This window comes from Neoarius graeffei, chromosome 27 (assembly GCF_027579695.1).
Source record: "Neoarius graeffei isolate fNeoGra1 chromosome 27, fNeoGra1.pri, whole genome shotgun sequence".
In the NCBI taxonomy this organism is placed as follows: Eukaryota; Metazoa; Chordata; class Actinopteri; order Siluriformes; family Ariidae; genus Neoarius; species Neoarius graeffei.
This window is the reverse complement of record NC_083595.1, coordinates 47,641,356-47,713,444: the sequence shown is the minus strand read 5'-3', so window position 1 is coordinate 47,713,444 and position 72,089 is coordinate 47,641,356.

Genomic DNA, 72,089 nt, shown 5'->3' with positions numbered 1-72,089 from the left:
TTTAATAGTTAAATGACCATGTTGTGTACTGCTTTCTGAAAATATGTAACTTTATTAAGATGTTTTAATGTCAGGTGACTTTTCCTGTCAGGTTTAATGTTAGAAAGTCTCCTCCTGGATTTGTGTGTTTTCAAGAAAAAAGAGAGAGAGAGAGAGAGAGAGAAATACAGTATGTTTAAGAGTTTCATGTTTTCTCATCCCATTTCATCAGACTCGGAACACACTCGATACATCAGCCTCGCATTGTACTCGTAAAAGCAAACAAACCTGTTGGTGCACATAAAATATTAAAGAAGCATCTTGCCACAGAGGAGTACATCCTTCACAACTACACACACACACACACACACACACACACACACACACACCACTTTAATTAAAAGACAGCACAGCAAAAACAACCCACACACATTAACTCACACACCTATCCATTTAACAAAAACACACACACACACACACACCACACACACACACACATGCACACCTCCTACTAAAATGATTTATAAGACAATTTTATTTTTGCCACTCTTACACTCCACTTCTTTTGGTGCTCTATAATAATGTGCAGGTGGTGTGTACAGTGCTTTCACACGCATTACTCATATCCGCCATTATCTAACATCCAAACACAGAGCATTTATCACAGCAGGCCAGAGGACACGGCCCCAATACCTCCATCCACTCCATCCAGGAGATGGATGGAGACAGACGCCTGTAGTCATACGTCAAGCAGCGCAGTCAAGCATCTCTGAGGAACAAGTGTCTACAGTTATACATTTATCACAACTTCTAAAGTTTGTCAGGACTTTTCTCAAACAGAGAGTTCTCAGTATGTGCAATATGGAACAAGTTTAGGAAATACAGGATGAGTGGAGAAGATTTTTCCTGAACACCACCAAAATGATTAAAAATATTAATTAATATTGATTATTGATTAATAAATTATGATTTATTGATTGTTTTACACACAGTTTAGTCTGTGTGTAGTTTTTATCTAGTGTTTACACTGTTTATATTGTCTGAGTGTTTAGTCTATGTCTTGTTCTTATCTAGTGTTTATACTGTTTATTTATACTGTTTATATTGTTTGAGTGTTTAGTCTATGTCTAGTTCCTATCTAGAGTGTTTATACTATTTATATTGTTTGTTTTTTTCAATTATTCTATTTTTATTTTTATTTATTGCATTGCCTGTTTGCACCGTGGGTCAGAGAGGACTGATATTTCATCTGTGCTGTATGTTGAGCATGTATAGCATATTTGACAATAAAGTTGACATGACTTGACTAATATTAATTTAAAGATCAAATTGATTTAATATTAAGTTAAATCAAGTGTTTATTGTGCCTTTGTCTCTATTTTCATGGAGGTGTGTGTGTCTGTCTGTCTGTGTGTTTGTTTGTTTACTTACTTACTCACTCACTCTATCCACATCCACTGGATATGAGCAATCGCATGTTCTCTGATTGGCTCTACTCTACTACTAGGATATCAGCTCATATACCATGAGTCAAGAAAAATGGAGCGTGTTACTGAACTAACTGAAGATGGAATAAAAACTCTACTTGAAAACACCCAAAAAATACATAAAAAAGCAACAAAATATGGAATAAAAGTATTGGATGGTAAGAATGTATCTTTTTTATTATTTACATATATATCACTATTTATGTACAGTTAGGTCCATATATATTTGGACACTGACACAAATTTTGTTTTTTTACCTGTTTACTGAAACATATTCAAGTTATAGTTATATAATGGACATGGACATAAAGTCCAGACTTTCAGCTTTCATTTGAGGGTATCCACATTAAAACTGGATGAAGGGTTTAGGAGTTTCAGCTCCTTAACATGTGCCACCCTGTTTTTAAAGGGACCAAAAGTAATTGGACAATTGACTCAAAGGCTATTTCATGGGCAGGTGTGGGCAATTCCTTCGTTATGTCATTCTCAATTAAGCAGATAAAAGGCCTGGAGTTGATTTGAGGTGTGGTGCTTGCATTTGGAAGATTTTGCTGTGAAGAAAACATGCGGTCAAAGGAGCTCTCCATGCAGGTGAAACAAGCCATCCTTAAGCTGTGAAAACAGAAAAAAACCCATCCGAGAAATTGCTACAATATTAGGAATGGCAAAATCTACAGTTTAGTACATCCTGAGAAAGAAAGAAAGAAAGAAAGAAAGAAAGAAAGAAAGCACTGGTGAACTCATCAATGCAAAAAGACCTGGACGCCCACAGAAGACAACAGTGGTGGATGATCGCAGAATAATTTCCATGGTGAAGAGAAACCCCTTCTCAACAGCCAACCAAGTCAACAACACTCTCCAGGAGGTAGGCGTATCAATATCCAAATTTACCATAAAGAGAAGACTGCATGAAAGTAAATACAGAGGGTTCACTGCATGGTGCAAGCCACTCATAAGCCTCAAGAATAAAAAGGCTAGATTGGACTTTGCTAAAAAAACATCTAAAAAAGCCAGCACAGTTCTGGAAGAACATTCTTTGGACAGATGAAACCAAGATCAACCTCTACCAGAATGATGGAAAGAAAAAAGTATGGTGAAGGCGTGGTCCAGCTCATGATCCAAAGCATACCACATCATCTGTAAAACACGGCGGAGGCAGTGTGATGGCTTGGGCATGCATGGCTGCCAGTGGCACTGGGTCACTAGTGTTTATTGACGATGTGACACAGGACAGAAGCAGCCGGATGAATTCTGAGGTATTCAGAGACGTACTGTGTGCTCAAATCCAGCCAAACTGATTGGTTGGCATTTCATAATACAGATGGACAATGACCCAAAACATAAAGCCAAAGCAACCCAGGAGTTTATGAAAGCAAAGAAGTGGAATATTCTTGAATGGCCAAGTCAGTCACCTGATCTCAACCCAATTGAGCATGCATTTCACTTGTTAAAGACTAAACTTCAGACAGAAAGGCCCACAAACAAAAAGCAACTGAAAACCACTGCAGTAAAGGCCTGGCAGAGCATTAAAAAGGAGGAAACACAGCGTCTGGTGATGTCCATGAGTTCAAGACTTCAGGCAGTCATTGCCAACAAAGGGTTTTCAACCAAGTATTAGAAATGAACATTTTATTTACAATTATTTAATTTGTCCAATTACTTTTGAGCCCCTGAAATGAAGGGATTGTGTTTAAAAAATGCTTTAGTTCCTCACATTTTTATGCAATCATTTTGTTCAACCCACTGAATTAAAGCTGAAAGTCTCAACTTCAACTGCATCTGAATTGTTTTGTTCAAAATTCATTGTGCTAATGTACAGAACCAAAATTAGAAAAATGTTGTCTCTGTCCAAATATTTATGGACTTAACTGTATCTTATATATCTTTTTTATTATTTACAATCTCGTCATACATGGCTTATAGCCAACTTGGTGCTACACGCCTTGACGGCTATCAGCTCATACTGTATACGACTCGATTTCATGAAATAATTGTTTTATACACACACACACACAGTATATAAGTGCACATTTTCACCATTGTTTGGGTGTTTTGGTTCTTTGATGTTTGTTTATTTCTATTATGCTTATTTTGCTCATCATTAAATTATTATGTATTGTATGTTGCAATTTTGATGTGTATATTTTAATATGTATACTAATACTACTACCACCACGACCAACAACAACAACGGCAACTTTTTTTTTTTAATAACAATAATTTTAAGCACCAATATTAATAGTAACTATTGTATCAGCAATAATTATTAACTAAAAAAAAGTATATTCCTTGTAGTCCTCGTAAAAGCTAGTACAAACAATTTTTATTTTCTGACTTCCACATTTTAGTTTTCCAGCACAGAATTAAATCTTACATAAAAATATTTGTATGTCACTAAAGGAAGTAGAATATTACATAAGAGACACTTTTCAGAAAAAAGAAAACATAATGAAGGCTGCTGGGTTTTGGTGCAAAATGAAGACGCGAGTGTGACAGTCAAAGTGTCCAGAAGAACTGGGGCTGGTTCTGGAAGATGCTCAGGAAAACCTACAGATCATTTCCACATAAAACTGCACTCATTGGACCTCAGACTACTCTACATAATTAAAGCAGACATTTGTCACACCAATATTGAATTTGTTTCATTTATGACTTTTTCCTGCTCTTTATAATATATTTTTAATATCGACACATTTAATTTCATCATTTTCGAAGGCATTTTAGTTATTTGCAGAAATTTCTCTCTCACACTCTTTACTTTTGTCTTTTACTTAAATTAATTTTAAATAGATAATCACAAGCAAAACAGTGCTGCCACCTAGAGACAGAACGAGGCCATGTGTGTTTGAGAGAGAGAGAGAGAGAGAGAGAGAGAGACTGTCTTCCTTCTCGGCCCTGGGGGGTGAGACATCCATCTCTGTCTTTTTGCCAAATTTGATTTTAAATATTTACAATGCCATACATCTTCACTGAAACAAATTACCACCAAAGTGCTATTGTCTGGAGTGGGGCTAGTAAGAAGGATGGCGGCTTTAGAGGCAGCATCAATGTTTTATTTGCTGAAATATATGACTATTGGATACACAACCACCACACCTTCTTACTTTAAACGCTGAGGGTAAAACAAAAGCTGAACTTTTTCATCAAGCAAATACCACGATAAGCTATCGAGCGTCTCGTGCTCGCTTGTTAGCATGCACTTCTAATGTGAATGCTCAATTCTTTCATCAAACACTCCTTAGCTTTAACATTAGCAGCAGCGCTTTTGGATCATTTTGTCGATTTCAGTCTCGTGGATTAAAAGAAAAAATTTTTAAAAAATCTTCCTTCTCTCTTGCAAACATGTCGCGAATGTTTCATGCAGGAAAGCGGAGTGTCTTTGATGTTAACATGCCATGACCATACCTCTCTTTTGCAGGCTATTAAATCACGGCAGGTCACTTTGATTCGTTAGTGTGTGTAATAGCACACAGGAGCTGAAAGCAAATCTCACATGGTGTCCGGTTCCATGTCTGACATCCCAGGAATGCACTCAACTCTGATGTTTTTTTTCTTAACTATGATAAGCAAACAGTCCCATAAAAACTAAAGCCTGTTATATGGAACCAAGTCTCAATGGAACCAACTGAGTACCAAATCACTTGCAGATAAATAACAAGACTTTTAATCGTGTTGTAGGACTTGAGACCAGTCTTGGTCTCAAGACCACTTTTTGAAGGTCTCGGTCTCGTCTTGGAATCAACTGCATTTTTACTCGGTCTTGTCTTGGTCTCAGCTATAGAGGACTCAGGATTTTATTTCAAGACCACAACTGCAGGGGGGATTTCACTAAGTTGCCTGTGCATTGCCTGATTTATTTGTTAACTTTGTCACTGTGATTGGATGTAAAATTTCCTGCTTCAAATGTGAACAATAACGTGATTCATTCCTAATTTGAAAATTTTCTTCCTGTTAACAGCTCTCACCCCTCCCCCACCCATTCAGACACACTGGTCTGGTTTTGGTTTTGACTCGGTCTTGCCCTGCCTTGGTCTTGACCTGATCTCAACCCCTCAAGGTAATGGTCTTGACCTGGTCTCAACCCCTCAAAGTATTGGTCTTTACTTGATCTCAACCCCTCAAGGTAATGGTCTTGACTTGGTCTCAACCCCTCAAAGTCTTGGTCTTGACTTGGTCTCAACCCCTCAAGGTCTTGGTCTTGACTTGGTCTCAACCCCTCAAAGTCTTGGTCTTGACTTGGTCTCAACCCCTCAAGATCTTGGTCTTGACTTGGTCTCAACCCCTCAAGATCTTGGTCTTGACTTGGTCTCAACCCCTCAAGGTCTTGGTCTTGATTTGGTCTCAACCCCCTCAAAGTGTTAGTCTTTGCTTGATCTCAACCCTTCAAGGTTTTGGTCTTGACTTGGTCTCAACCCCTCAAGATCTTGGTCTTGACTTGGTCTCAACCCCTCAAGATCTTGGTCTTGACTTGGTATCAACCCCTCAAGATCTTGGTCTTGACTTGGTATTAACCCCTCAAGGTCTTGGTCTTGACTTGGTCTCAACCCCTCAAAGTCTTGGTCTTGACTTGGTCTCAACCCCTCAAAGTCTTGGTCTTGACTTGGTCGCAACCCCTCAAGATCTTGGTCTTGATTTGGTCTCAACCCCTCAAGGTCTTGGTCTTGACTTGGTCTCAACCCCTTAAGATCTTGGTCTTGACTTGGTCTCAACCCCTCAAGATCTTGGTCTTGACTTGGTCTCAACCCCTCAAGATCTTGGTCTTGACTTGGTCTCAACCCCTCAAGATCTTGGTCTTGACTTGGTCTCAACCCCTCAAGATCTTGGTCTTGACTTGGTCTCAACCCCTCAAGATCTTGGTCTTGACTTGGTCTCAACCCCTCAAGGTCTTGGTCTTGACTTGGTCTCAACCCCCTCAAAGTCTTGGTCTTGACTTGGTCTCAACCCCTCAAGATCTTGGTCTTGACTTGGTCTCAACCCCTCAAGATCTTGGTCTTGACTTGGTCTCAACCCCTCAAGATCTTGGTCTTGACTTGGTCTCAACCCCTCAAGATCTTGGTCTTGACTTGGTCTCAACCCCTCAAGGTCTTGGTCTTGACTTGGTCTCAACCCCCTCAAAGTCTTGGTCTTGACTTGGTCTCAACCCCTCAAGATCTTGGTCTTGACTTGGTCTCAACCCCTCAAGGTCTTGGTCTTGACTTGGTCTCAACCCCCTCAAAGTCTTGGTCTTGACTTGGTCTCAACCCCTCAAGATCTTGGTCTTGACTTGGTCTCAGCCCCCTCAAAGTCTTGGTTTTGACTTGGTCTCAACCCCTCAAGGTCTTGGTCTTGACTTGGTCTCAACCCCTCAAGGTCTTGGTCTTGACTTGGTCTCAACCCCTCAAGGTCTTGGTCTTGACTTGGTCTCAACCCCTCAAGGTCTTGGTCTTGACTTGGTCTCAACCCCTCAAAGTCTTGGTCTTGACTTGGTCTCAACCCCATCAAGGTCATATAACAGCAATCCTGACAGTACTTACAGCAACAAATCAGATTGCATGTTTTATTAATGCACTTGTTCTGAAATGTTATCATTTCTATAGTAACAGCTCATTTGTAGAAACGTCACAAGTCCAACGTCATAGTCTTAGTTCTAGATCTAGATCAGATTGTTATTTCACAAAGAAAAACACATGCTCATGTATAAGTATGAAATTATGTTTTCTGTAAGGAGATGTTTATATAACAACATTTAGAGAAGGAGTCTGCAGTGTCAGTGATTTATCACAGTTTTGCATCCTTCAGGACAGAGGAATTTGCACTTTGTGGTTTCTCAGGAACATGACAAGCTGCAACAAACTTCAACAGAGTTCAAATGAGAACAGGGACAAACTTGTAGTGAACATTACAATTGTAATTTTAAACAGATATTTATGTATGTGTTTATTAATAATTTTAGTTCAGAACAACCCAGCATGACTACTAGATCATTTCCCTTTAACCGCACACCCCCAAGTGTTTTATTCTCAACATAATCAATGACCTTGACAACAATCTGTTCATAAGCATCAACTTTAAGACACAGAGATAAAGCAAGACATCCAAGGGTGTATTTTGGTGACATATTTTTAATGAGATAGAAAGTGCGGCTGTCTCACACACCCTCCTACTGTACCACTGTAGAATAAGTGGACATGAATGCAGAAGTTTTTGTGCTTAATTTTCCAACAAACACACTCAGAACTAATGACTTGCTCAAACACATAGTAGACTTGATCATCCTGAGTTAATCAGTAATCACTGTTCATGAACAGACAGTCTGAGGTCAAAACCAGAAAACGTTAGCTAATGGGAACCTCATGCATGTACTATTTATAAAATTGAGTGAAAATGTTTGTATTTGGTGAAGGAGAAAATGAAATAAAAGTATCTTTATTTAATAGACAATTTAATTATGCTTTCTGAATACAACTTTTACAGCATTAGACAAATATTATATCATTTTCATCAAAAATACAGTATATAAGGAGTAACGCATAAAATACAGTGCAGTTATATAAAAAATAATCCACGCTGGGGTGGTGTGGCGTAGTACAACACAAAGTGGAGTGCTGTTACCATGCCGAAGTGGATTATTTTCATGTGGTCAAAACAGTCAAATGCAATTAAAACCCAGATTCACATCATTCATACACTGAAAAAAGTAACCTATAGAATTTACCCAATAAATCTGAGGTAACAATTTGCATTGACTTGTTTGGGGTAGATTTAATTCCATATATTGAGTATAAAATAACTGAAATAAAAAGCTATGAAATACTTAAATAAATTGGGTAAAATTTACCTCACATTTATGTATCTATTCAACAGCTACCGGTACTTTCTCATTGAAATTGGGTAAAATTATCTCGTTTGCTAGTAGGTAATACCTGATAATTACTAATCAAAGGTAATTAATATCACTTAGTAACCATTACTTATTCAGAGAAGGTAAGATGTACCCCCCCCCAAAAAAGACTTTCAGATGGTTCATCATCTCAATGTTTTTAATCCATAAAATCATTAAAAAAACCACAGAATAAAGTGCAGTACAACAGCTTCACACAACATTTCAAGTAATGAACCTGTTTTATAACTCACTAACTAACAACTTCAAATGTTGTTTCTGGACTGACCAAATCTGCAGTCCAGGTTATACAACAAATAACTGAACCGCCTTGTTTATATGCAGCAATGATGCACCAAATGATCAAAAAACACAAAATAAAGTGCAGTACAACAGCTTCACACAACATTTCAAGTAATGAACCTGTTTTATAACTCACTAAACTAACAGCCGGAGAGAGGAAGATGGCAGTCCAAGAGTTCCCTGTCCCGCTCACTCAAATGCGCAGTCTGACGCATGCGCAATTTGGAGCACAGGATTCACGGCGTTGAGGTATATTTTACCGTATTTTTCCATGTAACGGTTGTTACTGTTAACGAATAGGTAGCATATGTATAATTTACCCATTACTTTAAAATTCCTTGGCTGACTGCAATAATCGAGTAAATTTTATCTGGTTTGCATAGATTATATTTACCACTCTCCAAAATCACTTCTTACAGTGGAAGTATAACTTCCACTTTTCAACATTTCACTGTTTCACTTCACACCTTTTAACCATGTTGTCTTGTTAGTCAAAAGTTGCCCTTTAGATGTGAGGTACACACATTTTTGAGAACACGACTTATCTACCTTAAAAATGTAGAACTGTGAGGTGGTTGGTTTCACAGTGGGAACCTTTTTATGGAAGCGAAGAATCTTTAAATATCCTGATGAACCCTTAAAGCAATCTCCAACAACCCTGGTTTCTAAGAGTGTGTGTATTGTAGTACTGTAGATTTTTTTTTATTAATACATAGAACCTATCAGGTATTTATGGATAAATTGGTCTTCAAAAGGTTCATGAGTTCATTGAATAATCCCAAACCAGGCTTGTAGTACTCGAGTCTGACTCGTGCCCTAATTTTAAGGACTCATGACTTGACTTGGACCTGAGAACTGATGACTTGGACTTGGACTCATGCATTAACTGCATTCGGGCTCGTAAATTGGAGACGAGGATTCGGATTTTTTCTTTATTTTTTGCAACATGCCCTAATAATAATTTGGCATAAGATATCTACATTAATTTTTATACTAATTTTGTGCAAGAGAATGCACATTGACCTGTTCATATGTCATGTTCAGGAACAAACTAATGTTAATGGCGCTAAAATGCCTGGAGAGAACACCCCAGGATTGTCCACTTTGCTTACGCAGACTTCTCGTGCAGTGGGAAAAAATGCACTGCTAGGTGTTCCACATGCAGAAGAACTATCGAGGAGACAACAGGGACAACCTCGAACTTCAATCACCATTTGGCAAGACTCTACTCAGAGAAGGAAGTGACACACTATGTTCATTGCCCTGTTGATAGCGGGGCTTCTGTCTGACTCAACTTGGATCAGTAGTGGACACGACTCGGACTTGACTCAGACTTGAACACTGGGGACTCAAGGCTGGACTTGGACTCAAGGTTTAGTAACTCGACTACAACACTGTCCCAAACAGACAAATCAAAGAAGGTGTGCAAGTTCCTACATACAATGCATGCTTTGAGGGTTTTCCCAGAGGCACAAATCAAATCTTGAGGAAAGGTAGAACCCTTGACCATTCAAAGAATGCTTGCAGGGTTCTAGCTTCCTGAACATTTTCTGAAAGAGAAACTCCATTTGTAGGCTTCTATACAGAACTTTGCCTCAAATAGACAAAATGATTAATACTTTAGAGTTCTAGATGTAATGAAGCTGGAAGGGTGTATAGTGCTCTACTGGACATGAGGTAACACTGGATATGTTTAAGGACCACTCGTACTTTTAAGGTGAGCAAATGTATCTGCAGAGGGTATTTTTTGGACAATACAGAGTTTTTACCTGGAATATTGGAGACTCGGGTCTAATCCGTGGCCCATACAAAATCCCTAGTATGTAGGCAGCAAGAGGAATAAGGACAAAAGAGAACTCATCATTTGTTTCTTTCTTTCTTTTTTTTCTTGGCTGATTTTCAGCTCACTTCAATTTGCAAAATGAAATTGTTCCCAAAAAAAAAAAAACTCTAAATGAAAAGCAAACAATGTTCCTTTTGTGTCAGGACAAACAACCTGTAAAAACACTATTATTAACCATCAACAGGTGTAACCACTCACTCGTTACCCGCTCATTCTCTGTGACTCTTTCTCCTCCCCACATTCACAGCTAGTGCTTGACCACACCCTTGCTGCCATGCTGTGCTTCTACCAAACTGTACACATTACTGCAACCATCCATCCATCCATTATCTGTAACCACTTATCCTGTACAGCAGACTTGGGCATTTTACGGCCCGCGGGCCGCATCCGGCCCTTTGGTTCATTCTGACCGGCCCGCGTAAGGTTAATTAGAAATTACAAAATAAATGTATTTTCTAATTTTACCTCATGCATGGACTGAATGTGCATTGCTTTTATTTTGAAGTTGTGTTAAAAAAAAACGCAATGTGTGTGACATGAACATGACATGAAATCCCACGAAACCTAATCCCACGATAACTACTTCAGTAATTTGTCCAGACCAACCACAAACTTGTACGTCATCCTTCAAATGGTCCAGCCAATCACATAGGGTGACGTCACCAGCAGGCGCCGGAGCCCGAGCCGATCTGTAGATCTGATACCTACACCGAATCGACACGGCATCATTATTATAATATGATGTATCTTGCTTGATATGTGGAGTAGAAAGACAATATTGTGATGTCTTTATTGTGTTTTGGGGTGAATGTGACTGGGGGGGGGGAGGTACAAACGTTCACATTTTGTTAACCATTGTTTTGGGAAATTTGATTGAATAAATGACATTTTTTGTAAGGCAACCTCGTTTTTTCCATCCTCTTACCAGTCTTAGCAGCTTGTAAAAACAATGTTATTTACTGCTTTATATAAAGAAATACAATTAATATTATGCAGAATTTAGTTCAGCCTTTTGGTCTGGCCCTGCACAAAATTTTCTGTTTCTCATGTGGCCCCATGGAAAAAATAATTGCCCACCTGATTTAGAGTCACCAGTTAACCTAACCTGCATGTCTTTGGACTGTGGGGGAAACCTGAGCACCCAGAGGAAACCCACACAGACACGAGGAGAACATGCAAACTCCACACAGAAAGGCCCTCGTTAGCCACTGGGCTCGAACCCAGAACCTTCTTGCTGTGAGGCGACAGTGCTCACTGTGCCTCAACTACACCACCATGCCACCTACATTACTACATTAGTATTATTATTTGCATGCCAAGGTTGCACCATTATCCTGGATATTTAATATTTTTAATGCTTTCAAAGGTTACTCTAATATCCCAAAGGAAATATTTTCCTCCAAGACAGAACCCTTAAAAGTTCTATATAGAACCCTCCAGCAGAGTCACCATCAGAGATTATTCCAAGTAGAATCCTTTATCTGTAGGAAGCTAAGAACCCTGAGGATAATATTATTTACAATTTGAGTGTTTTGACTTGGTCATTACTTTAGACTAAACTGTCTGATTTAGATTTACAAGTTCTCCCTTTTCTCACTCTGCTTTCTTGGCTCAGATCATCGCCGGTGGATGTTTGTTGCTTCAACAGCCAGGTCTCGGTGGAACCCAAACACTTGGAGAAGTTGCTACTATGGTCTTTCCTGCCAAGTTAACCCAAACTCAAGCAATCATACAGGCTTTCTACTGATAAAAGTTTTAATTAATCTCTTGCCAATTAAAACAGAAATAACCCTTTCCTTTCACACTGCCCTTTTTTCCACTCTATCATGAGCTGGAGGTCTTTCCTCCTCGCTGCAGATTGATCAGCCTCGTGAGATAAGAGATTTGAAATGAAACATTTCTTCCAGGTCAGCGTTTCAGCATTTCTGGAGCAGAGAGGGAGAATTAATGGATTTGTTAGACAGTGTTGATACCAAATTAGAGAATATGGACTTTTACTGTATTAAACTGAGCAAACATCAGAGGCACTGAACACAATCAGCCACTCTCCTTTAAGCCACATGCATTTTAATGGTGTTGTATGTAATTTTAAAGTTAATATTTAAATCTAGTGTACAAACCTTCTTGAAGTGAATTATTATTTTCCACAGAAATTACCACAGCACCATTAAATGCTCAATCCTGGCTAGTCATAAAGTGTTGATTAATTTTCTATGAACCACAATCCTGACAGTAGTTAAATGCCAACTGTTAAATGTTGTCCAGTATCATTATCATGTTATGCAACTTAAACAGGCAACTGTATGGTGAACGTTCAGCAAACTTTTTTTTTTTTAATGTCTAATTGATGATGGTGAAGTTTTTTATAATTAGATGTTTTAGCAATTTAGTGTTCTTAGAAGGAGTCTCCAGTGTCAGTGCTTTGTAGAACATAAACTTGTAACTTTCAGTTTCTCACATGGGAAAGTTTTCAAGATGGAGGGATTTGTGCTTTCCAGTATATATGTATTAATGTATGATATGTTATTTTTCAACAGATAAAAATTTAATCACTGACAAATTACTCTGGTATAAGAGGAATAAAATTCTTTGATATGGAAAACGAGACCGTCAATGACAGCGTAGCTCACTCCGGCCCTGTCTAGTCCAGAAGGAATGAGCTAAAGTGGGCCACCTTGCGCAATAAATGTTACAAGCTATATACACTATATACAAGCTATATATAGAAGCTATATAAACCCTAGGAAGACCAAACTATTTACCAGAAGGAATCCAAAACGGCGAGGAATTGACTGAGAAGAAGCGATTATTGTTGAACTGCTCATTAAGGCTTAATTAGTCCATCACTTCATTAATAATTGTAAGTACAACCCCGATTCCAAAAAAGTTGGGACAAAGTACAAATTGTAAATAAAAACGGAATGCAATGATGTGGAAGTTTCAAAATTCCATATTTTATTCAGAATAGAACATAGATGACATATCAAATGTTTAAACTGAGAAAATGTATCATTTAAAGAGAAAATTAGGTGATTTTAAATTTCATGACAACAACACATCTCAAAAAAGTTGGGACAAGGCCATGTTTACCACTGTGAGACATCCCCTTTCCTCTTTACAACAGTCTGTAAACGTCTGGGGACTGAGGAGACAAGTTGCTCAAGTTTAGGGATAGGAATGTTAACCCATTCTTGTCTAATGTAGGATTCTAGTTGCTCAACTGTCTTAGGTCTTTTTTGTCGTATCTTCCGTTTTATGATGCACCAAATGTTTTCTATGGGTGAGAGATCTGGACTGCAGCCTGGCCAGTTCAGTACCCGAACCCTTCTTCTATGCAGCCATGATGCTGTAATTGATGCAGTATGTGGTTTGGCATTGTCATGTTGGAAAATGCAAGGTCTTCCCTGAAAGAGACGTCGTCTGGATGGGAGCATATGTTGCTCTCGAACCTGGATATACCTTTCAGCATTGATGGTGTCTTTCCAGATGTGTAAGCTGCCCATGCCACACGCACTAATGCAACCCCATACCATCAGAGATGCAGGCTCCTGAACTGAACGCTGATAACAACTTGGGTCGTCCTTCTCCTCTTTAGTCCGAATGACACGGCGTCCCTGATTTCCATAAAGAACTTCAAATTTTGATTCGTCTGACCACAGAACAGTTTTCCACTTTGCCACAGTCCATTTTAAATGAGCCTTGGCCCAGAGAAGACGTCTGCACTTCTGGATCATGTTTAGATACGGCTTCTTCTTTGAACTATAGAGTTTTAGCTGGCAACGGCGGATGGCACGGTGACTTGTGTTCACAGATAATGTTCTCTGGAAATATTCCTGAGCCCATTTTGTGATTTCCAATACAGAAGCATGCCTGTATGTGATGCAGTGCCGTCTAAGGGCCCGAAGATCACGGGCACCCAGTATGGTTTTCCGGCCTTGACCCTTACGCACAGAGATTCTTCCAGATTCTCTGAATCTTTTGATGATATTATGCACTATAGATGATGATATGTTCAAACCCTTTGCAATTTTACACTGTTGAACTCCTTTCTGATATTGCTCCACTATTTGTCGGTGCAGAATTAGGGGGATTGGTGATCCTCTTCCCATTTTTACTTCTAAGAGCCGCTGCCACTCCAAGACGCTCTTTTTATACCCAGTCATGTTAATGACCTATTGCCAATTGACCTAATGAGTTGCAATTTGGTCCTCCAGCTGTTCCTTTTTTGTACCTTTAACTTTTCCAGCCTCTTATTGCCCCTGTCCCAACTTTTTCGAGATGTGTTGCTGTCATGAAATTTCAAATGAGCCAATATTTGGCATGAAATTTCAAAATGTCTCACTTTCGACATTTGATATGTTGTCTATGTTCTATTGTGAATACAATATCAGTTTTTGAGATTTGTAAATTATTGCATTCCATTTTTATTTACAATTTGTACTTTGTCCCAACTTTTTTGGAATCGGGGTTGTACGCAAATCTGGGTAGAAGTTACCCTAGGTACCCCTACCTTAATGTCAGAAAGAATCAAGATTGGCGAAGAATTGAGGGAGAAGAAGCGATTTGTGTGGAAACTGCTCGTTAGGGCTTAATTACTCCATATCTTCATTATTAATTGCAATTATGCAAATTTGGGTAGAAGCTACATGCATCCCAGACAAACCCACCTTCTTGCCAAAAAGAATAAAAATTGGTGAAGAATTGAGAGAGAAGAAGCGATTTTTGTGAAATGTTGACAACGCCAGACGGACAATGGACGGACAACACAACACAACACATGATGGCATAAACTCATCGCCTGTTGGCCGGATGAGCTAATAATCAACTTGAAGGTGGTAATAGTTTGCTCAAACAGTACACATCTATTGAATTGGCTGGTATGGGATATTAGTAGAACCCAAACACTGAGACTTACTTGTACTTGAGAAGCTCTCATCTATCATCTTGGATATGGTTGCCCACCATTGAAACTGATAACATTCCAGCATGGCCCCCCAAGCTCTCTTGTCCATAGCCATCACTTTGCCTTGCTCATATTGGATGCCGGTATGGCCAGTCACTAACTCCAAGTCCTCTTCAATGCACTTCAACCACTTGACTCTCTGTGCTCCAGCTGAGTGGTGACCATGCCATGGCGTCCACTCTAGTAGATACTTCGGTTGGCACGAGTTGTCCATGCGGACAACATGCCCGTACCATCTCAAACCTCTCATTGCCAGGGGAATTCGGATTGGCTTTTGACTGGTTCTTTGTAGCACTTCAGTGTTGCTTACTTGATGGTAGAATCAAACTTTCAATATTCTATGAAGAGATGACTAATGGAAAACTCTATCCGCTGTTCTTGGTAAGGACAAGAATATGGTAAGGACCACACTTTCATAAATCCTGATCTTAGTCTTTATTGTGATTTTCTTGTACCAGATTTTGTTCAGAGGCTTTGTCGATTCTGTATGACAGTTCCGGTTCAACTGAGCCATTACTAGATATTGTTGAGCCCAAGTAGACAAAACTCCAGACTGGCTCTACAGATTTCCCATCAACGTTGATGTTGAGTATTACATCATGTGGGAATGGTTGTTGACTCGTATATTTGTCAATACACTTCACTGTGTTGGTATAGAAGGCTTTGGAGATGCTAATGTACCATAGTGATGTAGTGCTTGCCATATGTGTACAAAAAAAAAGATCTGAGAGAAATGGCTTGTCCTTTCTCGGTGCACCTTGAAATCATCTCTGTTTTGAAGACGAGACATTGTATGTACTTTTATTTATGAGAAACCCTTTCACGTTCATGTTTCACTCACACTGGAAGCATCAATAGCAATACCAATGCAAGAAACATCTAAAGACTCTGTATATTTACTGCACCTGATGAGTCAAAGGCAGCTCGAAACTCTATGAAGTTGATCTTCATTGGCAAGTTGAATTCAACATGGTTCTGTATCATGGGAATACTGAGGAATAACCCTCGAAACACTGCAGTACACTAATACACTCATATTAACACCACACATAGCCTTGAACTATAGTATACAGTGGTGCTTGAAAGTTTGTGAACCCTTTAGAATTTTCTATATTTCTGCATAAATATGACCTTAAACATCATCAGATTTTCACACAAGTCCTAAAAGTAGATAAAGAGAACCCAGTTAAATAAATGAGACAAAAATATTATACTTGGTCATTTATTTATTGAGGAAAATGATCCAGTATTACATATCTGTGAGTGGCAAAAGTATGTGAACCTTTGCTTTCAGTATCTGGTGTGACCCCCTTGTGCAGCAATAACTGCAACTAAACGTTTCAAGTAACTGTTGATCAGTCCTGCACACTGGCTTGGAGGAATTTTAGCCCATTCCTCCATACAGAACAGCTTCAACTCTGGGATGTTGGTGGGTTTCCACACATGAACTGCTCACTTCAGGTCCTTCCACAACATTTCAATTGGATTAAGGTCAGGACTTTGACTTGGCCATTTCAAAACATTATTCTTCTTTAACCATTCTTTGGTAGAACGACTTGTGTGCTTAGGGTCGTTGTCTTGCTGCATGACCCACCTTCTCTTGAGATTCAGTTCATGGACAGATGTCTTGACATTTTCCTTTAGAATTCACTGGTATAATTCAGAATTCATTGTTCCATCAATGATGGCAAGCCATCCTGGCCCAGATGCAGCAAAACAGGCCCAAACCATGATACTACCACCACCACCATGTTTCACAGATGGGATAAGGTGCTGATGCTGGAATACAGTGTTTTCCTTTCTCCAAGCATTAACACTTCTTATTTAAACCAAAAAGTTCTATTTTGGTCTCATCCGTCCACAAAACATTTTTTCCAATAGCCTTCTGGCTTATCCACGTGATCTTTAGCAAACTGCAGATGAGCAGCAATGTTCTTTTTGGAGAGCAGTGGCTTTCTCCTTGCAACCCTGCCATGCACACCATTGTTGTTCAGTGTTCTCCTGATGGTGGACTCATGAACATTAACATTAGCCAATGTGAGAGAGGCCTTCAGTTGCTTAGAAGCTACCCTGGGGTCTTTTGTAACCTCGCCAACTATTACATGCCTTGCTCTTGGAGTGATCTTTGTTGGTCGACCACTCCTGGGAAGGGTAACAATGGTCTTGAATTTCCTCCATTTGTACACAATCTGTCTGACTGTGGATTGGTGGAGTCCAAACTCTTTAGAGATGGTTTTGTAACCTTTTCCAGACTGATGAGCATCAACAACGTTTTTTCTGAGGTCCTCAGAAATCTCCTTTGTTCGTGCCATGATACACTTCCACAAACATGTGTTGTGAAGATCAGACTTTGATAGATCCCTGTTTTTTAAATAAAACAGGGTGCCCACTCACACCTGATTGTCATCCCATTGATTGAAAACACCTGACTCTAATTTCACCTTCAAATTAACTGCTAATCCTACAGGTTCACATACTTTTGCCACTCACAGATATGTAATATTGGATCATTTTCCTCAATAAATAAATGACCAAGTATAATATTTTTGTCTCATTTGTTTAACTGGGTTCTCTTTATCTACTTTTAGGACTTGTGTGAAAATCTGATGATGTTTTTGGTCATATTTATGCAGAAATACAGAAAATTCTAAAGGGTTCACAAACTTTCAAGCACCACTGTATATAAAGAATATTTGAAATATATAATTTAGTGCGCACTTTCATACAGGGGTGCCACTAGAAATTTTTGACTCTATGAAAGAATATAATATTGCCCCCCCCCCCTTTACATTTCTCGTAACCGGACTTCTTCATGATGGTGTCAATCTACTGATGGTTCACCATCAATTCTGTTTCTACTGTGTGCAGCTAACATTCGTGCTGAATTGGAAAGCAACAAACTTAACATGGTGTCACGCTCTGGCTCTGCCTACACAAAACTGTACCATGTAATGAATAGGGAAAGGGGTGAAATATAAAGACTATCTCTTCTAATAATTTTATGGAAAATGAAAAACCAAACCAGAAGGTTGTTGTATTTACTTGTTTTAAGAGACAAAATTCTCATCTCATTATCTCTAGCCGCTTTATCCTGTTCTACAGGGTCGCAGGCAAGCTGGAGCCTATCCCAGCTGACTACGGGTGAAAGGCGGGGTACACCCTGGACAAGTCGCCAGGTCATCACAGGGCTGACACATAGACACAGACAACCATTCACACTCACATTCACACCTACGGTCAATTTAGAGTCACCAGTTAACCTAACCTGCATGTCTTTGGACTGTGGGGGAAACTGGAGCACCCGGAGGAAACCCACGCGGACACGGGGAGAACATGCAAACTCCACACAGAAAGGCCCTCGCCGGCCACGGGGCTCGAACCCGGACCTTCTTGCTGTGAGGCGACAGCGCTAACCACTACACCACCGTGCCACCCAGAGACAAAATTATTTTAAAAAATTTTATTAAATTAATGTACACATAACATGAGTGTGAATGGTTGTTTGTCTCTGTGTATCAGCCCTGCGATGATCTGGCGACTTGTCCAGGGTGTACCCCGCCTCTCGCCCATAGTCAGCTGGGATAGGCTCCAGCTTGCCTGCGACCCTGTAGAACAGGATAAAGTGGCTACAGATAATGGATGGATGGATAGATAATTTACACACGGTAATAATATTAATATTGTCCTCTGAGGGTCCTCTGTCAACGTTGGGCCCTTAGAATCATCCTAACTTTTTCCCCTAACGGTGCCCCTGCTTTCATAAAACAAGATCTGAGTGAAATGGCTTGTCCTTTCTCGGCGCACCTTTAAATCGTCTCTGTTTTGAAGATGAGGCATTGTATGTACTTTTATTTATTGAAAAGCCCTTCACTTTCATGTTTCACTCACACTGGAAGCATCAATAGCAATATCAATGCAAGAAACATCTAAAAGACTCTCTATATTTACTTCAAAAAGGTCACTGACAGCTGAAGTTTACCCGCACATTTAAAAATGCATGAGTATTGAAAGAAGCCTGTGATGTTTCATTATAGCTGCCTGATAAAATTCAGTGCTTCTTTCAAGGACACCAGTGATGAAAAAGGCTAAATTATTAATGAAAGCTGCTTTTTGGACAAGTGTATACAGCTTTTATGTGCACCCTGCCTGCGCAGATGTTCTCTTAAGTTAATGGGTTTGAAGGAAACAATACATATATTTGCTGTGTTAAAGTGTTCCAGGTTAAATAGCTCTCCACAAGGCCAGATACTGAAAAATCAACAAATAAAAAACAGTACATGTGATTTAAGTGCTATTACTAGGCAAGCGTAGCTCATGTTTTCAAATTAGCATTATACAATTATGATGCCCATTTTTTTCTTTCTGGTTATGGTCATGATGGATCCAGAGCTTATCCTGAGAATACTGGGTGTGAGGAAGGAAAACACCCGGAACGGAATGCTAGTTCGTTGCAGGGCTCCATGCACACATTCATACCTCGGGGCAATTTAGTATAGCCCATCAATCTCTCAGCATCCCCCCAATTTTCTCCCAAACTTAGTTTTAGCCAATTCCCACCCATCAGGCTGCTCTCCCCATCACACCACAGCTATCAATCAGGGAGGGTGAAGACTATCCCATGCTTCCTCTAAGGCAGGTAAAGTCAGCCAACCGGATCTTTTCTAACTGCTGCTCACTTGTGTGACATCAAGGGGTGGCATAAAACACTTGAAGCTTATCCACTGACTTCGGAATTCATGAGCTCTCATATGCATGCACACACACACACAAGATTGGCTAGTGGTGCTGTGATTGACAGGGCATAGAGTTTTCACATTAGCATTGTACAATTATGATGCCCGTTTATTTCTCAATATTGCTCTCCTCGACTCCTGACCACAGATGGCAGTTGCATCATTGAGATTCAGACTCCTGATCTCTCCATCAGCATGGTTTAAGGAGCTAGAAGGAAACCAGAAAACCCAGAAGAACTCCAAGCGGAGAACATGTGCCACTCCACACAGTCAGTAACCCAAGCTCAAGATCCAGCCATCCGTTATCCATAACTGGTTACCCTGTGTTGGGTTGCGGGCGAGCTGGAGCCTATCCCAGCTGACTATGGGTGAGAGGCAGGGTACACCCTGGACAAGTCGCCAGATCATCACAGGGCTGACACATAGAGACAAACAACCATTCACACCTACGGCCAATTCAGAGCCACCAATTAACCTAACCTGCATGTCTTTGGTCTGTAGAGGAAACCCACGCAGACACAGGGAGAACATGCAAACTCCACACAGAAAGGACCCTGTCAGCCACTGGGCTCGAACCCAGAACCTTCTTGCTGTGAGGCAACAGTGCTAACCACTTTGCTGCCCAAGCTCAAGATTAAACTAGGAATTTTGGAGCTACCAAGTTCACCACCATCATGGCTCACATTTATTTTATATTATTTTTACAATACTTGTGTAGACAGTAAATTCATGCCGGTAATTAATGCTGTGATAGAACTAAATCTAGCCAGAACCTTAATCTCAGGAACTAAAAGGAAACTTTTGGGATCTTCGGTTTTGGAAAAGAAAGATGTTTTCCTTGTGTGGACCAGCCAAATGTCCTCACAAGATCAAAACTGTCAGAAATTCCTATCCTTGTGGAGATATTTGGTAAAAAAAAAAAAAATTACACACACACACACACACACACACACACACACACGAGTTATGTATGATTTTGTAATTGAATCTAGAGGTAAAGCTTTAAAGTATGGCACACCTCATTACAGCAAGACTTTATTTTAAAGACACAGTGTAAGATTGTGTCCCAGGTTCCCAAACACTAATGCAATCATGTAACCTAGATATATACAATAAAGAATCAAAACAGAACAATACATAATCCAGCCATCATTCACTCAGAAGTCCAATATACCACAAGTCCCAAGTGTATTAGCATTGAACTTCCACTAGGTGGCGCTGAGTGCGTTCAGTCTGCTCATGCTTTTAGACACTTCTCACTTTCTTGCAATTAAACACTTAAAACGAGAATCAGAAACGTGTTTGGACAACTCGGTTATCCACAGACATGAACAGATGTATATCGACATTTTATATATGTCACAGTTTAATCCGAATTATTTTTACAAATGAAAAAGAATCCTGTCCAAACTTAGAATGACTTATTGTTAGAGTTAATTTCAGATGAAAAATACCAAATGAAAAATATCAGATAGCTCATCTCATTTCATTATCTCTAGCCGCTTTATCCTGTCCTACAGGGTCGCAGGCAAGCTGGAGCCTATCCCAGCTGACTACGGGCGAAAGGCGGGGTACACCCTGGACAAGTCGCCAGGTCATCACAGGGCTGACACATAGACACAGACAACCATTCACACTCACATTCACACCTACGGTCAATTTAGAGTCACCAGTTAACCTAACCTGCATGTCTTTGGACTGTGGGGGAAACCGGAGCACCCGGAGGAAACCCACGCGGACACGGGGAGAACATGCAAACTCCACACAGAAAGGCCCTCGCCGGCCACGGGGCTCGAACCCGGACCTTCTTGCTGTGAGGCGACAGCGCTAACCACTACACCACCGTGCCGCCCATATCAGATAGCATTTTGCATTTTTTTAATTTTTATTTGTTTGGTTATTATGTACAGTAAATGAACCTCCCCGCCCCCCAAGATAGTATAAAAATGTGCTTAGCATTTAGTAGTCTTACAAAAACAAAAATTTCATGACAAATTAATGACACTGGAAATTAATAATTTAAAAGAATTCTTATTTTGTTTTGAGTTTTAACACATTCATTCATTCATTCATTTATTCCACAAATGAGCATTGATTTCTTCGCAGATTATATTGTGAATTATTCTATCCATATTCACTGGATATGATCAATCGCGTGCTCTGATTGGCTACTCTACTACTAGGATATCAGCTCATATACCATGAGTAGAGAAAAAAAAATGGCAGAGTGTGTTGCCGAACCAACCGAGGCCGAAATACAAACTCTACTTGAAAACAAAACCCCCAAAAATCCAAAAAAAAAAAATGGAATAAAAGTATTTGATGGTAAGAACATTTTTTTTTTAATTTTTCAAGAATTATTATTATCGCATTTTTCACAAATTGCTCCTGTAATTTCGCTAGTTTACATTCTAAACAGAAATGATTTTGTTGGACGTTTTGTATAAAGTTTTTATTGATTGAATTTACAAAAAATAAAAATGCTTTGTTTCTCAAAATCCAGTGAATGTGGATAGAATAAAACAGTTATTCCAGAATAACTGTTAATAGCACATTGTGCGTAATTAATTTCGATTAAATGTAAACAAAAACACTAATCTCCTTAACTTCCTCATGCATGATCTTATAAAGCCTGATTGCAAAGCCTGTGGATTCTGTTCTACTTTCTTCACACTACTCGAGAACACATCCAATGTTGTCATCATCTCTAAAATTAAGCAGGGGAAATGAAATGAAATCAGTAATGCATACTGATATGAGATGAGCAATGTATGTAATACATCGGTTTGATCGATCGTGATCCAATAATATCACAGGAACATGGATAAAGCGAAATGCTTACGCTGTAAGTTTGGAGCACATATCAGATCTTAATTATACTCTGTCACAAAAACCTTATGCATTTATTCATGAGTGGGGGATAAAAATATGGCAGGATGCACTCTGGCTGCCCGGGGAGCCATTTTATTTTCCTGACTCATTTTCAAAATGGTGGCACTAGATGGCAATGTCGAAACACAGCAGGCTCGGGTCGGGTTCCACGCCAGGTCTGAGCGTTATAATAGCTATCACAGCACTGGGACAGAGCAAGGCGTATTAATTAATTGTTAGTGTAGAACTGTGCCAGCGGAAGAGCGAGTGATTATGAGGAAAACATCTCAATTTTTGCAGTGTTTGTACACAATAGGTGGCTGGAAATGAATATGGATGTGGCTGATAGAGACCTGATGTTTCTGTGTGAGCTTTATAATCATGATCTGTGGAAATAAGCAGCTCATTAGATCTCATCAGGGAATGCGATTTGTCTATATCTTCAAAATGAATGCATTTTTGCAAATACACCGTGAATAAATGGTGGAAGTGCATGACTGATCAAGAGCAAGTCTTTCTTTTTCATGCAAAAGGCTGATTATTCTTCATTTAGGATGAAGTGAGTCAATGGTAGAAGCTTCACCAATGTCAAACACACACACGTTGGTCTTACTAGCCTTATGGGGACCTTCCATTGACAATTACTACTGTAGCTACTTAGCCTCAGTAAATATATCGGCGCTTAGGATCCCCCCCCCCCCCCCCCATGTCCCCACAAGGTCAAAACCATCAGATATTCCCATCCTTGTGAGAACATTTGCTCTCAACCAAGATATAAACACACACACACACACACACACCACACACACACGCAGTATATGGACCATTTATTTAAAGCCAAACAGCAGAGCAGGTCTTTGTAGAAAAAGATACAGCCATGACACTATACACGGTTATTAAATTATCAAGGCAAGCCATAACCCTAGGATATAAATGTGGAGTGCAAGAGCTTCATTAAATTTGCCAATAAAATATTTGCAATACCTCATTGGCTCTTGATGGCCATAATGAAGGCTACGGCTGCATCCAATCGGAAGGCATTAGGTTTAATTTACTTGCCGTTTTGCAGAAGAGGGAAGTACTGAGAGAAAAGAAAAAAAAGAAATAGAAAAGTAGACAATGTTATATATCCATCCATCCATCCATCCATATCTTATCTTCATAATTATTAACTCTATTAATCATTACTTCTCCAATCTGATTGGTCAGATGATGCTGATTTACTAATGAGACCGTCAATGACGGCGTAGCTCACTCTGGCCCCGTCTAGTCCAGAAGGAACGCTCTAAAGTGGGCCACCTTGCGCAATAAATGTTGCAGGCTATATACACTATATACAAGCTATATATAGAAGCGATATCCACCCAAGGAATACCGAACTATTTGCCAGAAAGAATCCAAAACGGCAACGAATTGACCGAGAAGAAGCAATTTTTGTTGAACTGCTCATTAAGGCTTAATTAGTCCATAACTTCATCAATAATTGTAAGTACGCAAATCTGGGTAGAAGTTAGATGCACCCTAGGTACCCCTACCTTCATGCCAGAAAGAATCAAAATCGGTGAAGAATTGAGGGAGAAGAAGCGGTTTGTGTGGAAACTGCTCGTTAGGGCTTAATTACTCCATATCTTCATTATTAATTGCAATTATGCAAATTTGGGTAAAAGCTACACTACCGTTCAAAAGTTTGGGGTCACTTTGAAATGTCCTTATTTTTGAAAGAAAAGCACTGTTCTTTTCAATGAAGATCACTTTAAACTAATCAGAAATCCACTCTATACATTGCTAATGTGGTAAATGACTATTCTAGCTGCAAATGTCTGGTTTTTGGTGCAATATCTCCATAGGTGTATAGAGGCCCATTTCCAGCAACTCTCACTCCAGTGTTCTAATGGTACAATGTGTTTGCTCATTGCCTCAGAAGGCTAATGGATGATTAGAAAACCCTTGTACAATCATGTTAGCACAGCTGAAAACAGTTGAGCTCTTTAGAGAAGCTATAAAACTGACCTTCCTTTGAGCAGATTGAGTTTCTGGAGCATCACATTTGTGGGGTCGATTAAATGCTCAAAATGGCCAGAAAAATGTCTTGACTATATTTTCTATTCATTTTACAACTTATGGTGGTAAATAAAAGTGTAACTTTTCATGGAAAACACAAAATTGTCTGGGTGAACCCAAACTTTTGAACGGTAGTGTATATGCACCCCAGGCAGACCTACCGTCCTGCCAAAAAGAATAAAAATCGGTGAAGAATTGAGAGAGAAGAATCGATTTTCGTGAAATGTAGATGACACCAGACAGATGACGGACAACACATGATGACATAACTGTCAGCCGGATGAGCTAATAACAATCCCAAAAGTGGTAATAATTTGCTTTATGTGTACTTAAACAGTACACATCTATTGAATTGGCTGGTATGGGATATTAGTAGAACCCAAACACTGAGACTTACTTGTCCTTGAGAAGCTCTCATCTATCATCTATCTTATGGCTGCCCACCATTGAAACTGATAACATTCCAGCATGGCCCCCCAAGCTAATAAGGGATATTAGTAAAACTCAAACACTGAGATAATAATTATGTTTAGATGAGTGTGCAGAGTAAGAAATCATTCAGGTAACAAAGCAGACAATGCAGAGATCCATGTTGAGTTGACACCATCTGTTCTGCTCCACCATGAAACCCATGCAGAAAGTCCTGGAAGAAGTGGGATGGCTTGCCATGAGGCCATCAGAGGTGTGCCCTGTGTGTGAGCCATACGAGAGACCCCCAGGATAGGTGACCCCTGTGCGAGGGACCCCAGAGGTGGGTGAAGCACAAGTGTGTGGGGCACCCTGGCATGGGAGAAGTAAAGCTGGGGGATGTGTGAGGGATGCCTGTGTGTGCATGAAGCACACGGGTGTGCCTCCCGAAAGGAAGGGCAGTGTGACAGAGTGCCCACGGCGGCACGGTGGTGTAAGTGGTTAGCATGGTCGCCTCACAGCAAGAAGGTTCTGGGTTTGAACCCAGTGGCTGGCAAGGGCCTTTCTGTGTGGAGTTTGCATGTTCTCCCCATGTCTGCGTGGGTTTCCTCCGGGTGCTCAGGTTTCCCCCACAGTCCAAAGACATGCGGTTAGGTTAATATGGGACGGCCTTGGGCTGAGGTGCCCTTGAGCGAGGCACCTAACTCCCAACTGCTCCCTGGGCGCTGTTAGCATAGCTGCCCACTGCTCTGGGTACGTGTGTGTGCTCATTGCTCAAGTGTGTGTTCACTGCTTCAGATGGGTTAAATGCAGAGAGGAAATTTCACAAGTGTGTGATGAATAAAGTTTTTCTTTCTGTCTTTCTTTCTTTCATTACTACGGTTGAGTATGTGCTCTGATTGCCATACCAATAAGTCTGGCTCTTTGGTGTTGTGGTCAGGGTGCAGGTTTGGCACCCCATAGAGCTGGGTTCAAGTCAGGGTGGGGTGACTGCTCTCTCTCCCTTTGGTACACAAATACAATACAACTGAAACATGAACCTAAACCAAGGATAACACAATAAAGTACAAAATCTTATTCCCATTGTGGTCCCAGTGAAGTTTCAAAATGCAGGAACAAATAAAGAATAAAACTAGACGTACCATCAATGGAAAAAAAAAAAAACATACTGAGTGAATTATGCGCATACCAGAGAAATTACAAACCATTTAAAAAGTGCCTTTTAACAGCTTTTCGAAAGCATTGGGAGGTTTGAACAGGCTATACATGAGATGGCAGATACATTGCCTGGCATTTACAATTGGGTTCCCCATGGTGTATGTCTGTGAAGGTTCTCAGTCATCCAGGTCATAGAAAACCATAGGTGCTAAAAGAAGGCAACTGGACTTGCTTGAAATTCTTGAAGACGTTTCACCTCTCATCCGAAAGGCTTCTTCAGTTCTGTCTGACTAGTAGGGAGTTCCAGGTATTTATCCTCTAGTGGACCAAAATGAAACCCTACGGAGAGTCATTAAGGTCACCTGGAAGCGAATTATGTGCATACCTTAATGACTCTCCGTAGGGTTTCTTTTTGATCCACTGCAGGATAAATACCTGGAACTCCCTACTAGTCAGACAGAACTGAAGAAGCTTTTTGGATGAATGGTGGAATGTCTTCAAGAATTTCAAGCAAGTCCAGTTGCCTTCTTTTAGCACCTACGGTTCTCTGTGGTGGTACATACTGTACGTGGTTCGTATGTAGGTGCAGATGTTGTACAGTCGCAAAAGCCATCAAAAATCAGTTCGATGCATTACCATATTCTCTTAAGTATTGTATGGAGCTTTGGTTATATTTATCACTAAACTCTCTCTCTCTCTCTCTCTCTCTGGACTTCATGTTCAACATGTCACGTCATGTCTCATAATTCCAGGATTTCTTTTTTTTCCCTCAAATGCTTAGCATCATAAAGCACAGAACCTCTTTACATTGTTTTGTTTTTGCTTTGCAGTAGATTATATGTTTGGAACTCAAGTGCTTGAATGTGTAATGCTATTACAGAAGTATGGAGCCATGGATTTCAGGCAGACATCCAAATACTGATAAGGCTGCTTTCACACTTGGCATTCATAATACAGTGTATATATAATGTTCTCAATACTATACTATAATATATTATATGTACAATATATACTATATTATGCCTACCGTGAGTTGGCCTAGTGATTAGTATGTCTGCCTCTCGATCGCGAGTTCTACTTGCGTTCGGGTCATACCAAAGACCATCATAAAAATGGTACCTACTGCCATTTGGTAAGGCATGCTGCAATACAGATGTGAGTGGGGAAGTCAAACTCTCGTGGTTACCAGAGGATTAACCCCCCACTGTAACCCTAGCTGTATAGGCAAGAGGCCGAGGGCTATGGAAACAGAGATCGGTGCCGCCCAATGTGCCTGATTGCATGGTGCGGAAAGGACTTTAGACTTCAGATATACTATATTATATCCCTCATCAAAAAATTCCCGTGCAGGCATTGGCCAAGGATGGCTCATATGACATAAAATAGTTCTACCATTGATTAAGCAATGTATCTCATGACGTCAAAAAAAAAATGGATATGCTGTGAGTCAGGTCATGGTATATCCTGGATATACCATGAACTGAAGTCACAATTTCAAGCTATTCTGTGTGTACGTAGATGTACGTATCGTGATCATGCCTAGCGAGGCAGGTGATAGCATGGTACGCTGCACATGCACAGGTTGAAGGTCGCTCTGACGTCAACATCAAACATGGCTGCCTCCAGTGACTTCATGCCGAGATTCAATTTTAACACTTTTAGTTTGGATTTTTTTGATGAGGGATATAAATCTAATATAATCTGCCCTGAGAGGCTCCAGTAATTATGGATTCTCTTCAGTGACTGGTGTACCACTGCGCCCTTCACAAAATAGTACTGTACCAGTCACCTCAGGGAATCCATAATTTCAACCAGAGCCTCTCAGTGCATGGGATATTTGATTACGACACAATACTATATTCACTCGCTTGCATTATTCTAGTCAGGGTTGCACTGGTAACACTGGGGACCCTTGATGGGGTGCTGGTCCATCACTGGGTGTGTCATATGTACACATCCACATGCTCGTTCACACCTAAGGAGTGATTTATCTTAGGTAATCCACCCACTGGCATGTTTTTGGAGGTAGAAGAAAACTCCAGGAACCTGGAGGAAACCAACATGGACACAGGGTGAATGTGTGGAACACCAGACCCGAGCTCAGGGTCAAACCAGGAACCTGGAGCTGTGAGGTGAAAATGTTGTCCAATGTGTCACTATGCAGGATTATATTTTTTTCCAAAAGTGGTGGTGGTGGGGGGGCTGCTAGGGCTTTGAAAATATATTCTACTGTTAGGGTTTAAAGAGAGGAAAAATGAAAGTGAGAGAAGCCAATTATAAAAAAGCAGCGTAATACTAACAGGCTAAACACAGCTGTAAATTGTAGCAGAGGCAAAAAACAAACACCAAAAAAAAAAAAACACCCACACATGCTAATTTCTGTTATCAAAGCTACTTCTGCTGAAAGAAATGACTTTATAAAAGTGACTTCACAGTCGTTTAGCCAGTTTGCTGAAATTCCCATGAGGCTTGTGTTCTTCTGTGGTTTCACAGGGAGGCTGGAGGAGCTGAAGAGTGAGTGAGAGAGAAATGGAGAGCGAGAGAGAAGAAATGCATGTGTACTCACACAAAGAGAAATATAAGAAGTGTGTCTGAAAGAGTTTCTTATCTGAATGTGCAAAGCAGAAGCAGAACAAAAGCCTCTAACAGCTGAAAACAGACAGGAAAAGCAAAACAGACACATTCTTTAAAAGAAAGAAAGAAAGAAAGAAAGAAAGAAAGAAAGAAAGAAAGAAAGAAAGAATTGAAGGCTGGAGAGGTTAAAGCAGGATAATCATCTAGTTTGTGTGTGTGTGTGTGTATGTGTGTGTGTTCACTTATCTTCTCAGCATCTTGCTGAGATAAATTGGCTCTGACCTGCACATGACCTCAGCCAATGTTCACGAGACCATTAAATCCGTGCAAAGATGCCATTTCGTGTGAGAGAGAGAGAGAGAGAGAGAGAGATTTTAAAGCCTTTTTGTGTCAATATATCAAATCCGTCATGTTGTTGCCCTCCATAACTCCAACCTGACTGTGTTGTATAGCTGCATCGCATTCTGGAATTTTCCATAAAAACTTCTGCACTAACAAGAACAACATCTCCAATTCTTCTACACTGGATTTCTTATAATACGACACCGAATATCACTGGAAAATTAGCCTAGTAAACTAGACCCACCCGCTTGGCAGCCAAAAATATTTTTGCCTAGCGAATGGGTCTAGCCTCGCACCATATCAACAAAACACCCCGGGCATCAAATCGTGCTCGCCAATCACAACGCAAGCTTTTTGTTTGGATTCTTTGGGCGGGCTTTTGCAGGAGTGACGACAAGGCTGTGCGACGCTGGAGAAAGCACAACAGGAAAGATGGCTACGGCTAGTGAACAGCGCTAGTTTGACTCCGCTTTGGAATCAGTTTTAGAAGAATTAGACTTGGAGTTTTCGTTGAAACATGAGCAGGAAGAGGCTCTCCGCTCATTCCTTTTCAAGAAGAACGTTTTTGCTGTTTTGCCGACCGGCTATGGCAAAAGTCTGATCTACCAGCTGGCTCCGCTCGTAGCCAAAAGGATGGGGCTAGTTTGTGCAGTACGAAGAATTAATAAACAGCTTTGAAACATTACTTTTTGATTGTTTCTTATTTTCCCGTTATTTTAAATTTAAGGGAAATTATTTCACCAAACACCACTAAATAAAAATAAAAACTCTCAAAAACAGTTTAAGCAAACACTTGAAAAACACTTGAAAAAAAAAAGTGTATGTTAAGTATGTGGTACAGACTCCAAACTTGTGGTCATTATCTCCAAACTTCTTAATATCTAGAACCTGTTTATTAATTAATACGCATTTTGAAAAATTTTTTATTTCAAGGCCTCCCCCACTGCTTTCTGTCGCTCTGACTACGTCACAGTCACTGTTGCACTGATTGGTCAGAGCGTTGGCCTATACGCACAGAGACAGTTTGAAAGACAGCGGGTTGTTCCTCCTACACCCTTCGGAAATGTCTACGAGCGAGGCCAGACTAAATATTCACATTTAGTCTGGCTTGCCAGGCTACTGGAAAATAGTAACTGAGAAACGAACATTTTTTTTTGTTAGGAGCCAAAAGCAAATCCTGACCATTATCCCTTATTTTTGAGATCGTTTTCTTTTTTATTTTCTCCTATTAAACACGATTGTACCGGTAGCAGCACGAGGAATGTGATAGCATAGCACGGCAGACGATCATTAACTTCTCACAGGAGTGATGAAAATACAGTGGTGCTTGAAAGTTTGTGAACCCTTTAGAATTTTCTATATTTCTGCATAAATATGACCTAAAACATCATCAGATTTTCACACAAGTCCTAAAAGTAGATAAAGAGAACCCAGTTAAACAAATGAGACAAAAATATTATACTTGGTCATTTATTTATTGAGGAAAATGATCCAATATTACATATCTGTGAGTGGCAAAAGTATGTGAACCTTTGCTTTCAGTATCTGGTGTGACCCCCTTGTGCAGCAATAACTGCAACTAAACGTTTCCGGTAACTGTTGATCAGTCCTGTACACCGGCTTGGAGGAATTTTAGCCCGTTCCTCCGTACAGAACAGCTTCAACTCTGGGATGTTGGTGGGTTTCCTCACATGAACTGCTCGCTTCAGGTCCTTCCACAACATTGCCATTGGATTAAGGTCAGGACTTTGACTTGGCCATTCCAAAACATTAACTTTATTCTTCTTTAACCATTCTTTGGTAGAACGACTCGTGTGCTTAGGGTTGTTGTCTTGCTGCATGATCCACCTTCTCTTAAGATTCAGATCATGGACAGATGTCCTGACATTTTCCTTTAGAATTCACTGGTATAATTCAGAATTCATTGTTCCATCAATGATGGCAAGCCGTCCTGGCCCAGATGCAGCAAAACAGGCCCAAACCATGATACGACCACCACCATGTTTCACAGATGGGATAAGGTTCTTATGCTGGAATGCAGTGTTTTCCTTTCTCCAAACATAACACTTCTCATTTAAACCAAAAAGTTCTATTTTGGTCTCATCCATCCACAAAACATTTTTTCAATAGCCTTCTGGCTTGTCCACGTGATCTTTAGCAAACTGCAGACGAGCAGTAATGTTCTTTTTGGAGAGCAGTGGCTTTCTCCTTGCAACCCTGCCATGCACACTATTGTTGTTCAGTGTTCTCCTGATGGTGGACTCATGAACATTAACATTAGCCAATGTGAGAGAGGACTTCAGTTGCTTAGAAGTTACCCTGGGGTCTTTTCTGACCTCGCTGACTATTACACACCTTGCTCTTGGAATGATTTTTGTTGGTCGACCACTCCTAGGGAGGGTAACAATGGTCTTGAATTTCCTCCATTTGTACACAATCTGTCTGACTGTGGATTCGTGGAGTCCAAACTCTTTAGAGATGGTTTTATAATCTTTTCCAGCCTGATGAGCATCAACAACGCTTTTTCTGAGGTCTTCAGAAATCTCCTTTTTTTGTGCCATGATACACTTCCACAAACGTGTGTTGTGAAGATCAGACTTTGATAGATCCCTGTTCTTTCAATAAAACAGGGTGCCCACTCACACCTGATTGTCATCCCATTGATTGAAAACACCTGACTCTAATTTCACCTTCAAATTAACTGCTAATCCTAGAGGTTCACATACTTTTGCCACTCACAGATATGTAATATTGGATCATTTTCCTCAATAAATAAATGACCAAGTATAATATTTTTGTCTCATGTGTTTAACTGGGTTCTCTTTATCTACTTTTAGGACTTGTGTGAAAATCTGATGATGTTTTAGGTCATATTTATGCAGAAATATAGAAAATTCTAAAGGGTTCACAAACTTTCAAGCACTGCTTTACAGCACCAACCAACAAACTAGCACCAGAGGAGCTAAACACGTGATAAATGTTTCAATGTGAAGACATTTTTCATTGTGGAGTCTTTCTTTCTGAATGCAGAGATGAGCAGCGAGTCTGTACTGTGGTCCCTGGTGTGTTCTTATCACGTTCAATTTCAGTGGTGCATCGTATCAAAACACAAGAATTGAGAAACGCAGTGTCTTTAGAAGCAGGTGGTCAAGAATAAATAAATAAATAAATAAATAATATTGGCTGGCGGGCGGCACGGTGGTGTAGTGGTTAGCGCTGTCGCCTCACAGCAAGAAGGTCCTGGGTTCGAGCCCCGGGGCCGGCGAGGGCCTTTCTGTGTGGAGTTTGCATGTTCTCCCCGTGTCCGCGTGGGTTTCCTCCGGGTGCTCCGGTTTCCCCCACAGTCCAAAGACATGCAGGTTAGGTTAACTGGTGACTCTAAATTGAGCGTAGGTGTGAATGTGAGTGTGAATGGTTGTCTGTGTCTATGTGTCAGCCCTGTGATGACCTGGCGACTTGTCCAGGGTGTACCCCGCCTTTCGCCCGTAGTCAGCTGGGATAGGCTCCAGCTTGCCTGCGACCCTGTAGAAGGATAAAGCGGCTAGAGATAATGAATGAATGAATGAATATTGGCTGGCATTGAGTGGTATATCAGATATATTCCATTCAACTAGCATGATATTGAATGAGTCGAAGACGAGTAGCTGAATGGAATATATCTGATATACCATAAAAAAAGTCAGCCAATATTATTATTATTATTATTATTATTATTATACATTCCTTTTGGGTTTTCAACACATCTTTCTCTTTCAAAATTCTCTCAAAATCTTCTGTATTTAATGAAGCAAACCTGGTGGCCATGCTTGTTTACAAATTGTCACAGTCGCTTGCTGGCATGGACGTTTTACGTCTCTGACGTGTGATGTCATGTTACGGTATCTTGACAACCATATGATAATGTATTCAACACTCATTCTCCATTGGGTAGAGTGACGTAATACACATAGGATAAGCGATATGCTAACAATATAGACCCCTTCGCATGTTTGTAAACAAACCGACCATTGCCAGGATGCACGCGCAGCCTGGACCCAGAAACAATGGCGCTGCCCATAGACCGGCATTATGAGCTGTCAGATTATGCAAAACAATTGTCGTTACAAGATCGAGAATGCTACATAAATAAGTTAACTCTAACAAGTGGACATCGCCTACCGGATCCGTATTTAATTAAAGAGTGGACGGACGATGTTAGTAAGTTCCCTGGTATACAATGGCCAGATACGGTATATACTCGTACCAGTGGCGGCTGCTGGTTTTTAAAACAGGGGAAGCCCATTTTACGCATTCATCGTAAAACCTGTAGGCCGGATATCAAAGCATAGAAAGGTGTGCCCCATTAGCATAGTGAACTAGACAACCCTACCTAGTGGCAGAAAGTATTTTTGCTTGTACATTTCATGTTATAGTCTGGCTTGCCAGGCTAGTGCCTCATATCCTTAATCAAAAATATCAAACATCCAAAAATCACTGGCTATTCAACGAAGAGCCTTGAACATCATACCCTGATATGCAACACAGAGTCTTTAACACAACACCCAGCTGTGCAACACATCCTTGAACATCTTCTGCAACACAGTCTGGAAATTCATAACCAGGTAGGCTATGCAACACACAGAACCTTGAATATTATACCCAGGTATAACCTATAACACAGAGCCCACCATTCTCTTAACATTACTGAACAATATACACACTTCAGATTCATGAACATTAACACTATTTATACACAAATTCTGCCCTCCGCTCCTTTTCCAGAAAATGGTCTGTGACCCTGTCATACCAGCTGGTTGTGCTTTCCAGAGACTTCACCAATTTCTGTTAGCAGCTAGCACTGCAGATCCCAATAAGGCTCAAGCTAGCCTACAACCAGATTGAACTACAAATGAAATAAACGAGTGAATTCGCGAATGATCAAACTGATAGAATGGATGAAAGTTAACGGAGCACAATGAGTAATATTTACATTTATTTACAGAGTAATGTACAGAGACATCAATGAGAAGAAACGTTTATATGAAAAGAAAGTCGGACAGCACTTTGGCACACGACTACACCTTCTCGACATCCGCTGGGGACTGACTGATCATACTTCCGTGTTCCTCGCCGACGCCGAAGTACAGAGCCCGCCCTCCTCATGTCTTTCAAACACTACCTCCAATAATCCTTCATCAGCCCGGCTTCTTGTCCCTCCCACTGTCTCGTTTAGTCCCAGAGAAGCCCGGCTTCCCTGGAAGTGACGATTTTGTCGATTTTAACCAATAACAACTAGCCGAAATTGGCTGTTCAGAGCCCTCTCATAGACTGCAACAGATACCCGGCTGCCAGCCATAGAGCCCATTGAAATAAGAAAGGTTACAGCCAGTGTTGCCAGATTGGGCGGTTTTAAGTGCATTTTGGCAGGTTTTGAACATATTTTGGCTGGAAAACGTCAGCAGTATCTGACAACGCTGGTTACAGCCTGGCAGCAAAGGTGATTCTCGTAGCGAACTGCAAGTTCGTCAGACATCACTCAAATAAGTTACAGGATAGTTATGAACGTAAATACAATCTTGGGCATATATTATGTTATGCAAGTTATTGTTTTAATGAGAATTCAACGTCGTAGATGCCGCAGTTTGGGGAGAGAATTTTAGGGGAAGCTCGGCTTCCCTTGTTGTCTCTGAGAAATCGCCCCTGCCTCGTACCTTATTGACAAGACTTCAGTGTACACCCACGAAAAACTTCGTGCCTACAAGTCTTTAGACGCATATGATTATGTTATGATGGCACAAAATCTGGATTGCTTGAGTCAAGCGAGACCTCTCCTACAAACAAAATTGCATGCAAAGCTAAGTTAACATGCTAACAATATTCATTACATTGTGTAACTATGACCCAGCTATCAGACAAACGTTACCAAAGTATTTTGCTACATCAATAAATGAAGACTTGAAAGAATAAAAAAGAAAGATTTAATAAATAGCCTGATCTTACCTGTGATTAAGTGGGCGCTGCAAACCCACGCATAATGCTTTCATCCCAGTCTACACGTTTGATGGCTTGTAGCCATAGACGTCGGCGATTTTTTTTTGGAATGGGTGAGATCCTGCTGGAATTCTGTACATTTTAACCCCATCACTGCTACGATTCTGACACCCGACAACACAACAACTAGGCATTTCTTCCAAATATTTCTTCTCGTCTCTACCGTTACGGAGTCTTTTTTGGGTCCAGGCTGCACGCACAATTTCCTCTTACGTATGAATGACGTTTACTGCGAAGGGGTCTATTGCACGCTCATCTCATCTCATCTCATTATCTCTAGCCGCTTTATCCTTCTACAGGGTCGCAGGCAAGCTGGAGCCTATCCCAGCTGACTACGGGCGAAAGGCGGGGTACACCCTGGACAAGTCGCCAGGTCATCACAGGGCTGACACATAGACACAGACAACCATTCACACTCACATTCACACCTACGGTCAATCTAGAGTCACCAGTTAACCTAACCTGCATGTCTTTGGACTGTGGGGGAAACCGGAGCACCCGGAGGAAACCCACGCGGACACGGGGAGAACATGCAAACTCCGCACAGAAAGGCCCTCGCCGGCCACGGGGCTCGAACCCAGGACCTTCTTGCTGTGAGGCGACAGCGCTAACCACTACACCACCGTGCCGCCCCCTATTGCACGCTATCAAACCAAATGAATCAAACCCGCTAGAAGGGAATAGAACACGTTTTTATTCCATCGAAAAAGTGCCCTGTGTGTGTGTAATAATATGAAATAATTTACAGCATTCATTCATTTTATTCATCTTTAGTAACTGCCTGGTCAGGGTTGTGCTGGATACTTAATTAGGCTCGGTAAATTAGGCTACTAATTTGTTTATATTTTGAGAAAGAGCCAAGTAAATCTGTTAGAAAATTAAACAAACAAACAAACAAAATTGCACTCATCTTTAGTTATGAACTGAATATTTAGAAATGCAGCTGAGATTGAGCCAGAATTCACACACCATGCTGACAGTATTGGAATTTCTATGTCTGGGGTCTTTTTTTTCCCCCTCCAACATTTTCCAATGTTTCCAGGGATACTCATAGAGTTCATATACAAGGGTCAGTCTAGAGTTTGGGGTACATTACGTCTCCGAGATAAACCTTTTGTTATTTTCTACAAAAGGTATGTTTATTGAATCAGTTTTGAACAATAATGCAAATCATGACAAACTTTCACCAAAAGTGATGCTTGATGTACATTTTAGACCCAATTTATCCATAAAACTTTAACTAAATGACTCCCACCCCTCCCCCCACATTATTGGCTGTCTTCGACTCCTGAAGGCCAATTTATGCTGACAACCCAGTCCTCGCAGATAGCGTCGCAGACAGTGTCTGCATAGCCCCCCCACCTTCACAGACGCTCTGCGCGCACCTCCCAAAAATTGTGACCACCGCAGAAGCCTCACAGACAGCGCTGCAAACAAGAGGGCTCTGATTGGTCCACTCTACCCGCTGTACACGCACTTCCGCTTCCTTACTTTCCCAGTTTGGTTTGTTTTCACGACCGGCATTTTTAAAAACACGAGCGAAGATGGAGCAGCACGAAGAGTGGTTGATTGAGGAAGTGAGGAAGTACGTACATCTATACGACTCCAGTTCTAGTCATTATAAAAAAAAAAGTTCTAGTCATTATAAGTAACCAGAGGATAAACACTCCACTAACCACACCCACCAACTACTCCTAGCGACTTCGCGCCCCCTTGCGTTGTGCCGGTGAATAACATCGCGCACGCCTATTATCCCCGCTCAACAATAAATTACAACTGTCTGCGAAAAGCTATCTGCGAAAGCCTTGTCGCACGAGCATACAGAGGCCTTGAGTCATCCATTCAACTCGAATAAACATGAAGTGATTCAGTCTAACAATCTGTTTTTTGGGGCTTATTCTATTCACTGTTATAAAATCAGTTGCACAGAAAGTCTATATTCTGTATTATGTGAAATTTCAGTAATGAAAAAAAGTCTATTTTTTTATTCGTTCCAACATTCTCGTCAACTCTTTTAACTCTGTTATAAAACCGCATAAAATCCACAAAGACTTTTAATAATACGCATGACACCTGCACCAAGAGATGTCACTTCCTCTAGCGGGAAACTTCAGAAAGGCAGTGAGGTGTGTTATGTTTCTTCTGTCATTAATTTGAACAAACTGTCAAGGATACACCAACAGTAGATCAATTATTCATCGATTCCGTTATCGTGATCTTGGAATGAATCTCTCACTCATTTATTAAAAAAGAATAATATGATCAAAAAATCCATAAAATTCTGTTTTTATACATGCCGTGTGGTCGCTAGTTTGAGGTTAGCATGTGGAGTTAAGACACAAAATGGTTAAAAATGTCAACTCTGCTATCATTAGTTCTGTTAATGGATTGCCCAGTTTAATGACAACAGAGTTGACAATGACGAACAGAGTCAACACTTTAAATGTACCCGCAATTATAGAATGTGCCGTACACAAGTAGAATTAGAAACCAACAAGTCTGTCTAATCCTTCTTCTCACTAATTTCTCATCTCATCTCATTATCTCTAGCCGCTTTATCCTGTTCTACAGGGTCGCAGGCGAGCTGGAGCCTATCCCAGCTGACTACGGGCGAAAGGCGGGGTACACCCTGGACAAGTCGCCAGGTCATCACAGGGCTGACACATAGACACAGACAACCATTCACACTCACATTCACACCTACGCTCAATTTAGAGTCACCAGTTAACCTAACCTGCATGTCTTTGGACTGTGGGGGAAACCGGAGCACCCGGAGGAAACCCACGCGGACACGGGGAGAACATGCAAACTCCGCACAGAAAGGCCCTCGCCGGCCACGGGGCTCGAACCCAGGACCTTCTTGCTGTGAGGCGACAGCACTAACCACTACACCACCGTGCCGCCTCTCACTAATTTGTATGCCTGAAATAACTTTGAAAAGACTTCAAACAGAAAGAAAGCCTTTGAAAAACTATTTCAGCTACTTGACCTTTCTGTGCTCTTGGCTGTGTTTGAATCAAATCCAAAATCTAATCAGTTCATCTGCTGGTTAAAGGGATAATTCCTTATGAATCCTACAAATATTTAAACACTCATTCTTGAGATATTGCACAAACAAGAATCTCCGACAGATGCAGGAATGGTTGCTCGGGCTAACACTTGGAAAACAATGCATCTACGACCTATACCTCCGTTATCCATCCTGGTAGAGCCATAAAAAAGATTAAAATTGAAAACATGAAAGTGGGTTAAAAAAAAAAAAAAGCCTTCTGGTTTCGGGCAACACTTTGGATTTCATCAAATCCAAAGACTGATACGGATATTTTAAGCACTAAACTGCAAGATAGTGAAACTGCATTACTAGTACATGATCGAGGTGAAGATATGTATATTAGCTTAAAATGGAAATAAGTAACAGAGCAAAGCTGATTAAAAAAAAAAGTAACAAATATGGACATGTCCTACTGGATGTTGCTGTACCATTTCACATTTACACATTCCACGATGAGTGTGTTGAGAAACACGTCAGGCTTGATTTGCTTAAAATGCAGAAAAGTTGATGTGTAGCGTGCCTGGTGGTTTGTTTAAGATTAAGCAATATTGCATGACAGGGAGTGCTGATGTATGAATATCAGCATGAAAGTGATTCAACTGTAGGCACGAGACAGCAGACCGAGTGCTATCGCTAATCACAGTCGTGGTATTCAGTACAACAGCACGACCTTGAGTGTGATATCGCTTTTATACAACATTTCTTTGAAAAAAGTGGCATTTCAGACACAATACCACCAAATGCTGCGTTTATTTAAGCTTTGCTCCAGAAATAGTTCCGAAAAAAGCCACACTCACAAAATAGCACATCAGCTAGCTAGCTCACACTGATTTACAGTGATTTCTACAGATTATTATAACTGATTATTGGCACCCCTTGTAAAGATTCATAAAAAAAAGGCTTAGAAAAAAAAATCCACCATTTGGTGAAGTAGCTTTATCTCACACTGAAAAAAGAATATGGTTTGCGTGTCCTCTTATCTTTCCCATGTTGATGTTGAGGGAATTTGGCTTCGGTGTCACCTCATATTTGTCCCCCAGTTAATCAGGAAGTCATGGAGTGCAGCTTGAAAGCTCCTACACACTCCAATCAACTCAAAAATACTCATCTCATCTCATTATCTCTAGCCGCTTTATCCTGTTCTACAGGGTCGCAGGCAAGCTGGAGCCTATCCCAGCTGACTACGGGCGAAAGGCGGGGTACACCCTGGACAAGTCGCCAGGTCATCACAGGGCTGACACATAGACACAGACAACCATTCACACTCACATTCACACCTACGCTCAATTTAGAGTCACCAGTTAACCTAACCTGCATGTCTTTGGACCGTGGGGGAAACCGGAGCACCCGGAGGAAACCCACGCGGACACGGGGAGAACATGCAAACTCCACACAGAAAGGCCCTCGCCGGCCCCGGGGCTCGAACCCAGGACCTTCTTGCTGTGAGGCGACAGCACTAACCACTACACCACCGTGCCGCCCGTGTGTGTGTGTGTGTATATAATATATTAGTTCTTCCACAAAATCGAGTGGTACATGAGCTCATAGATGACAAGGTGCTATCAGTGGATCTTCACTGGATTTTGCAAAGCAGAGCATTTTTATTTTTTGCAAATTCGATAAATAAAAACTTTATACAAATCCGGTAAAATCATTTCTGCTTAGAATGTAAACAAACTGGTGAAATGACGGTAGCAATTTGTGAAAAATGTGATAATTCTTGAAAAATTAAAAAAAGATACAGTGGTGCTTGAAAGTTTGTGAACCCTTTAGAATTTTCTATATTTCTGCATAAATATGACCTAAAACATCATCAGATTTTCACACAAGTCCTAAAAGTAGATAAAGAGAACCCAGTTAAACAAATGAGACAAAAATATTATACTTGCTCATTTATTTATTGAGGAAAATGATCCAATATTACATATCTGTGAGTGGCAAAAGTATGGGAACCTTTACTTTCAGTATCTGGTGTGACCCCCTTGTGCAGCAATAACTGCAACTAAATGTTTCCGGTAACTGTTGATCAGTCCTGCACACCGTCTTGGAGGAATTTTAGCCCGTTCCTCCGTACAGAACAGCTTCAACTTTGGGATGTTGGTGGGTTTCCTCACATGAACTGCTCGCTTCAGGTCCTTCCAAAACATTTCGATTGGATTAAGGTCAAGATTCTGACTTGGCCATTCCAAAACATTAACTTTATTCTTCTTTAACCATTCTTTGGTAGAACGACTTGTGTGCTTAGGGTTGTTGTCTTGCTGCATGACCCACCTTCTCTTGAGATTCAGTTCATGGACAGATGTCTTGACATTTTCCTTTAGAATTAACTGGTATAATTCAGAATTCATTGTTCTATCGATGATGGCAAGCCATCCTGGCCCAAATACAGCAAAACAGGCCCAAACCATGATACTACCACCACCATGTTGGACCACCACAGATGGGATAAGGCTCTTATGCTGGACTGCAGTGTTTTCCTTTCTCCAAACATAACACTTCTCATTTAACCCTTTGGTGACTGACCCCTTGAAAATGGTTCCTCCAGGAACCATTAAACGTTTTTAAACATTTCAGTTGTCAAGACAACGGAAAAACTAAAATACAAGAGCATTTTGTTTTGTGCACAAGAGCATTGTGACGTATCTTTCTGTTTTTGTATTTTAGTTTTTCCGTTGTCTTGACAACTGAAACGTCATCGTTCCTGGAGGAACCATTTTCAAGGGGTCAGTCACCAAAGGGTTAAACCAAAAAAATCTATGTTGGTCTCATCCATCCACAAAACATTTTTCCAATAGCCTTCTGGCTTGTCCACATGACCTTTAGCAAATGGCAGATGAGCAACAATGTTCTTTTTGGAGAGCAGTGGCTTTCTCCTTGCAACCCTGCCATGCACACCATTGTTGTTCTGTGTTCTCCTGATGGTGGACTCATGAACATTAACATTAGCCAATGTGAGCAAGGCCTTCAGTTGCTTAGAAGTTACCCTGGGGTCCTTTGTGATCTCGCCGACTATTACACACCTTGCTCTTGGAGTGATCTTTGTTGGTCGACCACTCCTGGGGAGGGTAACAATGGTCTTGAATTTCCTCCATTTGTATACAATCTGTCTGACTGTGGATTGGTGGAGTCCAAACTCTTTAGAGATGGTTTTGTAACCTTTTCCAGCCTGATGAGCATCAACAACGCTTTTTCTGAGGTCCTCAGAAATCTCCTTTGTTTGTGCCATAATACACTTCCACAAACATGTGTTGTGAAGATCAGACTTTGATAGATCCCTGTTCTTTAAATAAAACAGGGTGCCCACTCACACCTGATTGTCATCCCATTGATTGAAAACACCTGACTCTAATTTCACCTTCAAATTAACTGCTAATCCTAGAGGTTCACATACTTTTGCCACTCACAGATATGTAATATTGGATCATTTTCCTCAATAAATAAATGACCAAGTATAATATTTTTGTCTCATTTGTTTAACTGGGTTCTCTTTATCGACTTTAAGGACTTGTGTGAAAATCTGATGATGTTTTAGATCATATTTATGCAGAAATATAGAAAATTCTAATGGGTTCACAAACTTTAAAGCACCACTGTACATTATTACCAGGGCGGCACAGTGGTGTAGTGGTTAGCGCTGTTGCCTCACAGCAAGAAGGTCCGGGTTCGAGCCCCGTGGCCGGCGAGGGCCTTTCTGTGCGGAGTTTGCATGTTCTCCCCGTGTCCGCGTGGGTTTCCTCCGGGTGCTCCGGTTTCCCCCACAGCCCAAAGACATGCAGGTTAGGTTAACTGGTGACTCTAAATTGACTGTAGGTGTGAATGTGAGTGTGAATGATTGTCTGTGTCTATGTGTCAGGCCTGTGATGACCTGGCGACTTGTCCAGGGTGTACCCCGCCTTTCGCCCGTAGTCAGCTGGGATAGGCTCCAGCTTGCCTGCGACCCTGTAGAACAGGATAAAGCGGCTACAGATGATGAGATGAGATGAGACATTTTTACCATCAAATACTTTTATTCCATACTGTATTTTGTTGCTTTTTTGTATTTGTAGGGTCTTCTTCTTTCTTAACCAACTTAAAGGTACATTACCACCACCGACTGGGCTGGAGTGTGGAGCAGGAGATATCGGGGGGACAAACAAAAATTTATTTTAGCTATTTCTGTTTCTTTTAAATACTTGATAACTTTTGGAGTTTTGTTTTCGGGTAGAGTTTTTGGTTGATTCAGCAACTCGCTCCGCCATTTTGTTTTTCTCTACTCACAGAATATGAGCTGATATCCTCGTAGTAGAGTAGCCAATCAGAGTGCATGATTGCTCATATCCAGTGAATGTGGATTGAGTGCTCAGCGTAAATGAGTCCACCCGCTTTGAAAAGTAACATTTTAAACAATATCTCAATGAATACTAACAATTTCCAAAATGTTGAAAAGACAAAGTTTAATATAACATCTGTTTAACTTATAACGTGAAAGTAAGGTTAATAATATAAACTTAGATTACACATTTTTCAGTTTTACTCAAATTAGGGTGGTGCAAAAATGAGTACACCCCACTGACAGTCTCTGGAGCAAAGCTAAATTGTAGACTACAAATGTCTAATTTAAGAAGAATACAATCACAAGTGAGTCTAATTAGTCATTACACAGGTGTTCAGCAGACAGTTGACTATAAAAGGGTGTTACTTAAAGAAAACCCCTTCCCATTTCATGCTGTCAGCAATGGCACCACATGGAAGAGAAATGACAAGACCTGAGAAAGAAAATAATTTCTTTACACCACACAAGTGAAGGCTACAAGAAGATCAGCAAAGCTTTACTTATCAGTCAGAATACTGTAGCAAAAGTGGTACAAAAATTTAAGATGGAACTGCAACCATCTCACAGAGACGTCCAGGTCGTCCACGGAAGTTAACACCTCGACAGGAGCGTCTTCTGATGAGAAGGGTTGAAGAAAATCGGCATGCAAGTTCACTGCAGTTATCTAAAGAAGTAGAAAGCCAAACTGGGGTGACTATTTCCCGTGACACAATACGGCATACACTGCAGAGGAATGGCATGCATGGATGCCGTCCACGAAAGAAGCCTCTTCTAAAGCCCAGGCACAAAAAAGCCCGCCTAGAGTTTGCCAGGGCCCATTGTAGGTAACACAGTCCATCTAAGAACTACAACACAGTCCCTTTAAGAAACTACAGGTCCCATCGGCCAGCTTCTGTGTTGACCTACGTCACGCCTGGGGGGGATCACCTACGTCACTTCCTCCCTGAGCCTATAAGTGACCCGGAAATCCACCATACTTCCTCTTTTGGCGCCGTGAATTCAACACGGACACAAGGAGGACCGCTCGCTCCGAGCCCCCAAGATACAGACGTCTTTTCTCCTGAGAAAAACGATTCAGCACGGTTTTTGTTTACCCTTGACCACGGTAGAACTACTTAAGTCGTGCTATCTCTCTCTCTCGGTTGAGCTATAACCGGTTTCATTTGTTCCTTATAAGTACGTACGACTGCAGCCCAAGCAGTTAATTTAAAATTAGAAGCGACTGGATCCTTCTAATTAAAGCGCTGTGCACATTGTCTGATCAGAGACTTTCTTTTCATCACGAGCGACCACGCATCGGACCAAGAAATTCTCTGTGCTTCACGGAGGCCTTCACAACTGTGGACTCCAAAAGTCTCGGAACATCTCTATAATCTTGCACTGGGAGCAAGATACTGAAGTAAGAGACCGGCATTTGGGCAAAAACTAGTCTTAGGAATTTGCTTTATGAAGAAGTGTGAATTTAAACTCAGGAACGGTTTGTGTACACTGTAAACACTTAGGGTGTTGAATGAATGATTGTTCTATTTGTGTTGATCTCTCAATTGCTTCATAGATAGGTTGCATGCTCTCTCTCTATTCCTTTCTAACCTTTAATTTCATTATTACACATATTTTGACCTCATCAAGATTTCAGTGGAATTAGCTGCTATGGCTAATTCTTTTGTTTCATTAGCATCCAGGGCTAATTGTATTGTCTCAAGGGACCATGAGGTCATCATCCTCCCCCCACAAACACACCTTAGTTAGCAACAGAGCTAATCTCTTGTTTTACTTATGCCGCTTTTCCACTACAAACGCGGCTGAGTCGGGCTGAGCCGTGCCGTGCTGAGTTGGGCTGAATCGAGCTGAGCGGGGCTATTGAAGTTGCATTTCGACTACAACCACGCTGAACCGTGCTGGCTGGAAGTGGGTGGACACATTGGGTGGAGTTAGCGAAAGTGGGTGGACGTCACGTGATGTCGTTAAGCGGCGCAAACAGTGACATCAGTGATCTTTTAAGCGGTAGTCTCACGACCCAGATAGTAAACAATAAACATGGAGGACATGGAGTCATTAGTGTTGCTGGTCTTGGTGCTGTGGCTTGTTGTCACCGACAACGCCAACAGATACTGGCAAGAGCGTATAGATGAGGCGAGGCGCATAAGGCTTCAGAAATTCTCGTAATTCTTCTTCTTCCAGGTTTACGGTGTTTACAGATCCCAGCGTGCTCGCGGGGCGTGTGTGGGCGTGTGAGGACACTCCTCCTCACCAATCAGTGCACAGGGGAGTGTCTCCTCACGCCCCCAGCCTCACTCAGCTCGGTTTGGCTCGCTTCAGCCCCACTCCAAAACCGTGCGAGTTTTGGGGGCTAAGCAGGGCTGAAGCGAGCTGAGTCGTGCTGTTCTAAGGTAGTAGAAACGCGAGCCGTGTCGGGCTGAAGTGAGCTGAAGCGAGCTGAAGTGAGCTGAAAAAGGGTAGTGGAAAAGGGCCATTAGAAACACGTGGTCACAAGGCCTCAGACACACAAACACATCTCAATTAGCAACCAAAGCTAACTCTCTCGTTTCACTTAGAAACACGTGGTCACAAGGCCTCACACACACAAACACATCTTAGCTAGCATTCCTTTGTCTTAGCTAGCAACACGAAGCTAATCTTTTGTCTTCACCACAACACACACACACACACACACACACACACCTCATTGTTTGCTGAAGATTTCAACTGCTATTATTCATTTTTTATCTTTGTTATAATAAATTCAATTATTCTGTTAAACTGTGTCTGTGTTGCTTCCATATTCCTTGAAGTCATTAAATCTCAAAGAATTCCAAGGTGCATATGAGTTATGTAATACGGTAAGTGATCATAATAATTTGGAATGTACCATAATTTAGCTGTTTGGTAATTTATTATTAAGCACCAAAATTAATGGTATTAATTAATGAGATTATCAATGAGGCTGATTTAATATTTAATGAGACTGATTTAATGATTTAATGAGACTGATTTAATGAGATTGATCACTTAATTACCAATTACCATGTTGACAAAGATGAAGACTACTGGGACTCTATACTCTGGAGTGATGAGACCAAGATAAATGTTTTCGGAACTGATGGCTTCAAAACTGTATGGCGTCGCAAAGGTGAGGAATACAAAGAAAAATGCATGGTGCCGACAGTGAAACATGGTGGTGGCAGTGTCCTTATGTGGGGCTGCATGAGTGCTGCTGGTGTCGGGGAGCTGCATTTCATTGATGGCATCACGAATTCACAGATGTATTGCTCTATACTGAAAGAGAAGATGCCACCATCACTCCGTGCCCTTGGTCATCGTGCACTTTTCCAACATGACAATGATCCTAAACACACATCTAAGGCCACTGTTGGATTTCTGAAGAAGAACAGGGTGAAAGTGATTCAGTGCCCAAATGTGTCTCCTGATCTGAACCCAATCGAACACCTATGGAGAATTCTGAAGAGACAAGTTGAGCATCACTCTCCATCCAGCATCCAGTCACTAAAAGAGGTCGTTGTTGAAGAATGGAAAAAGATTGATGTTGCAAAATGTCACCAACTTGTTCATTCCATGCCTAGAAGACTTGGTGCCGTCATTAAAAATCATGGAGGCCAGACAAAGTACTAGATGGAGTAGTTTTTGTTGTGGGGTGTACTCATTTTTGCATCACCCTAATTTGAGTAAAACTGAAAAATGTGTAATCTAAGTTATATTATTAACCTTACTTTCACGTTATAAGTTAAACAGATGTTATATTAAACTTTGTCTTTTCAACATTTTGGAAATTGTTTGTGTTCATTGAGATATTGTTTAAAATGTTACTTTTCAAAGGGGGTGCACTCATTTACGCTGAGCACTGTATATGGAAGATGGATATGCAATAAAATCTCATCTCATCATCTCTAGCCGCTTTATCCTGTTCTACAGGGTCGCAGGCAAGCTGGAGCCTATCCCAGCTGACTACGGGCGAAAGGTGGGGTACACCCTGGACAAGGCGCCAGGTCATCACAGGGCTGACACATAGACACAGACAACCATTCACACTCACATTCACACCTACGGTCAATTTAGAGTCACCAGTTAACCTAACCTGCATGTCTTTGGACTGTGGGGGAAACCGGAGCACCCGGAGGAAACCCACACGGACACGGGGAGAACATGCAAACTCCGCACAGAAAGGCCCTCGCCGGCCACGGGGCTCGAACCCGGACCTTCTTGCTGTGAGGTGACAGCGCTAACCACTACACCACCGTGCCGCCTGCAATAAAATCATGGTGAGAATTTCCTAATATCACAAACTGTGTGATAATATATGCATGCATATACACAATATGTACGATGATCCTCGAACAATAGAATTGTGACTAAAGAAAATTGCTTGTGTCATCAATCAGTGTTCTGATCTCTGCTCTCGTGCAGGAAGCAGTGTATATTAATAAGGGTAGTACTTGTATGTTTATTCTGTTTGTTCGCATGTTTCATTTCCTCCTATGCCCTCCTCCTATTGGTGGCTTTTAGATAAGCATCGTAGCAGGGCTCAGGTTTTAATCATAGTTGTGGTAGATTCAGGAATTTGTCATCAGCTCTTTTTAATCACAACAGCATTAAATCTGTCATGTTAGATGTCAAAAAGCAAATCATGAAATGAAGAAATCTTTTACGCGAACAAAAAATTCCGCACGCTGATTTGTGGGTGGAGCTTCTGTATCTGACGCGACCACTAAATTAACCCCAACATGCTGTATTTGCACATTGTAATGCCCTGAACACCAACACACACACACACAACCTTATAATATTCATGCCTCCTCTCTAAAGCACACACTCGCTTCCACTCATGCTGTCATGTTGGCCTAATCTGAAGTGATGTGTGGTTAATTTGTTTCTGTACTCCACTGACCTTGCACGACACACTCTGTAGGCATAAATTTCATGCCTCTCGCAGTGACCTCCCCCCTCCTCATCCTCTCTGGAGAGAAAATTAGAATTCAGATTTGTAAACGTGTCGCTTTTAAGCTGCGTCTTATACAAACACGGCGAAGAAAGGCAATTAACCTCAAGCGCTAAGCAGATCGCATAATTTTGCAAAATGGCAGCATGAAAAGCGTCAACATATTCACATTTCATATTCCATTATGTTTGAAGAGTCTCACAGGAATCAGGCTTTATAGCAACTGAAATGGAATGCACAAAAAAAAGGAATATTTTGAGATTATATACTGCTGACACTGAGCAGGAGTTTGAGTAATAGCAGATGATGCCAACGCTGAAAAATTTCGCTGACTCACTCTGGAGCTCGCTCCATCTTTCAGATCTCAACAGGAAGAGGTCAGAGGAGGTACCATAAATGCAACGATGTCCTTTTAATACCCCGTGTCCTGACGTTCTCTCTATACCTTTTGTCCCTTACATGAGGTTTCGTCTCTCAGAGCCATGAGGGAATAAAAGTGCTTTTATCCAGTGCTCTTTTGAGTGTTCTAGGTTTTCAATAGAGATGAAATGATCATGTTTCAGGATAAATGAAAAACTATTCATGAAGTGCATGTTCTGAGGAGTTCATACCAACATCGGCCTTCGTTTGATCTTTTTTTTTGGTGTATGTGTACAGTAGATGTTTACATGAGCCAAAGTGAACTAAAATTCTTCTCGTATTTTAAAAAGTTTTGAAAACACTGAACTTTCGTACTCGCATTGATATCCTGATGACGCATAAAGTGCAAAGCATTCCTGCCACATGTCATTGCATTTGGTTCCGCCCACAAAACTCCATAAAAGGTCAAGAGCACAGAAGCTGAAAGCATGAAATGAATGATCAGGGTAAAGGCTGAAAGGAAGAAGTCTAAGTTATTTGGACTCTCTTCTACGTAAAAAAAAAAAAATATATATATATATATAATATATATATATATATATATATATATATATATATATAACATATAATGATACTCAGCAAGTGCTAAATTTTCCATCAGCTAAAGCATTTGTTTTTGTTATACACAGAAATTCTGGCCCATTCTCCTTTTATGACGAATTTCTTTTGTCAGTATTGAATTATATAAGTTTTATTTGCCTTCATTTTTGGCTTTGTGTTGTCTCATTTCTTTTATTTTTCATATTCTTTAATCTCAGTAAGATGAAATGATGTGTTTTTGAGACTACAAAGCTCTTCGATAAGTCACTCTGGATAACAGCTTCTGCTAAACACAGAAAATGTAATAACATCAGTAATATAAACCTGTCAGTATAGTCCAGATATAAAAGCGCAGTAATCCATGAAAATTATTATTTCAGACTTCTTATACCGATATTTACACTCTCAAGCATGAGTGGTATATGAACCAAGTTGGAAAACCAAGTTGCCTGGATTTTCATGAATACCAAATTTCTTGTGTAAATGCTCATATGAACTATGAAAAAAAAGTATACAGTTTGATAAACGAGGCTCTTTGACAAAAAAAATCAAGTCTTTATAACCAAATCTAACCTTTCTATTATTATTCTTATTATTCACAAACTTTCAAGCACCACTGTGTGTGTGTGTGTGTGTGTGTATATATATATATATATATATATATATATATATATATATATATATATATATATATAAAATAAGTTAATTCTCTCTCTCTTTATATATATATATATATATATATATATATATATATATATATATATATATATATATATATATATATACAGTGGTGCTTGAAAGTTTGTGAACCCTTTAGAATTTTCTATATTTCTGCATAAATATGACCGAAAACATCATCAGATTTCCACACAAGTCCTAAAAGTAGATAAAGAGAACCCAGTTAAACAAATGAGACAAAAATATTATACTTGGTCATTTACTTATTGAGGAAAATGATCCAATATTACATATCTGTGAGTGGCAAAAGTATGTGAACCCCTAGGATTAGCAGTTAATTTGAAGGTGAAATTAGAGTCAGGTGTTTTCAATCAATGGGATGACAATCAGGTGTGAGTGGGCACCCTGTTTTATTTAAAGAACAGCGAGCTATCAAAGTCTGATGTTCACAACACATGTTTGTGGAAGTGTATCATGCCACGAACAAAGGAGATTTCTGAGGACCTCAGAAAAAGCGTTGTTGATGCTCATCAGGCTGGAAAAGGTTACAAAACCATCTCTAAAGAGTTTGGACTCCACCCATCCACAGTCAGACACATTGTGAACAAATGGAGGAAATTCAAGACCATTGTTACCCTCCCCAGGAGTGGTCGACCAACAAAGATCACTCCAAGAGCAAGGCGTGTAATAGTCGGCGAGGTCACAACGGACCCCAGGGTAACTTCTAAGCAACTGAAGGCCTCTCTCACATTGGCTAATGTTAATGTTCATGAATCCACCAACAATGGTGTGCATGGCAGGGTTGCAAGGAGAAAGTCACTGCTCTCCAAAAAGAACATTGCTGCTCGTCTGTAGTTTGCTAAAGATCACGTGGACAAGCCAGAAGGCTATTGAAAATGTTTTGTTGGCAGATGAGACCAAAATAGAACTTTTTGGTTTAAATGAGAAGCGTTATGTTTGGAGAAAGGAAAAACACTGCATTCCAGCATAAGAACCTTATCCCATCTGTGAAACATGGTGGTGGTAGTATCATGGTTTGGGCCTGTTTTGCTGCATCTGGGCCAGGACAGCTTGCCATCATTGCTGGAACAATGAATTCTGAATTATAGCAGCGAATTCTAAAGGAAGATGTCAGGACATCTGTCCATCTCAAGAGAAGGTGGGTCTGCAGCAAGACAACGACCCTAAGCACACAAGTCATTCTACCAAAGAATGGTTAAAGAAGAATAAAGTTAATGTTTTGGAATGGCCAAGTCAAAGTCCTGACCTTAATCCAATCAAAATATTGTGGAAGGACCTGAAGCGAGCAGTTCATGTGAGGAAACCCACCAACATCCCAGAGTTGAAGCTGTTCTGTACGGAGGAATGGGCTAAAATTCCTCCAAGCCGGTGTGCAGGACTGATCAACAGTTACCGGAAACGTTTAGTTGCAGTTATTGCTGCACAAGGGGGTCACACCAGATACTGAAAGCAAAGGTTCACATACTTTTGCCACTCACAGATATGTAATATTGGATCATTTTCCTCAAAAAATAAATGACCAAGTATAATATTTTTGCCTCATTTGTTTGACTGGGTTCTCTTTATCTACTTTTAGGACTTGTGTGAAAATCTGATGATGTTTTCAGTCATATTTATGCAGAAATATAGAAATTTCTAAAGGGTTCACAAACTTTCAAGCACCACTGTATATGTGTGTGTGTGTGTGTGTGTGTGTGTGTGTGTGTGTGTGTGTGTGTGTGTGTGTGTATAATATATATCCCTGGTGAAAAAAAAATGTGCTAAGTGTACTAAAATTGAGCATACTTTTGTGTACTTGAAGCCACACTAATCATCAATATACTTCAAGTGTGTTTATGATCAGTTAACTTGAGGCATGCTATTTTGGAACAACTAATTTTATACTAAATATATTTTAATTGTAATTAAATTGTAGAAAAGTGCAACTTGAAGTGTATTTAGTGTACTTTTATGTGCTAAAGTGGAACAACTTAAAGTATATTTTGTATACTTTAAGTATATGACTTTATATGTACTAATATATGCTTAATTAGTACTTTGTATTATACGTACCTTAAAAATTAGTACACTTTAGAAATTACACATAACTTTCACTTAAAGTATATTTTAGTATAATATATTTCTATAAAGTTTAATATAGTGTAATTATTTTAAAGTGTGTTAAAAGTGTTAGCGTGAAAGCATGATGTTAGTATACTTTTTATATATTTACAAAAAGTACAATTTGTGTAAGTACATTTTCAATATACTATTGAAAATATGAATATACTTTAAATACAATAAAGTACATTTTTTTTTCGCCAGGGATATGTGTGTGTGTGTGTGTGTGTGTGTGTGTGTGTGTGTATATATATATATATATATATATATATATATATATATATATATGTATATGTATGTATGTATGTGTATATGCTAGGAGTAAAACACTCCATGTTGTGCTGTTAGGAAAATAATAACATGATGTAGCCTGGAGTAAAACAGAGTTACTTTTACAATCCTGATTTTATTATTTTCCAATAACAGCAAATCCTCAAGTGTGTGTAACTTTTTTCACTTGCATTATAACAGCTGTAAATGGTCATTCCCTCACCAGCTTCTCATGAAGCTCAGGCAGAAAAATGTAGCTTGTGGAGAACCACAAACTGTAAGCATAAACCTCTGTCCTGGAGCCTTTCCCATAGTGGAAAACGTAACGTTAGCACTGGAGACCCCTTCAATAAATGTTAAATACTTTTAAATTTCTTCCAGGAATCTTATCCTTATCAATGATTATATCAGGTGGAAAAAAAAGGAAAGATAGGTATGACATTCTCTTTACATTTAAGTAAAATTCTTCTCTTATTTATGCTTCAAATATTGACAAAGTAATGTTGGAGATGTTGGATGTTCCAAAAATATTTACAGATTGTATTAGCACTTAGAAATATCAATCAGGAATATTCTGTTATGCTGCTAATTTCACAAGCCTACAGTACTATGTTTAAAGGAGAACTGAAGGCAATTTTTTTATTATCAAAATTCTATTTCTCATTTTATTAAATATCGGAATGCATTTTTGATCGCTATTTTGTCGCTGCTATAGCAAGTTATGAGTGTTTGAAATACGCTCTGTAATATATCAGTCCATATGTCAAAGCGATGGCCATAAACGAGATTCATTGAGACCTGTGCGAGACATCGTAGGACGGAAGTAAAACGTACAGTACAGTGCAAATCAAAGTGACCGACATCTGCCAACGTTGTCAAAAGACGCGCGCGCCCTCTTTCGAATGCTGATGTAATCAAGCCGGAAGTTTTGTTTGTTTTGATAACAACCAGGAAAGTTTGAAAAAAGTAGGCAGTAATCATCATTTAAACTCGTTTTTGTGCAATATTTCATTTGGGAAAACAGTTTTCAAAATGGCGGCACTGACACCTAGCTGACACTTCACGTTTCGAAGTCTCGCACAAGTCTTGTGAAGATCACGCGGCTAAGCGACGCCTGCCGTGGACCTAACGAACTAAATTCAACACGACTAAAAACCAAATAGGCCGATGTTGTGTACCCTGTGTCAGAAATCTGCCTGCGAAAATCAGTCTACGGTTTTCCGGGTTTCTCCAAGGTACAAATTCTCTTTCATGAAATTAACAAACAGCAATCACACAGTTTACACTCTGCTACATAAACCGAGCTGAACTCACAATACGGTGTGTGTGTGTGTGTGTGTGTGTAATAAACAGATTTTTCTCATGAGCCTTTATTTGTTTGTTCTATTTGCATTGCATTAGTAACAGATCGAGCACTCAGACGGCTGGTGCACATTTGTCATCCAATACTTTCCCATTAAAATGCAACTGGGCCAAAGCAGCACTCCTTTTAATGCAAACATCAGTGGAACAGAGGAATTTCCATCCATCTGATCTTCTGCGTGCATTAGACAGTCGTGTCATGCTATCCGTTCAGTCATGTTTTACAAACACCTGAGAGTCATCATACAGGGAAATGAATTCAATTATTAAAGTAAAAAGAAATCTTCAAAACATCTGTGAAATGTTAAATCATGGAACTCAAAACTTTAAAAACATACCCGAAACTTTTTTTTTGAGTATCATGAATTATTGAAGCCTTCTTTCCTTTTTCACAGCATAAGATCACAAGGTTCAGATCCAGACCCAGATAATAAGCGCGGTGTTTAAGAGCAAGCTGACTTTCTGCAGATTAAATGCCGTGTTTTGTTGTCCTAATTCACAATTTGAAAAAGTTGCAGTGTGTGTGTGTGTGTGTGTAATGGGGAAAAGAGCATCACAAATTGCAAATTAGTGGCAATTTGTGCTAATTAATTCATTCAAAATCATGTGTTCTTCGTGTTTGCTTATGATTTTAATTCATAGCCGATCAAAAAAAAAAATCCCAACCCCATTCCATTTACTTGTTTGAACTCATAAGGTTCATTAAGATAAGATAAACTTTATTCATCCCTCGGTGAGGAAATCTCCATGTTTCAGCAGCTCACAGATAGAAAAGAGTCAGGAATAAACAGTAACAAAAAATAGTGCAATAAAAGTTTTTTTTTAACATAGGAAAATAAATGAAAAAGTAAAAAAAAAAAAAGAAAACACAGGCCATGTAAGTAAGGCTGCTGGGCCATAGAAGGTTCACGCTGCACGCTGCACGCTACACGCTACACGTTCACGTGAAGAACCGGACCCTGGGCCATTAAACTTCATGCTTGGATGTTCACGTATTGCGTCTGTTCTACTTTGACCGAGTAACCAACAATATGGACTCTTCGGATGACGACGATTGCCTCATTCTGCTTTTACTGAGACAGAGGAAGAGAAAAAGGAACAGAATTTGGAGCCGAGAACACTTCCTTCTGAGAGAAACCCGTGGTGAATTTCACCGAACATTCTATAATCTGCTTGACAATCCCGATGAAGAACTATTTTTCAATTATACCATTCAATTATATTTTTTCTGAAGTTTTCCCCTGAAAGCATAGAGTTATCTCCCTAGACCCGTTCTGATTGGCTGGCGCGGCGGTGACCGCATGCATTGACTGGAATTTCCATCTTCACGCCTAGAAAAAAGTGTGCATGTTCATTTCTCGCTTCACGCGTGAAGTGTGCAGCGTGCAACGTGAACGCCGTTCTATGGCCCAGAGCAAGTCATGCTACGTTTGTCCACTTTCCTTTACACGCGTGTAGCGTGCAGCATGCAGCGTGCAGCGTGAACCTTCTATGGCCCAGCTGCCTAATGTACACAACAACATAATTTATTAATTAATTTCATTTATTATTTTTTCAGATTTTTCAATTGTAGGTCAGAAAAAGAATTTTCCCTGACACCCAATTATTTTTGTTTAGTGGACCGAAAGCTCCTGAATTCGAATCCCAGACTTCCAATTTTATCCGGTTTTTAAAATAGAACAATTAATGAATTTATCTCCACGTGGCCCTAAACTCTCCGCTATTTTTTCCTGCTTCACCATGACCCAATACAAGATACTACGTCATGCATCACGTGGTGGGCTTTCCCCGTTCACGCAAGGCATTGTGGGAAACAAATTTGAAACAGGAGAGAAAAATGGAGGACGTGAGTGTGCGAATAAAACGTAAAAGACTGACTACAGTAACAGAAAGTGAGAAGAAAAGACGTTATGTGATATACGAAGGAAAGGAAACGCAGGAGCAAACTAATAAATATTGGCACTCAGCGAGCACCTCGGTGTGATCAGCTGTTTGTTTAGCGACAGAATGATGGAACTGTCAGTGCACGCTCAAAGGTAAACCCGTAGATGGCAGTCATGCAACACTGTGGATGCCAGCTGCCGTAAAACCCAAAAGAAGAAGAATGTAAACCTGCAAATGCGCACACGGACTTCTTCTGTCTGCTGGATTGCACGAAGTGAGCAATTTCATGCACATTATTTGCTTTAATCCCCTCAAATTAAATAACTTCCCAGCCACAGAATGGCCTGATATTTTGTGAGATATTACAGAAATAAACATATACTGTATCACAATGAGCACATTTCAGAGCGAACTAAATTTCACAGATTTTATGAAATTGAAAGGCCGTCTAGCTTTAATTAATTAATTGATTTCATTTTAATTTAATTTAATTTATAATTCCATCCATTATCTACACTACCGTTCAAAAGTTTGGGGTCACCCAGACAATTTTGTGTTTTCCATGAAAAGTCACACTTTTATTTCCCACCATAAGTTGTAAAATGAATAGAAAATATAGTCAAGATATTTTTCTGGCCATTTTGAGCATTTAATCGACCCCACAAATGTGATGCTCCAGAAACTCAATCTGCTCAAAGGAAGGTCAGTTTTATAGCTTCTCTAAAGAGCTCAACTGTTTTCAGCTGTGCTAACATGATTGTACAAGGGTTTTCTAATCATCCATTAGCCTTCTGAGGCAATGAGCAAACACATTGTACCATTAGAACACTGGAGTGATAGTTGCTGGAAATGGGCCTCTATACACCTATGGAGATATTGCACCAAAAACCAGACATTTGCAGCTAGAATAGTCATTTACCACATTAGCAATGTATAGAGTGGATTTCTGATTAGTTTAAAGTGATCTTCATTGAAAAGAACAGTGCTTTTCTTTCAAAAATAAGGACATTTCAAAGTGACCCCAAACTTTTGAAAGGTAGTGTATATTATCCATCCTGCTCACAGGTAAGCTAGAGCCAGTCCCAGCTGACTTTTGGTGAGAGGCAGGGTTCACCCTGGACAGGTCACCAATCTATCACAAGGCTAATACAGAGAGACTTCACACTCATATTCACACTTAAGGGCAATTTTGAACAGCCAGCTGGCCTGATCCACATTTCTTTGGACTATCGGAGGAAACCAGAGCACCCAGAGGAAACCCACGCAGGCAGGAAGAGAACATACAAACTCCACATCGAAAAGCCCCAGTCGACTGTGAGGTTTGAACACAAAACATCCTTGCTGTGAGACGAGACTGATAACAACTGCATAACCACTGTACCACACTTTTGATCAATTTTTGTGAAGATTTATAGATCAAAAGTTGTTACAAAATAAACTGCATGTACACATTACTGTTAAAAGTATTTTCTAATTCTTTGTATGTAATTTTTGTTTTATATATATCATACATGTATTCAATAAAATGTTTTATCTAAATTGTATTAAATATTTCTCTCAAATGCATTTCCAAATATTATTCTATCTGTTTAAAGTCTGTAAATATTTAACTGTTTATACACAGTCCTGTGCAAAAGTCTTCGGCCCCCTTTTTTTTTTTTATTCATACACATTTTGTTATAGATTTCTATTTTACTGTATAACTTTGACATTATTGAATCAAAACATTACAAAAAACATTTTAGAGTCCAACTGTTTGTTTGTTTGTTTGTTTGTTTGTTTGTTTGTTTTTTCCAGCACAAAATTAAATGTCACAGAAAATAAAAGTTTGTATCTGAGCAGCATATTCCATAAGAGAGCACTTTTCAGATTAAAAACGAAAACATAATGAAGGCTGCTGGGTTTTGGTGCAAAATGAAGAAGCGAGTGTGACAGTCAAAGTGTCCAGAAGAACTGGGGCTGGTTCTGGAAGATGCTCAGGAAAACCTACAGATCATTTCCGCATAAAACTGCACTCACTGGACCTGGGACTATTTTTTTAAAGCAAAGAGAATTTCATTTCACACCAAATATTGACTTTGTTTCATTTATTATGGCTTACTGATGGCAGTTTGTAGTATTATTTAATGTTGAACCATTTCATTTCATTATTTTTGAAGCCATTTTCGGTCTACAGCATTTCTTTACGTGTCTAAGACTTTTGCACAGCACTGTAGATTTTTACTGGTCTTTTATACTTTGTATTGTTTATTTTAAAAGTTTCATTGAAAAAAGCATGTTCACTGAAAAAAAAAAAGAAGCTATTTATGTACCCAAGACATTTCCGTGGTCCTGTATTGAGTAATTAATAGCAATGACAAATCCAAAATTATATTTTCTGAATCTGCACACCTCACGAGCATACAAGTTTTGTTAAAGTTTAATCTCCATATGCTGTCCAACTCAACACTTTTACAAGGAATGAGAGAGAGAAATGAAGTTGAAGAGGCCGAGGGTGCTGAAGCGAAAGCCGGGGACACAAAGAGCCGAGGCCCTTGGAGGCGTCCATGGCAACCGTCCTTTCAGCAAACACAAAGGAAATGAAAGAAGTCACAGGACCTGATTAGATCACAAGATCATGATTAGGATGAGTGATTGGAATTTATATGTGTGTGTGGGTGTCAGTCAGGAGGGTTTGCTGTATTTCAGGGCCTTAACCAAATACAATACGAACCACATGTTTTTATTGAGACCAGTGGTTATGAAACCTCAGGATATTTAACCATATTTGGGTCTTGATTCTTCACAATGAGATTATTTGTTTGTTTGAAAAAAAAGAGGAAAGAAAAAACCTCACAGCCAACAGGGCAAATGACTCTACCATGTTTTCAGGTGATATACACTACCGTTCAAAAGTTTGGGGTCACCCAGACAATGTTGTGTTTTCCATGAAAAGTCACACTTTTATTTACCACCATAAGTTGTAAAATGAATAGAAAATATAGTCAAGACATTTTTCTGGCCATTTTGAGCATTTAATCGACCCCACAAATGTGATGCTCCAGAAACTCAATCTGCTCAAAGGAAGGTCAGTTTTATAGCTTCTAAGTTTACATTAGACCGTATCTGTCTCGTTTTCTTCGCGGATGCACTGTCCGTTTACATTAAAACACCTGGAAACGCCGGGAAACGGGAATCCGCCAGCGTCCACGTATTCAATCCAGATCGTGTCTGGTCCGGAGCTGTGTAAACATTGAGAATACGTGGATACGCAGATACGCTGTGCTGAGCTCTAGCTGGCGTCGTCATTGGACAACGTCACTGTGACATCCACCTTCCTGATTCGCTGGCGTTGGTCATGTGACGCGACTGCTGACAAACGGCGCGGACTTCCGCCTTGTATCACCTTTCATTAAAGAGTATAAAAGTATGAAAATACTGCAAATACTGATGCAAATACTGCCCATTGTGTAGTTATGATTGTCTTTAGGCTTGCCATCCTTCCACTTGCAAGTGGTAAGTGACGCGCATGCCCGACATGCACTGAGATCACACACACAGCGGCTCAGTCCCAAATCACTGCTCGTGCGCTTCACTCGCGCGCTCTGTGAGCTGCGCAGGGCCGGAGTGCGCACCCTCCAGAGGGCACTCACTGTTCAGGGCGGAGTGATTTGGAGCGCAGGATGCCTGCGGAGCCGAGCGTATCCGTGTATTGGCGTTGCTGTGTGCAGGCGAATCGTGTATTGGCGTTGCTGTGTGCACGCTAATCGTTTTAAAAACGTTAATCTGATGATCCGCTGATACGGTCTAATGTAAACCCCACCTAAAGAGCTAAACTGTTTTCAGCTGTGCTAACATGATTGTACAAGGGTTTTCTAATCATCCATTAGCCTTCTGAGGCAATGAGCAAACACATTGTACCATTAGAACACTGGAGTGAGAGTTGCTGGAAATGGGCCTCTATACACCTATGGAGATATTGCACCAAAAACCAGACATTTAGTAGAATTTAGCTAGAATAGTCATTTACCACATTATAGAGTGGATTTCTGATTAGTTTAAAGTGATCTTCATTGAAAAGAACAGTGCTTTTCTTTCAAAAATAAGGACATTTCAAAGTGACCCCAAACTTTTGAACGGTAGTGTAGACTGCGTCTGAATGCCAGCTGTGAAATTTATGGTTAAAAATGTGTGTGAGAGTGTGTGGGCGAGAGAGAGAGAGAGAGAGAGAAAGAGAGAGAGACCCTGGGAAAACCCTTCACATGGGTAATCTTTGACTTTTTTCTACTCACTCTGAAAAGTACAGTATAAGTTTTCAGAACAATGTATTTTTTTTAAGATCTTGACTAAAAAATTTCTCACATTTTAAAATCCCTAAAGGGGAAAAGGGATAAAATTGCATTTAAAGGCTTCTTTCCAAATCCACTGAGAGGCTCTGTACCTACAGCTCTTACAGTATTTAGGGGTTTGATACGAAAGGGGGTGAATACCTATGCACACTCCAGATTTCTGTTTTTTCATCTTAATTATTGTTTGTGGGGCGGCACGGTGGTGTAGTGGTTAGCGCTGTCGCCTCACAACAAGAAGGTCCTGGGTTCGAGCCCCGGGGCCGGCGAGGGCCTTTCTGTGTGGAGTTTGCATGTTCTCCGCGTGGGTTTCCTCCGGGTGCTCCGGTTTCCCCCACAGTCCAAAGACATGCAGGTTAGGTTAACTGGTGACTCTAAATTGAGCGTAGGTGTGAATGTGAGTGTGAATGGTTGTCTGTGTCTATGTGTCAGCCCTGTGATGACCTGGCGACTTGTCCAGGGTGTACCCCGCCTTTCGCCCGTAGTCAGCTGGGATAGGCTCCAGCTTGCCTGCAACCCTGTAGAAGGATAAAGCGGCTAGAGATAATGAGATGAGATTATTGTTTGTGTCACAACATTTTGCACCTTTAAACTTGTAAGCATGTTGTGTAAATCAAATGGTGCTAACCCTCCAAAAATCCATGTTATTTCCGGCTTGTAATGCAACAAAACAGGATAAACACCAAAGGGGTGAATACTTTTGCAAAACACTGTATTGCAAGAGGAGAAAACACAGCTTTAATCACATAACATCACTCAAAGGATGCAGATTGTTCACAATTGCGTTTTGCAGAAATGTTTAAAATTTTGGGAAAAACTGCAATGGAAACCTGGCTAGTCTCCGACAACTTGATCCAAGTGTAAGATTTTACTGTGTGGAAATATTTAAATATTTATTTGGTTAATTGTTAATAATATACAGGGTGTCTCAAAAAAATGTACTCACACTTTGAATGACGAGAAAACCTTTATTTATGAACATAGAGTGAAATGGAATAGCTTCGAATACAGAAGACAAATGTAATTGAAGAATCATGTTCGCAAATGTTCAAATTGATGACCATTATTGTCCAGACAACGCTGATAACGCGGACCAAGGGATTCACAAACGTCACGAAACAGGTCATTAGGAATATTGCGACATTGTCTTTCAATTTCCAATTTCAATGCATCAATTGTTCTTGGTTTGGTGCGATAATTTCCTGCCATGCTGTGATTAATTAATTACACCTGCAACACAAAAAAGGCAGCATGTTAGGGACAGTTAAAGTGTGAGTACATTTTTTTGAGACACCCTGTATATGCATGTTGTACTTGTACATACAACCCCAATTCCAAAAAAGTTGGGACACTGTGTAAACTGTAAATAAAATCAGAATGTGATAATCTGCAAATCATGGAAACCCGATATTTCATTGAAAATAGTACAAAGACAACATATCAGATGTTGAAACTGAGAAATTTTATGTTTTTTTGTGTGTGTTTTTTTTTTTATTTGCTCATTTTGAATTTGATGTCAGCAACACGTTAAAAAAAAAAAAGGTTGGGACAGGGGCGTGTTTACCACTGTGTTGCATCACCTGTACGTTTAACAACACTCTGTAAATGTTTGGGAACTGAGGAGACCAATTGCTGTAGTTTTGAAAGAGAAATGTTGTCCCATTCTTGCCTGATATACAATTTCAGTTGCTCAACAGTTCGGGGTCTCCTTTGTTGTATTTTGCGCTTCATAATGCGCCAAATGTTTTAAATCGGAGACAGGTCTGGACTGCAGGCAGGCCAGTTTAACACCTGGACTCTTTTACGACAGAGCCATGCAGTTTTAATATGTGCAGAAAGCGGTTTGGCATTGTCTTGCTAAAAGAAGGAAGGCCTTCCTTGAAAAAGATTTTTTTTTTTCTGGATGGCAGCATGTTGCTCTGAAACGTGTATATATCATTCAGCATTAATGATGTCTTCCCAGATCTACAAGCTCCCCATGTCATGTGCACTAATGCCCCCTCATACCATCACAGATGCTGCTTTTGAACTGTGCACTGATAACAAGCCGGATGGTCCCTCTCCTCTTTAGCCTGGAGGACGTGGTGTCCATGAGTTCTCAAAAGAATTTCTACTTTTGATTCGTCAGACCTCGGGACAGTTTTCCACTTCGCCTCAGTCCATTGTAAAAGAGCTCGGGCCCAGAGAAGGCGGCGGTGTTTCTGGATATTGTTTATATCTGGTTTTAACTTGCATTTGTGGATGCAGTAATGAACTGTTTTCACAGACGATGGTTTTCTGAAGTGTTCCTGAACCCATACAGTGATTTCCACTACAGACACGTGTCTGTTTTTAATGCAGTGTCTCCTGAGGGCCTGAAGATCACAGGCATCCAATGTCAGTTTTCAGCCTTGCCTCTTGCATACAGAGATTTCTCCAGATTCTCAGAATCTTTTAATGATATTATGCACCATAGATGATGTGATCGACAAATTCTTTGCAATTTTACATTGAGGAACGTTATTTTTAAATTGTTGCACTATTTGCCCACGCAGTCTTTCACAGAGCGGTGAACCCCGCCCCATCTTTACTTCTGAGAAACTACGCCTCTCTAAGATGCTCTTTTTATACCCAATCATCTTACTGACCTGTTGCTAGTTAACCTAATTAGTTTTTTTTTTTTTTTTTGGGGGGGGGGGGGGGGGGTTAAGCATTACACAACTTTTTCAATCTTTTGTTGTTCCTTTCCCAACTTTTTTGAAACGTGTTGTACAACATCAAATTCAAAATGAGCATATATTTAAAAAAAAATAATAAAATTTCTCAGTTTCAACATTAGACTTGTTGTCTTTGTACTATTTTCAATGAAATATAGGGTTTCCATGATTCGCAAATCTTCACATTCTGTTTTCATTTATGTTTTACACAGCGTCCCGACTTTTTTGGAATTAGGGTTGTATATACTGTACTGTACGTCCCTTTACGTATCTGTATACTGATTTAATTTGCATTCCCTTCAGTCTGTCTGCATCGAGAGCAGCCGAGGTGATGCCGAGGCAATGTTTTTTGCTTTGACAAGCGATCAAACCCTGGAGCTAGGTTAATGGCTTTTTTTTTTTTTCCACAGGAGAAAATAATTTTGCAATGTGCATACCATTTTAAAGCAGCTATAAATTAAATGAAGGAAAGGTAATAATTTATTTTTCAGCGAAAAGAATAGATGTGTCTATAAAATTGTGAGTGAAAAGTAGGTTGCTAAAATGCACTTAATTTGGCATGATAGATTGGCTCCATGCTTCAGTGACTGTAATTGAATCTGTGACCTATTTCTTCTGAAGAAAATTGTCTCTCGGGTTTTGTGTCGCCATACATTCTAATGGAATTCAATAGACTGTCGCAGGATTTGTACACTTACAACTAACTGTTAACATTTTCTCCATTCCATTTGTACATCAGCTAATGGATATTTATTCACCCATACTTCTGTGCTCGAAAGGAGCTGCTGTGCTTATGACTCTTTTCTTTTTCTTGTAATACAGTGGAAATGACTTTTGTGTATGTGTGTGTGTATGTGTGTGTGTGTGTGTGTGTGTGCACGCGCGCATGTGTGACTCCATGTCCTAGCCTTTTCCATCAAATTAGTTTGAATCAAGCAATAAATATTTTAATGAAAGCAGCCAGCTCTCAAATTAATAAATTAATCAGTGTATTTCTGTGCTGTTTGTGTGCCGTGTTCAGATACAGAACCATGTCGAGGTCAGTAATTTAACGCAGCTGTTTCCATAATAATCAGCGTCCACCTGATTCACATTATGGCAATAACACAATCAGAGCCTGGAACCACAGCATGAGGAAAAGTATTTAAAGCGGAGAATGTTATGAAAATTAACACTCTGGCATTTCCTCTTCACTGTCCAGTAAAATCTGTGTAAGTGTGTGTGTAGGAACAGGTTTATGGAGCAGATGTTCTGTGGAAATCCAAGAATCGAACTAATATCGGCAGAAAATCCTCTCCAAATGAATAATCTGAAAGCTTTCACTTGCTTTTCTATTAAATAAGAACGTTAGTTTACGACTGGAAATTACAGCTCGCATTAAATGATATTAATGACAGTGATGTCTAACTGAGCAAGCATTTGACTGTATTTACGATTGCCTTTTCAGATCGAAAGCATTAAAATCACATTTTATGGGTCTGTGATCCCATTTTATTTTAGCTGAACTATTAACTTTATATGGTCCGCTTTATACCACACTGCTTACAAAGTTCAGAAGTTTACTTGCTGAGTAAGTTTCTAAAATAGAAGCTCTGACAATAGTGCTGGCCGTCATCAAATCACAGGTTGATATTAACCCTTTCGTGCTTACTGACAGTTAATTGAAGAATCTATTTTACATTTTAAAGAAATATAGGATGTAAAAAGACTTGAACGGTACTGTGAAATAACAAACATATTGATACAGATATTTATTCTATCCACATTCACTGGATATGAGCAATCGCGTGCTCTGATTGGCTACTCTACTACTAGGCTATCAGGTCAGATACCATGAGTAGACAAAAACAAAGTGGCGGAGCGTGTTGCTGAACCAACCGAGTATGAAATAAAAACTCTACTCGAAAACAAAACCCCAAGAATACAAAAAAAAGCAACAAAATAAGGAATGAAAGTATTTGATGGTGAGAATGTATCTTTTTATTTATCGCATTTTTTCACAAATTGCTCCCATCATTTCACCGGTTTGTTTACATTCTTCATCTTTAAGCATTAAAATTTGTTGATTTTTTTTTAAACTGGTTCAAAAGCTCAAAGACGTTTGAAAATTACAGAACTGAAATGTCCAAGGAAGAATTAAATACATGTGTAAAGCTATTCTATACCTCAGCAAGACGGCACGTCTCATCTCATCTCATTATCTCTAGCCGCTTTATCCTTCTACAGGGTCGCAGGCAAGCTGGAGCCTATCCCAGCTGACTACGGGCGAAAGGCGGGGTACACCCTGGACAAGTCGCCAGGTCATCACAGGGCTGACACATAGACACAGACAACCATTCACACTCACATCTACGGTCAATTTAGAGTCACCAGTTAACCTAACCTGCATGTCTTTGGACTGTGGGGGAAACCGGAGCACCCAGAGGAAACCCACGCGGACACGGGGAGAACATGCAAACTCCACACAGAAAGGCCCTCGCTGGCCCCAGGGCTCAAACCCAGGACCTTCTTGCTGTGAGGCGACAGCGCTAACCACTACACCACCGAAGACGGCACGTTCTACAACAGAAAAAACAACACTGAAGTCAATTCATGCAGCCATCGATAGAAGAAGAAGAAACCTTTATTTGTCACATGCACACTTCAAGCACAGTGAAATTCATCCTCTGCATTTAACCCATCTGAAGCAGTGAACACACACACACACACACACCCGGAGCAGTGGGCAGCCACACACAGTGCCCAGGGAGCAGTCAGGGGTTCGGTACCTCGCTCAAGGGCACTTCAGCGCAAGACCGCCCCACATCAACACAAAGCATGTCTTTGGACTGTGGGGGAAACCGGAACACTCGAAGGAAACCCATACAGACACGGGGAGAACATGCAAACTCCACGCAGAAAGGCCCTCGCTGGCCGCTGGGTTCGAACCCAGAACCTTCTTGCTGTGAGGCGACCGTGCTAACCACTACACCACTGTGCCGCCCACATGAAATGCAGCTTCTTAAGAAGTCCACCTGAGCAGTAATGATTTTGTCTGACATTTTGTATAAAGTTTTTATTTATCGAATTTGCAAAAAATAACAAAAACATGCTCTGTTTCTCAAAATCCAGTGAATGTGGATAGAATAAAACAGTTATTCCACTCAATCTCATTGTACATGACTCGGTGCTACGTGTCTTATCGGCTATCAGCTCATGTACGACTCAATTCCATGGAATAATTGTTTAAAAAAGTGTGTGTGTGTATATATATATTATATTAAAACATGAATAAATAAATAAATAAATAAATGAGGAGTTTGCATGTTCTCCCCGTGTCCGCGTGGGTTTTCTCCGGGTGCTCCGGTTTCCCCCACAGTCCAAAGACATGCAGGTTAGGTTAACTGGTGACTCTAAATTGACCGTAGGTGTGAATGTGAGTGTGAATAGTTGTCTGTGTCTATGTGTCAGCCCTGTGATGACCTGGCGACTTGTCCAGGGTGTACCCCGCCTTTCGCCCGTAGTCAGCTGGGATAGGCTCCAGCTTGCCCGCGACCCTGTACAGGATAAGCAGTCACGGATGATGGATGGATGGATAAATAAATACCACTGTGGGCGGAACGTTGGTGTAGTGGTTAGCATGGTCACCTCACAGCAAGAAGGTTCCAGGTTCGAACCCAGCGGCTGGCGAGAGCCTTTCTGTGTGGAGTTTGCATGTTCTCTGTGTGTCTGCGTGGGTTTCCTCCGGGTGCTCTGGTTTCCCCCACAGTCCAAAGACATGCAGTTAGGTTGATGTGGGGCGGCCTTGGGCTGAGGTGCCCTTGAGCAAGGTACCGAACCCCTGACTGCTCCCTGGGCGCTCTGGTGTGGCTGCCCACTGCTCCATGTGTGTGTGTGTGTGTGTTCACTGCTTCAGATGGGTTAAATGCAGAGGATGAACTTCACTGTGCTTGAAGTGTGCATGTGACGAATAAAGGTTTCTTCTTCTAAATAAGCACTTTTTGGTATGCTGTTTGCTTGTTTGTTTGTTTAACCTTCTTCAAACTGTGTAACTTTTGTACATTCAGAAATATTTCCTACAGTACTGGTCTTCAACCCTAGAGATTTTAAACGTCAATGCTGTTTTTCTTTTTTTTTTGTTTGTGTGTTTGTTTGTTTTTAATTAATAGACAATCTATTTACTTTTTAATATGTGAATATACAAATCAAAATTCATATCCTGCAATTCGAAGTAAAAATCTGAAGAATCTGGATATGCGTATAATATTTAGCTAATAAAGAGTTAATGTACTGTAGTCACTAACACATTGTTTCTAGAGTAACAGCCATGACACAGGAAGATGTATAATGGAATGATGGATTCTCCAAATAAATGATCATCAAAAAGGAAGTTGTTTCACTTTCTTGGAAGGAGTCTCCAGTGTTGGTGCTTTGTAAAATTCAGAAGTAAATCTGTAACATTACCCTTTCGACACATGAACGTCTTTAGGACAGGAGGAACAAGACAAGCTACATTTTTTTTCTTTTATTAACTTCAAGAGGAAATGATGGAATGACTTGGGGTTTTTTTTGTCTCAGGAAGAAAAAAGACTTCAATGTGATAACAGGAATGTGCTTGTTTTGCAGACATTCCACAATGTAACTAGGAATGGATTGTCTTTTTTTTAAATAATAAAATAATTGTTGGGAAATTGCTGTGATGTATAAAGAGCAATAAAACACTTTGGGATGTGCTGTTGTGGAAAAAAAATAATCACCTTTAGGGTGAATGGAAGTTAATCCACTTTGCATCACACCATCCTGGCATTTATTATTTTCCTACAATAACATGACACCAAGTGTGTTCAACTACATTTCGACAAATGAAAGTGCACTTTGAGATCACATACTGTATATTAACAGGAAATTACCTACATGTAATAGAAAGCGAAGGGCTGTATATGTATAGGTATCTTTTCTATAACTGAAGTGATTTCATCGTTTTCTGCAGGATTGAAGGAAACGTGGAAAACACCAGCAGTGTAATCATGGAGGCTTTCCCAAGTTCAAAGCGCAAGTAAGCCTCATGAACAGAGAGACTAAATTACAGGTTGTGCTGAAAGGACTCCGAGATGAACTGCTGTGGACAGACGATGAGAAAACTGAGCTCTACCAAAGTGAAAGAGCACAGCAAGGACTCCAGGAAAAAAAAAAAAAATATATATATATATATATATAATCTCATTATCTCTAGCCACTTTATCCTGTTCTATAGGGTCGCAGGCGAGCTGGAGCCTATCCTAGCTGACTACGGGCGAAAGGCGGGGTACACCCTGGACAAGTCGCCAGGTCATCACAGGGCTGACACATAGACACAGACAACCATTCACACTCATATTCACACCTACGCTCAATTTAGAGTCACCAGTTAACCTAACCTGCATGTCTTTGGACTGTGGGGGAAACCGGAGCACCCGGAGGAAACCCACGCGGACACGGGGAGAACATGCAAACTCCACACAGAAAGGCCCTCGCCAGACATGGGGCTCGAACCCGGACCTTCTTGCTGTGAGGCGACAGTGCTAACCAGTACACCACCGTGCCGCCCCTGCCATGATAATACTTTAGATATTTACAGATGGCACTAGAACTGACTTTTGGATTTGTAGCATAATTTACATTCTGTACTGATGTACAGTGCTGAAACATAATCGACCAAATGCCTCAAAATCTACTGGATTACTGAGTGGTGTGGTGATTTAAACACCCCGCTAAAACTGGGTCCTTGTTCAGGGCTGGAAAATTTAATTTCGATGAAGTGTTGAGGAACATTACGTATACAGGTATTCCATGTCTTGTCAGTGGAAACCAGTTGTTAACCATTTAAGGGAGAGCGGCGAGACTTGGGATGGGGACACTTGGAACAGTTTGTATTCCCATCAATTAATTTCAACCAATCAGGTTTTTGATGACATCAAATATTAGATGCCACCCCTTAGAGTAACCGACTTCCTTTGGAGCCACGAAGCTGGACACTGCAGTAAGGTTTGTGCAGTGAAATATTTTTATCCACCAAAAACTTGTATTTTCTATTTCATCTCTACCTCCATTCTATGGTGTAATGTGCATTAGAGGATTAGGAATTTGTTAGGAATTCAAGTCTGTAGCCTCAAGTTACGGTACCACACAGTGTTGTAGTCGAGTCACTAAACCGCAAGTCTGAGTCCAGTCTCGAGTCCTCGGTGTTTAAGTCCGAGTCAAGTCCAAGTCTCATCTCATCTCATTATCTCTAGCCGCTTTATCCTGTTCTACAGGGTCGCAGGCAAGCTGGAGCCTATCCCAGCTGACTACGGGCGAAAGGCGGGGTACACCCTGGACAAGTCGCCAGGTCATCACAGGGCTGACACATAGACACAGACAACCATTCACACTCACATTCACACCTACGGTCAATTTAGAGTCACCAGTTAACCTAACCTGCATGTCTTTGGACTGTGGGGGAAACCGGAGCACCTGGAGGAAACCCACACGGACACGGGGAGAACATGCAAACTCCACACAGAAAGGCCCTCGCCGGCCACAGGGCTCGAACCCAGGCCTTCTTGCCGTGAGGCGACAGCGCTAACCACTACACCACCATGCTGCCCAAGTCCAAGTCATTAAAGAAAATTTAGACTCAAGTCCGAGTCGAGTCCACTACTGATCCGAGTCGAGTCCAACACAAGCTCCGCCCACTATCAACAGGGCAAATAACATGAGAGAGGGTTAACACTAGCTAGTTCATCACTCAGCAAGCAAGCCCCGCTATCAACAGAGCAATGAACATAGCGTGTCACTTCCTTCTCTGGGTGGAGTCTTACCAAATGACGATTGAAGTTCGAGGTTGTCCCCGTTGTCTCCTTGATAGTTCTTCTACATATGGAACACATAGCAGTGTATTTTTCCCACTGTATGAGAAGTCTGTATGAGTAAAGCGAAAAATCCTAGGAGCGTTCTCTCCAGGCATTTTAGCGTCATTAACGTTCGTTTGTTCCTAAACATGACGTATGAACAGGTGAATGTGCATTCTCTTGCACAAAATTAGTATGAAAATTAATGTGGATATAAATATCTTATGCCAAATTATTATGGCATGTTACAAAAAATAAAGAAAAAAATCAGAGTCCTCGTCTCCAATTTATGAGTCCAAATGTAGTTAATGCACGAGTCCGAGTCCAAGTCATTAGTGCTCAAGTCCAAATCAAGTCATGAGTCCTTAAAATTAGGCCACGAGTCAGACTCGAGTCTGAGTCCTGGACTTGATTACTACAAGCCTGTTACCACATATAGTATTATTTATTCAACTTAAATTCTGGGATTTTTTTTCCCAAAATGGGCAGATGGGGAGAGTTGGGACAGTTCATCATGTTACAGGGTTGTTGTTTTTTTTTTTTCTTGTGGTTTACAAATATAGAATACTTTAAAAGTTGTTGTTAAAAATGTGGGTGTGTCCCTGCATGAGGATTAAACTTATTTCATTCCTTCTTGAGAATGGAACTGTTTTGTCGAGTCGGGATTTGGTTAAACTGACATTTTTCTGTCGCTGTACCAGCACTGTGCATTCATACAGTTCATATGGTACAAGTTTTGATAATAAATAAAAATTAAACATGTAGGATTAAGTGAAGCATTTTATTTTGGGTCCATGTCTCCCCACCATGTTCCAAGTTTCCCAACATAATGTCCCAGGTCTCTCCTCAGTGTCTCATGTCTGTCTGCAAAAAATAATGACAGAAAACGTGAATCCTGAAGGCCAGTACATGTGACAAGCTGAGAAAATAATGTTGTGCTAAGAGGGTAGAGTAAATACTCTCTAATGCAATATGAATGTGACGTGACCTGCAAAGTATTTCACACAATCTACAAAAGCTGAAAACTTGTCCTAAGTCTCCCTGATCTCCCCTAGACGTATGAAAAGCATAATTCCACATATGATTAACTTATCACTCAGATAATCACGTGAAAAATTTGACCACAACAGAAATACCTGAAGGTGCACTTCAGTGTGTAATTTCAGGGCACTGAATTGACATGAACATGTCTGATATCACAGAAATGTGATCAAATGTGAAAGAATGTGAAAATAAGTGAATGATGTGTGAGGGATATGTGGAAAATACACTGTCTGTCTGAGTATCTATCTTTCAGTCTGTTTGCCTGTCTGTCTGTCTGTCTGTCTGACTAACTAGCTAATTAACTGGCTGGCTAGCTGTCTAACTATATGTCTGTCTGTCTATGTCTAACTAATTATCTGTCTGCCTGTCTAATGATGTATCTATCTGTCTGTCTGACTAACTAAATAACTGTCTGTCTGTCTAACTATATATTTGTCTGTCTGTCTGTATGCACATCTATCTATCTATCTATCTATCTATCTATCTATCTATCTATCTATCTATCTATCTATCTATCTAACAAACTAACTAACTAACTAACTAACTAATTAACTGTCTGGCTGTCTATCTAACTATATATCTGTCTGCCTGTCTGTCTAACTATCTGTCTGTCTGTCTGACTGACTGACTAACTAACTGGCTGTCTGTCTGTCTAACTATCTGTCTGTGTGACTGACTGACTAACTAACTGGCTGGCTGTCTGTCTATCTATCTATCTATCTATCTATCTATCTATCTATCTATCTATCTATCTATCTATCTATCTATCTATCTATCTATCTATCTAACAAACTAACTAATTAACTGTCTGGCTGTCTATCTAACTATATATCTGTCTGCCTGTCTGTCTAACTATCTGTCTGTCTGACTGACTGACTGACTGACTGACTAACTGGCTGGCTGGCTGTCTAACTATATATTTGTCTGTCTGTCTAACTATCTGTCTGTACATCTATCTATCTATCTATCTATCTATCTATCTATCTATCTATCTATCTATCTATCTATCTATCTATCTATCTATCTATCTATCTATCTGACAAACTAATTAACTGGCTGGCTGGCTGTCTAACTATATATCTATCTGCCTGTCTGTCTAACTATGTGTTTGTCTGTCTGTTTGACTAACTAACTAACTAACTAGAACTGGCTGTCTGGCTGTCTAACTATATATTTGTCTGTCTGTCTGTCTGTCTGACTAACTAATTAACTGGCTGGCTGGCTGTCTAATTATATATCTGTCTGCCTGTCTGTCTAACTATCTGTCTAACACATGAGTATACACTGAAACATTACATTACATTAAGCACTCCATAAACAGGAGAACAAATGCAGGAAGTCATCCTGGTGTCACCTGAGGGACGTCTCAGCTGGCATCGCTTTGGTTCATCGTGTATTACAAGGCATTCTTTTGCACAGAGCTTTACCCATAGCATACCCTATGAATAATTTGGCTGTGACTGAGACACGAGCAATGAAGTCCTAAGTAGTTATCACCAGTGCTGTCTAAATTCATATTCATATTAATTTGCTGAACTAATGACATAAATGCGGGCGGAATCAGCAGCACTGTAATTTGAGTGTGAAAAATGCATGAAGTAATTACAGATTGTTTTACTGACTAAAGTGGGTCCTCTGCTCAGTCAATTAAGCCAGAATGAGAATGTTTTCCCCTCTCTCTGTTAGCACAACTCTGTTTATCATCAAGAGTTCAATTGCTTCACTCTCCATGGCTATGTTATCCATATCAGACTAATGAGTTCTTCAACATTTCTGTTCTAATTAATGTCTCTAATTTATGTTAATTAATTGCAGCCAAGGCTTTCCTCCATCTGCTAAATAGTGAGAAAAGTAGAAAATTGGGTCAGTGTTAAAGGGCTTTAGTGGTATACATACACTTCTACACTTCATCAATTACTCAGACATGTTGTTCGAGAGCATTATGCAGACAAGATGAAGATTTCGATGCAGT